The sequence below is a fragment of the Lipophrys pholis genome, assembly GCF_963383615.2.
Source record: "Lipophrys pholis genome assembly, chromosome: 13".
In the NCBI taxonomy this organism is placed as follows: domain Eukaryota; kingdom Metazoa; phylum Chordata; class Actinopteri; order Blenniiformes; family Blenniidae; genus Lipophrys; species Lipophrys pholis.
In genome coordinates, this window is record NC_137632.1 from 12,077,199 (window position 1) to 12,148,881 (window position 71,683).

Genomic DNA, 71,683 nt, shown 5'->3' on the forward strand with positions numbered 1-71,683 from the left:
CACACACACACACACACACACACACACACACACACACACACACACACACACACACACACACACACACACACACACAATACCCTTTTCACTAATCACAAAACCTGACAAAGGCCGTCATGCATTCATTGTTCCTCTGCACGCGCATTTAGATGGCGTTTTTACGCACGCCAAAAGCGAAACACCAAACACCTCTTTAATTAATTGTGAAATAAGAAAAATGTAGGTGAATGTGTCTGAGGGGGAGGGGTGACCGAGAGGGTGGCAGTAAAATAAGATATTTCATTTGTCTCCACATATGTCTCGACCTCTATATTTTATGTTCGCTTGGTTTCCATCTTGTGCAACTCTTCCAAAATTCCCATCAAACTACAACAATAAAAAAGCGAAATAATTGGGTGTTTGTTTGTTTTTTATTGGCTACATTTATTTTAGAGACATGGCAGATAAATGCATGCCAGCATTAGAACTAGTAAAAAAGTATGAAAGACTCCTGTACTGTACGTTGGTGGCTTCGGGAGGTTTTGCAGTCTTGCGCCGTGCATAACAATTGCACCTGTCAGTGTGGACCGCGGCAAAATTTATGACCGCAAATGTTATGGTTGTAAACGGCCTGAGAGAGGAATGAAAAGCAAAACACTCCTCAGAAGTGTAAAACCAAGCGTAGGAGGAAGGCAAGGGAAAGAATTTCATACTTGGCGGCTTCTCCCCATACACAGGCTGGGTTTATAAAGCGATGCCTCCATTCTGGCTGCAGAGCGAGGCCGCAGCTCAACACGCACGAGGGACACGCAGAAATAAGAGGAGGAAATGCTGGCGATGGCGCGTCTGGTAATCCTGGTATGACGTGGAGGAATTCTTGCAAAATTTCCACCTTATACTGCTCATGTATTTTACCAAAAGCTGTAAAAAAAAAAAAAAAAAAAAAGTTGCCTGTTATGTATTGTGTTTAGTTATGCAAAAATGTATTTTCTTTCTGACTGGTGCGTGTGCTGAAAATGGACATAGGCCTGCGTAAATAATAATTTGTTCGGGGTAAGCTGGGGCCATTCCTGCTGTCTGCTTTCGTGATTTAAGCCTCCCGTGAAACACTGAGAGGGTAAATATGCAGCTTTTAACAAATGATCCTTTCAGCTTGTTAGTAGTTGTCCACTCCCTTCTTTAAAAGAAGTGTTACTCACCGAAATCTGCGCTGCTCTGTCTTGTGTCCCTCAAGCATTCATCACCGTTTCCCTCCCGACCTGAAAGACAAATAAAATAAAATTCAATAAAAAATACTTTCTTATTGCTGGATTATTTTTTTCTACCGCAGAAATAAATTGGATCGATTTTGTGTTGAAAAACATACGCGAAAAATAGTCAATTAAAGATACTTTTCAAAATAATGTTGTATTACAATAATGAATTATTAATGAAGGGTCGAATTTGATTTTTTTATTTTATCAAACTCATTTCCTAAATGCATATACGATTACGATTTTTTTTTCTTTTGAAAAGAGAGAGAGAGAAAATTATTTTCATTGCAGTGACTATCTAGGACTTTTTTTTTTTTTTTCTTCAAGTTAAAGCTTTCCATTGTTGGAGAGTGAAGAAGTCCTGCATGTGCACTTTTCTACAAAGCGCCAGGCCAAATATTTAGCAGCCATAAGCTTTTTTGGGTGACCTTTGGGTCATTCAGCTTTAAGCCAAAGTTTAATGAACAACGAGGAGTTTGCCTTTAAGTAGACCCAAGTCTCACCCAAAAAAAAAAAAATCACAGCAGCTTTTCACCCGGTGACACAAACAGGGCGAGATGTTGCACCGACGGCAAGGAAAATGGAATTAAACCTCCAGATTTATCCACTGATGACTTTAATTGTCAGGGATGGGAATTTACCATGTACTGCATATCAATGATGGAGATTGAGGGGGAAAAATCTGAGCATAGCAATGAGAGATTGGGACTTATTTTAGTGAAATCTTTTGGATAATGTGCTCTTGGAGTGCTGCTGGGCACACTGAGCGACTCCAGGCAGACATGCTCTCCTTTTCATGCGGCTGTGTTTTTCGCCTACGCGCTGTTACGGTGAGTTTGGTTCACACAATGGCTCGGACTCAATATGGAGTGTTATTATCCCACACAGTCTTTTCTCTTTGGGTAAGCTTTTCAAATTCTGTCAATATTACGCGTTAAACAGCCCCTTGGTGTGAGTTATTGTTGTGAAAATATTTAATATTTACTAAATATATATATGTATATAAAGTGCAGGTATCAGCTGGAGGAGGGTGGATACAAACACAGACATTTCCTTGCTGTTGCGATAACACGAAAGTTAGTTTTATTTAATTTTTTTTAAATAAAATCTCGCATTAAACTTAAAGGTAACATTTTTGCTGCAAGCTGTCGAGCTATAAAATAATTTTTAAGTGCAATAAAATGTGAAACTAAACCTAAAGCGGGCCAACATTGTTGATATAAACACAGTGTACACAATCTTACCTTTAATCCAATGTCAAACAGTCAACCGAGACTGTGCAAAATTCATCTTAATAGAAGTGTTTATTGTCTGAGGCCTGGTGGTTATTACAGTGGAGACTACACACAAAATCAGAAAAAATATATTTACTTAAGTGGGTACTATTTCCCAAGAGCAGCATAGTCACAAATGAATCCAAAAAAAGTATAAAAATGTCGGTATTTGCCTTAGTTCTTGTTCACTACTGAGCCCGGCGATCCTTTTTAAAACATCCAATATGAATCCATGTATAATATAACGTCGCAGGTTAACAAAGCCATACAGTTGAAACCACATAAATCACGGCCAACGCCAGTGTGACGATAAGACAACAAATTAATGTGATTTACGATCCAAGAGTCAAAAAGAAAAGTCCCTCTCTTACTTCTTCCTCCGAGCCGGTTTTCATAAACGTGAAATCAGCTGGAAAAAAGGCGCAGGGCAGCTCCGGCTCGCGCTGTCGATAATATTTGAACGCGCTTTCTTCAAAAAAAATGAGATATGTGTGCGAATGTGCCTGTGGAGAGGCAGCTGCGGGCTCCATATCCGCAAGGATGCTGGCGAGAGCGACATTAACAAGCATCACCTCCGTGGATGAAATGAATCATATATAATTCCTTGCATTATATTAACCCGTGGTTAAAGGTTGCTTTGTGCCATGCAATTGCTTACCTGTGAATCAATTCATCATAAAGCAGTTCCCCCTCAGTCTCAGTTCCTCACCACGCAGTCTCTAGAATAAATCCTTCACCCTTTGTCTGGAGACAATGCTGTCCTAAACCTGATCTTGCTGTTTTTCAGACATTTCCATATACTGGTGGAGACAGTATTCCCGAAAGAATGGAAGGACTCGCATACAGCTACCAATAAAAAGCGAACAAGGTATCCTTATTCCAGAAAAAAAAAATCTGTGGCAATCAATCACCCAGTGAAATATACAGGAATTCAGAAAGGGATAGGCCTGTACAGATTTGGAGCTAACATTAGGATTTTTGGGGGTGTTTCGGAAGCTTTATGATGACAAATAAAGGCGCTGCCTTAAGATACAAGCATATTTGTTCACGTGATTGTTCTCCTCTTCAAGCGAGCCTTACCTCACCAATCCATTTTGATAAAGGGTGGCGTTTATTTCCTCATCTGAAGTGTGTGAATGTGAAAATGCTCCTATGCCTATTTCTGTTTTATCTCCCTATGAACAGCAAGGAGTGCAACCCGCCTGCACTTCAGTATTCCAACACCAGTAGATATGATGTTTTGGATTGGCTCTAATAAGAAACATTTACACTTTCCAATGCAGCCTCCAGCAGTGCACTGTCGCCACAGCATCTATCTGTAGTGCATGTGCGTAAAACTGAACCGTGCACTTTGTGGAGCACAAACTCTGACTTTTACAGCAGTTTTCACACATTTTCTCATAAAGGAAAGAGCAGGAGTTTAGCAATAAAAACACCTTAAGGGGGCCTGTAACACACTGAATACTCAGTATTTTTGGCGTAATATTGCAATTTTGCATTCAATGCACTCTCCTTATCATTGCAGTAATGGCGGTGTGCATTATTTTTTTACATTTCTGATACATTACATGTGACTTTTTTCATATTGTATGCAAATAAAGCACATTATTATTTGTTGGTTGTGTCTGTCCCTCTCTCTCTCACACACACACATACGCAAAAACATACACACCAAAACCAAAAGAGGTCCACAGCTTCATTTTCTCAATGTTTTGAGCATTAATCACACGACTTCGTGCAGTAAAGCTAAACTCGGACAACCAACAAATAAATACAAATGAAGGCCTGGATGGGATTGGAAGAGGAGGACAGCCGCAGAGACCGTCGGCTTGGTTCAGTTGCTTATCTTTGCTGGGAAGCAGGAGCAGGGATGCAGGACTGGTAGCGTCGCAGCATATGTTCAGAGGGTAATAAAAGTGAAAGATTTACAGTTTTCGCCCGGCCCCCCAAACAGCCTAGCACCCTTTCAGGAATTACTGGGAATGATTTACAAGGAGGCAGAACTGTCAGCCGGCCCCAAAAAACTTCCACGACTTCTAAGAAATCAGAATCAAATCATCCCCCACTAAAACTGGAAGGAAATCAACTTCTTTCCCAAGCAAAAAAAAACAAAAAAAAAAAACACAAATAAAGAACCACTGATTTATTATAAGCTGAAAGCTTCGACTATGAATCAATGTATCTTCATTTACTTAGCAAACAACTCGTCTTAATACATCGTTTTATTGCTTTATTTTATTGCAGATATCTGCTTCTGTCTTTGAAATTATCTCGTAATCGGTATAGATATATAAAAAAGAAAAATCTGAATAAAACTCAAAAAGAGAGATTAATGAGCCCGGTGAAAGGGGGCAAACTGAGCTGTGCGTGTCCGAACGAGCGAGCATCCATAAATATACGTCGGTGCCATTTAGTTTGTACGGCGAGTCCTATCAATCCCTTTCAACTTCCATGCGTAAACTGCAAACACGATATTTCTGCAAAAGGATATTTACAAAAAAAAAGAAAAAAAAGAAAAGACATGCGTAAAGCCACATAGCCACAGCCACAACAGTGCCCAGAGCGCACAATCAAAGCGAGCAATTTATCAAATATCAAGACATTTGATATCGTTATTTAGCAACTCGGGCAACATGAAAAATGCTGAAATATTTACCTACCCAAGCATCCATCGGTTCAGGTGTGTCGCTAAAGTGCGGGACTACAGTTGCGCCGGGTATCGGATATTATTTTCTTGGGGGATCTCTTCAGTTTTCAAGTCTGATAGAGTCCTTGCGATTAATGACGACGCCGTGCTTCTAGGGGGACGTGCAGCATTAATTATTTAGACAATCACGTGGTCGAGCATAGAGAGCGGAGTGGTATAGTCTCTGGATTATATCTCTGAATGCAGACAGCGCACTTTAATATATCTTAGGGGGGTTGTCTGGCTCGGAGAGGCTTCTGCGAAAAAACAGCTGGAAATCAAATATGGCCGGATGGAGAGCAACGACGTCGTATTCCTGCACTGGGTGCAGTGTCATTGAAAATGGCACTGCCTTTGGCTCCCATTTATTGCTGTTCAGACATGTAGGTCAGTGTGGCTACACGCTGCACGTCGTAGTAGGCTGCACTGATCTGATAATTACTGGGGAAACTGTGATCATCCAGATATTAATTCAACTCATCTTTTAATATTCGGAGATCAACAAACCCAGGTTTTATATGAAGTCACTTCAAAGCAGTAAACATAAACCAGTAGTTAAGTCAAAGGACTAGTAATGTGTATTAGGTAGGTTAGATGCCACCCTCCCCTCCATCATACCCCCCCCCCCCCTCCCCTCCATCTTTCTCATCTTCTCTTCAGCATCTTTGTGCAGATCAGTTTTGTCAGGATGGTAGATTGGTGGCATCACTTTGTCTCTGCTTCTCTCTAAATCTAAATGACACACTCTTGTATTTTGCACTTACACAAACATTTATGAGCGTGTGCACATCTATAGCCCCAGCATGTCCTCACTGGGGATCAGACGGTGGTCACATGGGATGAAAACTGTGTGGATGTCTCTCTACATGTCCGTTTAGGGTCACTTTGTTTGTATCTGAGATGATTCTGTAGTGAAGGAGGGGGTCGAAGGTCAGTGCTGCAGTGGGTCATCCTATATAATGTCAAAGGTGGGGAAGCATGGGGGGGGGGGGGGGGGGGGGGGGTATCATATCTGTTGCACTATTATTTATTATTATAATATGTGGACTGTATTGAGGGTTTTTTTTAATGCTGGAGCATTAATGTGATGTGATCAGTTGTTTTTTCTTATCAGTTTGATATGATCAAGTCAGTAAATTTGATTTGTCTTTCTCTCTGACAGTAAGCATGGAACATCTCATCCGAAGTGGTTTTCATAATAAAGGATTTATTTGAAAAATACTGAATGAGCGCCTCCGAATGTTTTCTGCGGGTTTATTTCTGAGCTGGGTTTACGCGCCCTACGATATCAGCCAATGAGAGAAAATTAAGACACAACAGAGCCAAAACTGTTGTTATAATTATTTTAAATGAAAGTTTCTCTCGATCTTCAAGAAGTGACGCACTTCTACTGTTAAATCTCAGCAGAACAACAGGCTGAATCAGCTCATGCAGGCACATTTGGTCCATTTGTGGATGTTTTGTAAAAGGGGGCGGGGGGGGGGGCGCTTTAGGTCCATATGGCTCTGTCTGAAAAAACACCAGAGGTTCTCCCTTCGTATATCGAACAAAGCAACTCAATAAGTCTGTTAAAGTAATATTAAAGTGTTTTTTTTCTTCTTTTTTTAAATATATATATATTTCTGATACGCTCATGGGTTAGAGAAATACGTTTTCTCACAAAGTAAAGCTTCCTTCAATGGATTAAAAACAGTTCGAACAAAACCTTTTGGAAATATTTGAATGCATAATCAGTAGAAATCTTTATTTTTTTTCCAATATACTTCTCACATCTCAATGCACAGTACAAGGTAAAAAGCATGTACAAAAATAAAACCATAAGGATTGCATATTGACATGAGGAGACAAATGCACAAATCAGAACCTTTCGGGGGCTTTTTCTCTGATACAAAATATACTGTTAAAACAAGTATAAACGTGTGCCATTCACTTGGATCGTACTTTGAAAGAGTTTTAGATTCTTTTTTTTTTTTTTAAGTGTGGAGCAGCAGCCCTGAAAAAGCCAAAGCGAGTAGCGCCTGGGAGAGAAAATGCAGCCTGTCCGGCGGGTCAGGGGTGCTGGGGTCAGTCCTTGCGGCTGAAATGTGTCCCCTGGATGAACCTGCCACTGCTGCTTTGTCGACCTTTGGTTGAAATACCTTTTCAACTCTCTCATCACCAAGACTTCAAGAGACCTTCTCATACTGGGAGAGCTTCTGGGCTTCTTCTTTTTTTTTTTTTTTTGAATGTGTCCGAGGACAATGACGGTAAAAAACAAGAAATGTGTGTCTTGAAAGGTGATCTGAAAGCCTCCCCTCGGTAAGCTTAAATGGAAAAAAAAAAAAAAGATTCCCATATTAACTAAGACTAAATTCTTTTGCATAAAGCCATGCTAATAATGCACAAGAGTTCAAACGTATTTCAGAATAATAAATGTTCAACGAATACTTTTAATTAAACTGTGTGCTATACGAAATTTACACGTTTTTTAAACAAATAAATAATGAAAATCGCATCAAGGAGGAAATAAAAAAGAACAAAACAATTATACTCGTAAAATTCAGGATTTGATTATTCCTGATGAGAAACATCCAATATCAATTTGATGCCATGCAGGAACAAATGATCTTTTCAAACAGCATGAGAGAGCCTCAGAAAATGTACACTGTTTACAAAGATGTCAGGGGGAGATTTATAAGGGCACTGAATAAGTATGCACACAGGAATGTCTTACTTTTGGGAATTATATTTAGGCGAACAAAATTTCAAAGCTATTTTTGTACAAAATAAGTTAAAACATACAGGTCACAAAATAACTGAAACATTCAAGCGGGAAATCTTGCAAAGGAGGTCGGAGAGTGTTTGGCGTGCTCTATGCAAATAATGTTTCCTTCAAGTAGATAGATATATATATATATATTTATTTATTTGTTGTGCGTTTATGTGTGAGCTCTCTACTGAAGAAGAAAGAAAAAAAATAACCTTTGTGCGTGTGTAATTCTAACGAATGGCCTCCCTGTCTTGAACTGATGCTTCGAGTGTTGAAACAGCGTGAGTCCACGTGAGGAAAGCAGAGGCAGCTCCTTTAAATCCATGAAACCAAGTCCAGTTTGTTCGTTAAATGTCCTCAGGGGCAAAACGCCCAAAAGAATAATAATTTAAAAAAAGTAAAATCAAGGTTCGATGTTTTTTTTTCTATCTCTTTGAGGGAAATTAAAACAACAACAAAAAAAAACAAAAAACAACGAGGCTCAACTTGCAATCCTCATTTAAACACATTGATTATTTTTTTTTGGGACTCAGTCTTGAGTCAACACTGTTTGGGTCACTGTCGTTAAATAAAAAAATAATAAAAATAGGTGGGAAAACAAAATGAATCCATGCAAAAGTCAGATGCAACCTTTGTCTTTTTTATGTACAATGTTATTTCGTGAAAACAGGAGAGCTCCCTGTCTTATAATGCTGTGATATCAGTCTGGTTGTCCTTGTGAATGCTTTGCAGATGGCTGGAGGCTGGTGCAGATCTGCCCTTCGTGTTTGGGAGTTTGTGATCTTTCTTCCATTTCATCCGTCTGTTTTGAAACCAGATTTTGATTTGCCTTTCGGAGAGGCAAAGAGTGTGCGCTATCTCAATCCGCCGCCGCCTGGTCAGATACCTGTTAAAATGAAACTCCTTCTCAAGCTCCAGGACCTGCTGCCGGGTGTAAGCGGTTCTGGACCGTTTGGGCTCGGGTCCTGTGTAATCCGGGTTTACTGGGAGAAAGAAAAAAATGAATAAAAAGTCAGCAAATATGAGTAAAGCAGCAGCATGCAGCCAACACTACAGGAGAAGTCTATGTGCGCGAGGCGCTCAAACTTTAAAGAAATTCACGTGGAAGCAACAAACAGGAAATAATTCTTGATTTTAACAGAATTTCAGCAGATTTAAGAGCTTTGGCTCTGGTCAATATGTGTTTTTCATGAGCTTTCAGGCGCTCACGTAGCGGCCTATTTCCTGAGCTATAAAAATTTATGACTTGTGTAATTGGTGAGGCCTTTCAAAAGACTCCTATAAATATCACACTGAATGATTCCTAAACTACAGCTCCCAGCTGACCCACGAGGAGAGAAGGAGAGGAATTCTTACCAGTAGTTACGTGAACTTTCTTCATCCAGGGGTAAACTACTGCAGGCTGTTTGGCTTGTATCCCATTTTGGCTCTTTGTGTTTTGCTGCTGTCCACAAGTCCGGGGTCCGGCCGCCTGGACCGGGGCCCCCTGCTCAGTCTGTGCGCTACAGTGGCTCGGGAGGCTGGCTCTCTCGTGCACATGACCCCGTGGCTGCACTGTGGAGTCCTGCACAGTGTTGCAGCCGAAGGGCTGCTCCGTGTAGTTTGACCGTGGGTAGATCCCTGGATGCTCAAAGTCTGTGTCCTGCGATGGACTGTAGTAGTCCGAGCCCTGCTCAGGTATATAGTTATTTTGTGAATATTCCTCGCAGGGAGGAAATTTGGGATCCACATACTTAGAGTTCACCATAAACGAACTCATGGCCATTAATTTCTGAAGGTAGAAAATACTAATTTTTCTCGAGTTGTCTTTTTTTCCTCCCTCCATAAAGCCCTCCTACTTGGTGTCAACTGAATAAAGTTAGCGAACCATGTGACCAGATCGGCCAATCGAGGTGATGCTGGTCCAAACACGGGTAAACATACAACTAAATGCATTTTTTTACTCACCCCAGGCTGCCTAAAATTAAACCTTGCTGGGAAAAATCAAATAAAAAGTTCATGCAGGGTAGGAAATAAAAAGGCGATTCTGTAAAAACCCAGGAAAGTTCCATATTTCTTAAATCCAACATGTAATCATTATAAAGATTATTTTTTAAAAATTTAAGAGTTTCCGAAGGAAAGGGGCAGATGTTTAGTCTAAGATGATCACAAATATTTCAGTTTGTGTCTTGTAACTTGAAGGCACGGTGTTGAACAGAGATACCAACAAAAGATACAAAAAGCCCCTTGGCATAAAGGCTGCGAATAATGACTGGGGACAATTGATGGAGACTGTCTTTGTCAAGGAGGGGGTCATCCAAAAGTTACACGAATCTCATCACTTCATCTGCTCCCATCCCTTTGAAAGAAGGAGCCTATTGGCCAGCAGCAGCAGCCTCTGGGAATCAATAATGCAGAGACAGAAACGACCCACAGGAGGAGAGGACAGCTACAGCTGGAGTGTCTTTTTGGTCAATCCATTTGGTGTTTGATTCCTACACGTGGAACCAAACTGTAACACAAGCATCCCCCTGCTTGTATTTCTCGGGACACATTTAGCATTAGGTTTCTTTAAGTCAGCAGCAGAAGAGTTTGAAAGTCAGTCCCACGAGGAACGTGGAGTTGTCAGATTTACTCTCATTAAGGCACCGGCAACTGTCACGAGTGGCAGCACATTAGCGATCCAAAACCCTGGTAAAAGTGGCAATAAGTCAATGAATCGAAGTTTTTTCATCGACCATATACTCCCCTAGAATCGAATCTGTGACTGTGATTTGATCACACAAATTCGGTTCTACAGGGTATATATAGACGACGGGAAGCGACAGTGCCCACTTTTACCCCCCGTGACCACATCAAGTTCTGTGTGCAGCACTGAGCCAAGGCTTGATTATCAAAGGGGCTCAAAATCAGGATAAACAGAAACATGACAGAGAGTGGGCTGCATGAGAAAACAGGAGGCATGCATCAAACACCAGTGTGGTTTAACACACAATAAAGCACTTGGATTAGAGATTAGAGCAATGTGTGATTGTTGTAATTTTCTTTCAACTGCAAGCGGTTTCAAATGGAGCTGTATTTATTTCAATACACAATAATCACAGTCATTTCCAGTCATTTCTCATTTTGTACAGTAAGTGGAGTTTAATGAAAGTGAGGTTTCTAACAATAGAAATATGGTACTTTGTGTATCTGTGCACTGCCTGGATGCTATTTGCAAAACGATCTATCTATCTATCTATCTATCTATCTATCTATCTATCTATCTATCTATCTATCTATCTATCTATCTATCTATCTATCTATCTATCGATAACCTTGTCAGTGTTTATATGTGTCAAAGAAGTTTTTTCCTGATAATCCAGTGAGTAACTGAGTTCACTCCAGGTTTCCTCCGCTGCAGCCCAAGTTCACGTTTTTAAAAAAAAAAAAAAAAAGCTTCCAAAAACTCGTGATTTATTCAAGGTGTCAGCTCACATGTCTTACTGAGTTGGAGGAAGAGGAGCATATAAAGTCATCAGCAGATGAACGGTGGACACTCACTGCCCATTAAAGTCCAGATTATCACCGCTGGTCACGAAAATGAGGCTGAAGGCCACCGAGGTCAAACTGAATCATTTACAAAACTCATCCAAAAGTTTAATTATTTTTCGTTGCAGCTGACAGCTCAAAGGGTGCAAAAGTTTAGCAGCCATTAACCAACCACCATGGTGGCCTCTGCGAAAAATCCTCCCAAAAAACCCTCTGTAAATCAATTTAAAATGGCAATTGCATTATGTTTTTTTTAATACAAGATGCAGCAAGCATATGATATTCAGAAATAAAATATCATGAGGACTAAACTATTATTTCAGGGAATCCTAAAGAAACAAATGAAACTATCCACTAGGACAAAAATGGCAATTTTTTTAATTCTCTGTCATTTGTAGCAAAGTAAATTAACTAATAGGGTAAATGAGGTCATACTTGTTATGATATTAGTGTTTTTCTAATTGAAATGTAACACTGTTTTACATTATTCCAGCTGGCAAAATTATTATACATCTTTAAAAAACGGTTTGGCCTTTTGTTTACTGTGTGACGTGTTAATAAGGGTCTGTTTACACAGATACAAATTTCTGATGATATTTAATTTTTGATTTGCAATTAAAGTTGAATGTTAAAAAAAAATCCTTTCACTTAAAAAAATATATAAAAATGTAAATAAAAAAGCTTTGGTGGTGAGCCTTTTTTAACGAATTGCAAGGACGGTAAAATATAGACTGAAATTTGTACAAAAACATAAAATATCCGTCACTGCTGCAGATGAAGGAATAATTATGGGATGTTTAAAATAAAAACCGTCCTTGCACTTCACATTTCAGTGTTTATTAGACAGCCTGACCTGCCATTCACCTTCCACAGCTCGTCCTTCAGACGGGTCAAAGCCGAGAATCACAACAAAAGAATGATAAAGTCAGCGTTTCCTTGCAGCTTGAATTAAATGAAGGAAAACTAGTCAGGCTGGACTGTTTATCCAACACCTTCACGGGCTTCTTCCTTCATAAAAAATACTCAGTGTTGGCGAGAAACCCAAAGGAGGCCTGTTTAATCTTTTTTTTCTTGAATTTGAAGAAACGAAAAACAAAAAACTCCTTTTTAACTTTGTCTTAAAGATCGTTCAATGCAGCAATTGTTAAAAACAATTCTTACAATAATGAAGAAGCCAACAGGTGAAATGCATCAGGCCTGTGGTGGGTAAAATATATAAGAATGGGTTTTCTTACAGTGACCTAAAATCCGTTTAAATAATTTTCATTTAGCCAGTAAACCATCCAGGAAATGATTTGTGATGCAGTAAAAAAATTTAACTTCTGTGAACACCAGAAAACATCAGATTTGAAATTGAAATGAAATGAGTATTCAAATATGAAGCTCTCACATAGCGAGGTACTAAAACTCTATAAGGCCAGTCTGGTGACTTCCGGTTGAATTACAAGCCTCCAAACAAGCAGGAAAATAAAAGATGAAGTAATAATACGAACGACATTGCTGAGGGGGAAAAAAAAAAAATCCAGCTCAGTTAAAACGACTGCACACAACTTCCTCTCTGCACAGCCTCCACAAACTTAATGTTTGTGCGCACAGTTTGAGCGCGCAGCATTACGCATGTGACATCACGCGTCCGGTACAACGAGAAAACTCAGCTTACCGCAGAGACCGCAACACATGCTCCACCGCAACACAAACACATCCAAGCCGAACGAAACTCAGTCCGGGTTCAGCTCCCTGTCCAATGAAGCCCCCATTCCACCCCATCTGGACAGTCTTACTAATACACAATGAGAATTATATTTTGGCTTGTCAAGTCCCAGGCCATAAAACAAACTTTAATGGCGTCACGTGTTTCCTCTCAGCCATTCACCACACCGCGCAGGCTCATAAATAATCCTCAAAGTTGCACTTACTCAATAATGCAGATTACACTGATGTGCACTGAGGAAAAGTGGTATGAGGAAACCGAGTGGTTGTGGTATGCAAATATGCGCTAAAGTTTGTTGGGACTGAAGGTAAACATCCAGGTTATTTGTGGGAATTTGTAGGAATCCGTTTGACTTCAAACAAGCAACAATCTGTTAGAAAAAAAAAAAAACAAGCCTGACTAATTGAGGCCTTATGGTCTTTTTAAAGTTGGGCCTATTAGGTTCAAACTTTTCACTCCTTTTTTTTCTTCCATTTGACACCCTTTGAAAAAGCGCACTGACCTCTAATGTGCTCGCAAAACACTGATCATGAACATACATTTCTCTCCCCAGTCAACCTGCCACGGTAAGACTGATGTCATTCATCCTTCCGGGCCAATCCCAGCAGAGTGCAGTGCAAGTCGTCCTGCCCCTCCTCTCCTCCCCCGGACCAAGCTGCAGTTGATGTTTGTGTGTGGCTTGCCTCTGTGGGGCAGGTATGATGGACGAGAAGGTGTCAAATCAGAGGTTTGTCATCTTTATACACGTATGTCCTCATGAAAAGTTATTTTCTTGCAAATTAGTTCAGAAGGGTTCTCCCTTCCTAACTAATTTGCGTGCGTATGACTGATGTTTTACACGCACACATATAGTGACTGATGTTAATTTGCAGGTGTCAAAGTGTTTTCTGAGTTGAGATGGTCGACCTGCAGCTTCATGGGTATCACGTCATATTCTGTGACTCTCATTATTGGAGCAGTGGTCACAGCCTGGTGTGAGAACCGCGGCTTGAGTTTCTGGTGTCAATAAATCCACGGTCTCTTCAACAACTTGAGCTAAAGCGATCTGTGGTAACAAAACACTCACTGGCCAACAAGGGCCCGCGTGTTTGATGGAGCGTTATGACAAGTTCCTGGGTTTGTGGAGCTCTCGAGAACATAAATGTCTCTCACGGCAACCAATGGATAGATAACCCCTATAGCTCGTTTGGTAACAGGCCCAGCTTTATCCCACACACTGACAGTCTGGAGGGGGACATTTCTCACGCGCTGCTCTCCGTTTAAACCAATTTGAAAAACGAGCAGGGTCACGTGACGCCCGCCCCAGCCAATCACTGGGCCCCGGGAGCTGCTGGAGAAGGAGAGCTGAGGCGGAGCAGAGAGGCTGACTGTTGGGCAACAGCGCCTCCTGCTGGCAGCTTTGTGTTTCCCTCCTTTTCCACTGTAGAAAAATATCAATCATTCCAAACATAATTTCAAATGATCATGTTTTTCAGGATGCAAGTGCGTTAGAAAGGGAGGAGTAAACACATACCGATGTTTGTGTGATCAACTTTAGTGACCGATGGTCCAATGAGAGATGATCAGAGACTATGGTGAGCTAAAATGTAATGCAAATTAAAAGCACTGCGAATGTTATTAAGTCTTATTTACCTTTTAGCTTTTGTAATTAGTAGTATGTTGGAGTAAATATCCTAATTTAGGTATTTTATTATCATTACATTTTATTAGTCATGATGAACATATATCAATAAAGGCTGATAGGAACATTTCCCCAAATTATAATTTTGTGTAACCACATGGTGGGGAAACATATCCTAATAACACCACAATATCTTTTAGATTTTGCAACGATGTGAATAAGTATGAAACATCTCTTTTTCCGCACATTGGTGCTGGGCAGGCTGATAAATGGGTGGACTACATGCGTGGGAGGATTACTTTTCAGGATTTGAGAAAGGGTGAAAAAGTCTCATTCACACCCATTCTGTCAAAATGTGCATAGGGCCTGCGACTACAAACGACGATTACAAACAACAAACATGTGAATATCACGTTATATGCCTGCATTATTCACATGAAGAGCACGAAGTGACCATGTCTAACTTTCTCCTGCTCCAGCTTGTCTTATAGGGTCCATTTTGCCGCATTGCAGTAAGGCTGTAAATACTTTCGCAGCTGCCTGTCAGGCAACAGTGAAATACTGTCTTTGTTCAGTTGGCCCCATCTCCAAGCAACTGAAAACAGCTATGAAAACTGGACTTCTTCTATCAGGCTTTGCATGTGTAGAATTTAGCAAAGCAGCTTTATTAAATCTATTTCATTCTGCAGGATTAGAACTTGGAAAATATACGAGGATTTTGAAATGATTTCTCAGGAACAATGCATCATTTCAAACACGTTTAAGCACACAGCAATGATTAAACTAGGAAATTTGCAGCACATTTTTGAAAGTTAAGGAGGAAAAACGCCCACCCTGAAGAAAAAAGCAGCTTCATATTAAAAACAAAATTGGATATAACCGGTTATATATAAATATGTGAAGCTTCTCAACAGAGCATGAGAAATAATAGCTCCAGTTGTCTGCATCAACAATACAGCCCAGTAACCCTCATCAGCCACCTCACAAACAAGATATTTCAATCAGAATAACATTGAAAATGCAAGATTAACGATAATAAACATCATCACACTATTTTCGTTTTAGCTTGGATGAGCTCAGAGAACATTTCTCATTAAATCTTGACAACATTGAAAACATGTTCATATAGTTTACACCATCACTACACTTATTTGAGTGAGAGAGAAAAATCCACAGCTATTTATTCCAGTCAACCTCTCAACATGTGAAAGCACCAAATTATCCGGAGCCTTATACTCTGCTGCTAATTTACATGACTAATGAAACAGGAAGCTGTCAGACTTCACATGCACACACACACACGAGCGCAGATAAACACCATTATCACGCAGAAATCTTACCTAAAGTCGACAGGTAATCCATGTTTAACCTTTGAGGTTTATCTATGCAATGCACTTTGATGAAAAAAATAAAATAAAATAAAATAATACAAAAGCTACGTGGAGCCGAGGCTGCTGTGAGCGTGGAGAAGACAGATCTGGATAAAGTTGCAGCCTTCCTCTTGTCATCCAGGGGAGTGAAAAGCGCAGTGCCGAAAAATATGTGCTGATCGGACCTTTATGAAACGAATGACTGGTGATTTTTAAGGAAAGCCAACCGTGGAGTATCGGTTTAACACCATAGACGCAGAATGCAGTGGGGAAAAAAATCGCCTGGGAAATCAGGAAAAGGGCCATGAAGACGTTTGCCTCTCACACATGACCAGTGGCATCCAATGACAGGCGATGGAGGCACATAAAAAGGTCTATTACCAAGTTGTAAATTGTCCTCTCACAAAAAGGAATTTCGACTGCAGCAATTCTCCCCATCTTTGCGCATAATAGCAGAAGACCCTCCATGTTCCCACAACAACAGAGCTTTTCTTCTGTTTTCTCTTTCCCTCATCCAACCGCGGCAAGAGATATTTGCAAATTGCAAAACACCAGTTAGACCTTCTGAAAATGTTTTACTACACGATAAGACAAATTGGATTAAACTACGTTGTTAAAGAAATAAGTAGAAACAATGCAGGAGTGTATTGTGAACATATAAAAATGCCCAATGCGCAGTTAGAATACGAATTTATTCATCATATTTAGTTCGAAAAAACAAAAAACTACATTAACAAAATCTTTATGTACTGATAACATTTATAACTGAAGAATCGACAACGAAATTGGTTGTTTTTTCCTTCTTTTTATTTCCCTTTTTTAATCGACGTCCAGTAGCATCCACTATACAAACCTGAAGTATAACTGTCCAAATCTATTAAGAAAAAGAAAAAGAAAAAGAAAAAGAGGTGGTTGTATTATAATCAACAACCAGCCCTGGACTTCTTTATGCTGTACCAAAACATTTTAAATCTCTATAGGCCTCTTCCTCTTGTGTCATCGTAGCCTATAGCTCCTATAGCCCAGCTGCTAAACATAAATAAAAATGCAAAAAAAAAAAAAAAAAAAAAAAAAAAAATACGATGGGAAATATGTTCACGCTATTTACCCTCAAGATTTCTGGGCTGAATAATGAAACCACAGTTGTGTGCATGTGATCATATTTTTGTCGTAGAAAACGAATTTCTTTTGTTTCCTTCCAATTCATCTGGTGGCCCAACTGAGTCTGAGCTCTGCGATTTACAGATGATTTCCTGCCTTATAGCCCAGTATGTGTGTGTGTGTGTGTGTGTACACACGAGAAACATACAGATAGCCCACACCGTCATGAGTGGTTATATTACTTAACAATTTGTTGTAATTTAATAGTCAGATGTGGTCAACTGAGACGAGCTGTGTTGGAGGAACAAGTGGGTTAACTTAATACACTTTTCTATACTAATATATCTCCACATAGTGGTATTGTACTTTATTTTGGGTTAGCTATGGGGATACTATGCAGCCAGTGGTCATGACTGTGAGGGGAAACTACCTTCTTCACAGCGAGAAATCAAACAGTTAATATAGGCTCCCAAACTCTCCCGCAATAAAATACATTTCCCCTCTATATTCTAAATTCCTTACTGAGATGAATCCATGCATGCACAGTGCGGGGGTGTGTGTTTGGTGGACGGGTGAGATTTAATTGCAGTGGTGTAGGCTAATGGGCTACACACAGCTGCAACGTTGTTAAACACCTAAAAGACTAATAAAGAAGTGACAACCGCAGCAGGCCTGAGAGGAGTACGTCTCCATGTATCCGTTTGTTTCATCAGCTGTTCTTTCTCCTTGGTTTGTCTAAAGATTGTCCAACTTAACCAGGTTGAAATCAAAAGGAGAAATAATCCTCGATGGATAATATGAACAATTAAGCCAAATAATTAATGTGAAAAATATGTGTGATGTGAATGTGTTCAGGTTTGATTTGTAATCCCTTAAATTAGAAAATCTTTATTCAACACTGCAGCTTAAGATAGAGGCCAAAGTTTTTTAAAAGCTCTGATCAAAGATTTTCATCCACAACACATCATTGAAATGTACATGACTACACATCGAATAGAGGTATTGACTTTTTAAGCTGCACATTTTCAATTCACCAGTTAGTGGACGCTGAACACACACGTCAACACACCGCAGTGTGTCACTGACGGGTGAAAAGGCGACATTATGTGTAAATCCGCAGTGTTACCATGAATCCCTCCGCAGGCTCTTGCTCCCATATAAACACACTGTGGTGCGTTCAGGTACCGCACGTCACGACGCATTTAAGAATACAGAACCCCTTCTGTCGACACAGGACCAATGTATCTAAATGAAAAGCCAACACATGCTGGTCCTGTGTAAATACTGTGTTTATTTGACAAAAGAAAGGTGATCTGGTTATTGTGATCTTTTTTTTTTAAACACTAGAAAAAAGTTGCTTGGTATATTAAGCAACTTTTCTCAAAAAGCATTTATTATTACCAGTAACAGTAGCAGATTGAAAATAATGTCATCATACTGTGTGTATACTACTGTCACTCACTCACACACGCGCACACACACACACACACACACACACACACACACACACACACACACACGCACACGCACACACACACACACACACACGCACACGCACACACACACACACACACACACACACACACACACACACACACACACACACACACACCAAGGGTGTGACAAAGGGCAGAGTTGGGGAAAAAAATGTTTGGAAATGTAGAAAGAGCACATCCGCGGGTCTAACATGACAACATGACTGCAGCTAATGGCGAGACTGAAATAGATGACCTTCCACTCATGGTCCAAGAGCACATGATCCTTTTGAAGCGGCACAGTGAGAAGGACTGCATGGAGATTTACAGTGTCATGTCGCGGTTTAAACAACGTACAGTCAGTCTTCCCTTATAACTGAAACATGAAAGCTCAAGATGTTTTCATCAAACTTCAGGTTCATACGTCTCTAGACTGATTATCCCCCTTATAATGTAATATTAGTAAAATATTTCTACTTTGCCGTTGACTGCAGCACTGGATACAACAGGCCGCAAAGGCCTATACAATGAATGTAATCTGATTATACACGTCTCATTATTGAAGGAAAAGGTGTAAATGTCATATCGACATCCTCACTCGCTCGATTATCTGAGCATTAGTCAATATCAAACAAGCAGCGCGATGCATCGACATGTCAGACCCGCACGGAAACATTCCGTATTTTCCAATAATTACAAATATTTGGATCCTTCCTGAGCTCTGAACAGCCGCCGGCGGCTCTCAGTGTCTGGAAACTTAAAGCAAGTGGGAGCGATCCTGACAAGCGCAACTTTTAATGGTGATGAGTAAAGTAATGTTCATGTTATCTCAACAGGAAAGAAACACATACTGGTACATCTTACGGTTATCTCTCCTGTTATACCCCCTCCGCAGACGGAACTAAACCACACCAGCCAGAGGAAAATGCAAGATTTATTGAGCTTTCGCCAACTATGTCCAATTATAGGTTAAACCTCGTGTAAGACAACTAATAGGTCGTTTTGTGTTGCTAAAATTGATTCATGTTTAACTTTTCCTTTAGTAGTTATTGTGCGTAATTGCTACATATTTCAAAAACATTATGCTGCAGTTTTGTTTATTGTATAGATGTTTGTCAGGTCACGTCTGCGATTGAAGGAAAAGACAATAAGTTCTAGAAATTTGATCGTAAAACAAATCGGATGTGACTCATTCTTAGTTTGGTTAATTTAGATTCTAAATTCTAGAGCTAATGCCAACATTTTATTTTAATTTTATTTTCACATTTTGAAGCTGGAGAAGCGTCAAGCTGCAGAATACTTTGTGCATTAAATGCGTCACTAAACCAATTTGATGAAGTTCAGAGGAGGATATGGGGAATTCCATCCCTGGAACCATAAATGTTTCTGTTGTTGTTTGCAGGCTTCACCAGCTGTGACCCTCTGCAGGCATTTATCCATACTAAAGTTGGGGAAACGTGGTAGCAAACACAGATACGTGGGAGCCTGAAGTGGTAGATTTTGAAATTGCAACAGGTTTTTCAAAATAGACGTTATATACGTCTATACAACTTAGGTTGAAGTGGTCATGCTGCTTTAAAAAATGTTTATCAAGACCGATGTTTATCTTGTTAATCAGGAATATATGATTAATAGTGTAAACACAAGTTGACTACACGCTGCTCCAAAAGGAACTCAAAGAACAACGTCGCCCTCTAGTGCTTCCACTTATATCTGGAAAAGCTTCATTGAAGGATAAACTATCTTCAGAACTGTGTCTTCCAGGGGTTTTCTCTCCGTTTTAATAGACCATTACAATTTAAAAAGATAATCAAGTTTCAGAGCAATATAATAAAATAAAATCTCAAAGCATTTCACCCTGACATTCTCACCGCCTGCCTGCAGGGTAAAGATTGCAACACGATGACTTTTAACATTTCAATCCAAATAATAGACTCCACCGCACACCAGTCAAAGTTAAGTTTTTTTCCCATCGGTGGGAATGCAGTTGATGAATAAACGTGACCATTAAGGTGGGGGGTGATTTCCTCTGAAACAATTCATCGACCAGACACCCTGTGGAAAAGTGTCTACGTTCTGTTTGTCAGCAACAGACGCAAACGCCCAAGAAAAGGAGCTTTTTCAAAGGAGAGAGTAATTACTGGCCAGTCCCATAAACTAATTTAGGCCAGACGTCTAGCCATTTCTATAGCTTTATTGGGCCGCGTTTCTTCCTGCTCTAAAGTAATTGTTCGTACAAGTTGGACAATAAATTGGAAATCCGCCGCAACACCTCTCCCAATCGTAAACACTTTATTACTTGTAATTCTACGCTGAAAAGAACTGAATTTAACATTGGTCTAGTGAGCTCGTCGGGTTTAAAAAAGCTGAATCTATCCATCTAAATTGAAAGACAATTTCCTAAAATCCATTTCTTAGACGTTGACTAGTCGGATTAAAGTTAAAGAGATGTGCTGGATTTTTTAAAATGCGTAGCTCTGCGCCAAATACGTGTAAAAGATACCAGTTGTGCAATGCGTTAAATAAAGAAAACGTGTATTTATTATAGTTTGAACTGAAGAGGACATTTTGCTTTTTGTCGTAACATGATTTGGACAAAAGGGGACTGACACAACCAGAATTTGGATTAATTACATGTTAAAAATGATTTATAAACAACTCCAAGTTTTAATAGCTATAAAAGCACTACATATAGGCACGTTTCCTGCTGTATGAACAGTTCGTGTAAAAAATAAAAACAATATTAAGACGACTGAGAACATTATTCGACGGATCCCGTATTTGTCTCAACCAGAGAAATTCCTGTATACACATATAGCCAATATGTTACGACACTGATACGCAAAGAAGATTCTACAAAAAAAAAAAAAAAAAAAAAAAAAAAAAAATCAAATGGCTATGCTGACGCTATACCAAAATGAAATTGTTCAGATGGCTTCTTTGATTTTTTTTTTCTTCTCCTTAAGAAAAAGCTGTGATTTTATAGCAGGTCCTTGGTGCTCCTCTCCCGGTTCATCTTCTTCATTTTCATCCTCCTGTTCTGGAACCAGATCTTCACTTGTCTCTCCGTTAAACTGAGAATGCGGGCGACTTCATACCGTCGGTCTCTGGTCAGATACATGTTGTAGAGAAACTCCTTCTCCAGCTCTAAAGTCTGATATTTTGTGTAGGGGCATCGCTTCTTTCTTGTTGAGCGTGCGTGGATCCAGTTGGCTGCAGGGTTGCCTGAAAAGCACAGGAGATATGGATTAGACCTTTAGAACTAAAATTACTGCAAACATCTGTGATATAACCAAAGGTTGCAATATAAAGATCAGGGATTCAAAGACTACATTAGAGATGTTTAATTTGACAGACAAAGGAGACTGATTCTATTGCAGGTTTGTGTGTTGAGAGAAAATAAATCATAAAGTCTCTTCAGTACAATCTTATCGAAAACTGCAATATCTATTTTGGGTGTCTCGTGGCATAAACAGTTGGATTCTTGCAATAACCCTTCCAGGACGGTTTTCTTTTTTCCTTTTTTTTCCTTTCCTTTTCTGAGGCACGGTATAGTACGAGACACTTTTATAGGTTAGTAAAACCTCCAGTTTTACGCACCCAGCTCGTACAGTTCTCGGGGTTGTAAATCAGCAGCGGCTATTTCGTTTACTTACTTGGGTCAAGTTGTTGTTGTTTCTCGTCTTTGGACTCACTGTGGTTTGAAAGCTCACTTCCACTGAGCTCCTTGCTCGTCTTCTCCAGACTCTCGGATTCTCCACACGGGAACTCGGCGACGAGCGGCCGCGGCTCCGCGTCCAGCGCGTCGCTCTCCGCCGCTTTGTGCGCCACCACCTCCGGCTTAGTCCCGTACGACCGGCTGCTGGTGGAGTGGAATCCGGGGAACGAAATGTGGTTGGAGATCGGCTCCATCCAGGACCGGACGCCGACATATCTGCCGTCCGAGGCGGGCAGATGCGACTGGTGGTGGTGGTGGTGGTGGACGTACGGATGGTAGATCCCCTGAGGGTGAACCGAGGACCAGGACGAGGAGAAAACCGCGGACTTTGGCGCAAAATTACACGAGGAAAAGTCTGCGTTGTCCCCAGCACCTGACGGCCTCGGGGTCATCGAGTGTGGAGCCTGAATAAAACGAGCCCCGTACACATCCTCCGGCTCCTGCCCCATGATAGCGTCCACATAGCAGTTGCTGAGAGTGCCACTGGAAGACATTTTTGATCTCTTCCTAGTCATATAATAAGCCTTGCACTGTTACGGGAAGCGTCCCTCCATGAACAATCATAGTATTTTTGCTGGCCTGCATCTACAGGGATTGGTTACATGGATCACGTGGTCATATTTACCAATACAGCGAGTAAATCAATCCTGCCCGTGCTTCTCCTCTTTTTTCCTCAGGTTTAATTTCGCTTTTCATTTCACAAATAATAAAAAGCCCCATCTGATGTGACTGGAGGGAGAAAACGATCGCTCGAATAAAACGCATTTCCCCCCTTCTTTTTTTTTTTTTTCTTTTTTTGTGGTTGCAGGACGTTGCAACAATACATGCAGCTCAAAAAAAGAGGAATAAAACACTATACCCCCCACTCAGTCTACCAACACAGATTCAGTGTATTTTAATGCTCGAGAAAACTCTTATAATATCGTCTTGATACCCACAATGCTTGTAAAATGGTTTATAGACTTACAGAGTCCTCGTAAAATAGATGTAATAACATGTTGTAAAATAACAGACGCCATTTCCGTTCACATTGCGCAGTATCCATTGTTAATATTTGGCCAGGAAACGTATTTTCTAGCTTGGTTTAATTTTTTAAGTTGATCCGGAAACCGCAGTTGTGAAATTATTGTATTCATTCAAAGGGGAGTAATAATGTATCAATAAATGTTTTATGGGGTGCGTGTGATTATACATGGCGTCAATAAAATAAAAAGACTTGGTGAAGTCCATCTGTGTATTGCTATCTGAGAGGCGTAATTTAAAAGTAATATCTTCTATATGTTCCTTTTTCGGCGTTACAGGGTTTACATTTTTACACGTTATGAAGTGGATTGTTGATCGAAAAGTCAGATCAGCGGTTTGTTTGTCTATCACAACTCTGAAGATTAAATCTGGGGCAAATTCTCAACATTATCTGTGTTAACTACAAGTAGTCGCTTAAACCTTCTGCATACTCGTCCCAGACGTATTTTGGACCATGAGGGTTTACAAACAGGCCTCACGACGAGAGCAAACATCCTCCGTGTATTTGCACTAGTCTGTTGCATTTTTCCTGTAAATTAGAGGATTGAAGGCGACGACAGAGAGAGATTGCATTTGTGTAGTTTTGAGGTTATTTTCTCCAAATTCTTCTCAGTCAATTTTACAAATCACGTCGCTTTTGTCTTACGGGGCTGTGCAATAGTTGAAAAGAGATTCTAGGAAATAAAAAAATAAAAAAATGCTGATTTAAAACTGTAAACAGAATACTGATTATTTTCAAGTTTAATCTCAGAGGCGCATTGAGAAATGTATTTACAGCTTCATTTCAAACACAAGTCAGAACGATTTTCTTAATACTAGAATGCAATAACTAAACATTTAGCTTTTCTTATTTTTCCCACGCCGTTACCATCTTAAATAATATTTTTGGCGTCGAAACGTAATAACACTGCGGATTTCACTAAAACATACAAAAAAAAGGTAATAATTCAGAATACTCTACCACAGACGTTTCAGGACATAAAACACGATTCTTTCACAATATATTTATTGCAAGATACATGCCACAAACATGCAATAGATTCACAGATTAACATCACTTTTTTCCACCACTTTAAAGCCCATAGAAACATCTCGCCATTGAGCAAATGGCTTGCACTTACTGCAAAACAAATGTTGCACGATATATACGACAATGAATGTGCTTTCATGACTGAAATCTAGAGTAACTCATCCATGTCTTTTTGGCAGAGAGGAGGCGAAGGGGCTCCTCTCCAATAATTTAAGACCAAAAAAGTGTTACCCTGTGATGAAACAAACAATCAAAAAGAAGAACAAACAAATACACGACGCCACACTACTTATACTAAGATCAGCATATACAGTCACAGTTTCGTTGAAATTTCAGATCAAAAAGTCCAATGCCACTAAGGCATCAAACTAAACGCGAGAGAAAAAAGTTGAGGACAGCTGAAGCTCTGGCGCATGCAAAGCTCACGAAAAGGTGAGGTTTGAGGTCAGTTCACGGATGCGGTTTTCCCTGTTCATTTTCTTCAGTTTCATCCTGCGGTTTTGAAACCAGATTTTGACCTGCCTGTCGGTCAGGTTGACGCTCCTGCTGATCTCTAGGCGGCGCTCTCGGGTCAGGTACATATTGAACAGAAACTCCTTCTCCAACTCCAAGGTCTGGTGCTTTGTGTAGGGGCACCGTTTCTTTCTGCCACTTTTTGCTGTTAACCAGTTGGTTGTTAACGTGTCACTCTTGCAGTCTGTGGAGATTCAGATCAGAAACACAAACATGTGAGCGACGAAATCAAGCTTGTAAGAAGAAGAAGAGAAAAAAACACACCTCATCTGCTACTTTTGGATTTCACCTCAGGGAAATAACACACAATCTAAACCCTTTCCCTGAATGACTAAAATGCAGGGGATGTTATTAGTCACGTACATGCCACTACTAATAAAGACAAAGATTAAATCAAACCCCAACTGATCAAGACGCACAACAGGAACACATCTTAAAAAAAAAGACTAACCCCAAATTTGTTATTTTTATGGCAACTTAAAATCAATCAACATGCAAATGTTATTTAAATTTTCAAAATCATCATTAAAATCGATTTCAAATACAATTTCTCTGCAATTTTCACCGCAATGAACATTACGCACTAATGTGGTGCATGGGAGTTTTAATTAATAAACTTACCACTTTCACATAGCACAGATGGTAGGATTATTAGTGCAGTTCATGTCAACTTCTGAAAACAGTTCAAAGCCAAATGAAGAAACAGACTGTAAAAAAAAAAATTGTTTGCCAACTTTAAATGTAAATACTTATAAGCGAATGGAGATGCAGGGTGCATGCTGCATGGTAAAACCATTCTCTATTGCCTATTACTGCAACCTGAGAAAGACTCTCATTAAACATTACGACTTTAGGGTTGTTTGTGTTTTATACTTGGTTTTATGATGCTGGAGCTTTCTCAGCACAGCGCCACAAGATAAAAGCTTTCCTTTGTAGCCAACCCACCTTTCCCTTCCTTCTGGAGCAGCTCGGGACTGGACACTGGGGCTTCCAGGGAACAGATTTTTTCCTCCGAGCTGGACTTGGGTTCGGGGCTCTCTGCGGGGACCGGTGTCCTCGTGCTCTCGGGGTTTTGCGGGACGTCCTCGATTTTCTTTTCCACCTCTACAAAATTAGAGGACACCGTGGAGGACTGCGGTTTGGGGGTGACCCGGCTCAGTTGCATCAGGGTCGGGTTCGGACTCGGCGGCAGCTCATGGCAGTAGGTCTCCTGGTGCTTCCCGTTGGCATAAGTTTGGCTCAGTCTGAAGTAGCCCGGCACCGGGATCTCGGGACCGTCCACCGGACACGAGTCGGGGATGACGTTAGAATATGCGGGGACCTCTGGCGAGCTGACTTTCTGCACTCTCTTATCGGAGTACATGCAGCAGTTACTCTCTTCCTTTATGCTCTGTGAAAATGTGCAGTTTGACATCTGACTGGGCGCCTCAATCCTGCAGGGTCTGCTCGGATCAGTCCAGTTATCTATCTGAGGTATGTACGAGTGGACGTTCATGCCCATATTTTGGTGGTTGACCTCCCCTCTTTTGCCAAAAGACGGCAGGAGTCCACAGGTTTGCATTCCGTAAGTTCCCATTTCTGAGCCGGACGGCATGTACATGTTGCTGCTGGAGTAAAAGCTGTCCGTCCTGCACGCGCCAATTAAAGAGTCCACTAGAAACGTGCTGGCCGCAGGAGAGCTACTTGGAAAGGACATTTTTTGGGGCTTAAGTTCTTTAGAGGAGAGAGATGTCCTTTGTAAGCTGACATATCTAGGAAAAACAATCTGTAAGTCAGGATGCCTCCGGACCACATGACAAACCCACCAATGAGATTTGAAAATGGCCTTGAGACGCAGCCTCCTCTTCCCTGCACGCGGCAGCACTGCGGATGCAGACGTGGTCAACAGCGACACCTACAACACGGACTTGAAATTGGTTTTGCAGAGTCGCGCAGGCAGCGAGGAGCATCGCGGGACTTAAAAAAAAAAAAATCATGATCAATAAAAGTGAGACGATTACATTTAAAGACTCTTTGGATCGCACCACAAACGTTTTACCTTCATCTGGGTCACACATATTTGACCACCGGGTCCCTGTTAAATGTTTAATATGAGTAAAATCCTCAAGAATGTAAATGTTTTTTGTTTTTTTTTTGCGTCAGGCTGAAACAGATAGTATGTACAAGTGTGTGTGTGTGTGTGTGTGTGTGTGTGTATGTGTGTGTGTGTGTGTGTGTGTGTGTGTGTGTGTGTGTGTGTGTGTGTGTGTGTGTGTGTGTGTGTGTGTGTGTGTGTGTGTGTGTGTGTGTGTGTGTGTGTGTCAGAACATGAAACGCAGCCTACAAGCAGCACAGGCGACAACTGCAGACTGTTTTCGAAGATGTAAGCAGCATACGGTGTTATTTTTATTCACATTGACCCTCATCAAGGCTCCGAGCCCACCAACGACGGAGCCCACTGTCACTGTGTCTGCACACACCGCTTCAAATACATATTTCCTTCAAAATAAAAAAACATGAGGGATCCATAAAAGTATGCAACCATAAATGTAGTTAACTCTCTTTATTAAAAAGAAGATTTGGTTTCAAGTCTGGGTAATGTTTTTTGCACATTTACGCTATTTTCTTACGTGTTTGTTGTTTAACTAAATCAGCTCTAAAACTTTTGATATCTTCAGCACCGCATAGATTACACGCAAACCCTAGATTTTAATATATTAAACACAAAACAGTGGATAGAATTTGGAATTTGGAGCTAAACACACGCACGAAGGTCAACATTACTATTTAAAAAGATACACGGTTGCTAAAATATGTTCACCTTATTTATACCAAAACAATCATTTATTGCTTTTTAAGATCATAAAACATGGCTTTTCTTGTTTTGCGTATTTTGAAATCGAGCTTTGAAATGGTCCTGTCGAAGGTGGCGATGTGCGGAGTCTGCGGGATAATTTGTTAAGTGCCTCATTGTTTTAGTGTGCAAGGAAGGCAAATGTCTACAAGACAAAGAGAGTAAGTAGAAGCAGACATACAGCCCCTGAAAAGATCCACGATGAAGGGAAAGAAATAGCAAGTTAGACTGAAATAATGACAAAAACGGGCCTTTAAAAAAATACAAAATACACAAATAGTAACTGGAAAAAATACATATTTGTAAATCATCTAAGCTCATTTAAAAAAAAATGAAACAGGTATGTTTGTCTGACATGTGTGGATACTCAGATAGGTTATTTAAAGGCTCTCCGATATTTATAGTTGGTTGTAAACATGTGATATGCAAATCATCGCACCATCAATACATCCAAAAATATACAGTCACGTCCATGAACGCGGGTGTGTTATTTAAAAATATTCAAATCAGACATGAGACACTATGGATTTACTTTTTTCCCTCTTTTGTTTTAATGGTCATGTGTTTAATAATGACACGTGCATGAATTTAACATCGGGATATTTCAATATACTGTGAAAACAAACCATTTACCGTGGGGTTATATTATTGAGGTAAAATCAACAATTAATACATACATACATACATACATACATACATACAAAATATACACACAACGTTGTGGTGAATGATGTCAACAAGGATTTAAAAAAATATATGTTTATGTATAGCTAATGGTCCACGAAAACATTTATTGTTAATAATAATAACAATAATAATAATAATAATAATAATAATAATAATAATAATAATAATAATAATAATAATAATAATAATAATAATAATAATAATAATAATAATAAAGGAACTAGCTGGTATTTTAAACAGGATTGTACATACAATGCAAATAATAGAATTTCAAGCAAAACCATGCATAGCTGGATTTATTCTTTACAAATCACTCATTCTTAGGTCGAGGACTGTATTAAAGTACTTACATTGCTGCTAATTGAAACGAAAGCAAACAGAAAGCATATTCATGTTATTTTTAACAACGCATAATTGATTTTAGCCTGCAGACAAGTATCACTGATCATGGGTTTATACAGTCTGAGAATATTATTTTCTCAAATTTAACAGGACAAAGACAAAGAGCAAAATCATACTGTTGGTGTCCGTGTCACTCTAAACAGGAATAAACTGGACATAAAACTGTGTAACTTGAATAAGAGTCACATCAATACAGAACCAACTAAAGAATGATGTCTATTAAGATTAGCTGTGGTCTCATGGTTCTGAAACTGCTAGTGGCAGGCTTGTGTTAAATCTGGTGATATATGTAGAGGCATTTTGGGGGGATTTTCATCATGAAAACAGAAATTACATTTAGTTGAAAACACATCTCAGTTCGATGGAGCGTGACAAGTAATAATTACAATAGAATATAAACATGCCTGCTGAAGGGATTATTATTCTTCCAGGCTGACTCATTTTCATGCAGGGTAGATGTTAAATTGGCTGAACTCTGCATTTCCACAGGCGACCCAAACTGAAAGTCTGCCCTCATGTGGATACAGCGAGAATCAAAGTGAAATACCCCACACAGTTGGTAATGCAATTTCACTGCAGGACAAGATGACAGCCCAGCTGAACGCTTAATGAAACCTCACTTTTATAATAGCCTTTTTGGGAAATAAATGCATGTGTGATCCATCACAAATGAAATCAGCATGAAGCCGTCTCTAAAGTTCTTTTTTTTTCCTAACATGGGACGCCGAAACAAGAAATTTAATTTTAGCTGCACAGACTTGAACTGGAAAAAAATAAAAAAACACTGCTGCATCATATGAATTATCAATAAAAGTGACTGTTTGTGGGGAAATGTATTTAGTTATCCTCTCCCCTTCCTGGTACGAAAAACAACAGAATGAACTAAAACAGTGCAGTGTGCCATTCAGATGATTTCAATTATCGCAAAGCCAGCCAAGCTGCACATCAGCTGCATTAAAGACGAAAAGGCATTCAGTCAATACTCCTCCATACAGCAGACCTGGATGCGCTCAAGGACATAAAACACTCGTTTTTTGCACTACTAAATAAGATAAACTTGAAACGTACCCATCCTCCATGTGGCGGTCCTCGTTAGAATATATTCCACTGTTATCCAGTAAATACTGACAACACAAGAGCCCCGTGATGCTAAAGTGAGCTAAATATGGATGGGATGAAATCTGTGGAGATCGCTATGCTTTTCTAGCCTGGAGTTAAAGTACTTTAGGACAGGAAGGAGAATCGGTCCTCATGTGGTCTGGGGGTTGGGACACCAAAGTCCAATAGCCCCCTATTTAGACATTTACAGCTACTTTTATTATGCTGTCTAGACGGTTCAAGGTTTAGTAAACAATCCAGCGTTTCAAAGCAAAGGAAATAACGGGACCATACAAGCCTACAAGCGCCAAATCTCTCCATTGACGAATCTTCAAAAAATAAAAAAAATAAAAAATAAAAAAATCCCCTTACGTCTTATGGTATATTTGATTGCGTCCATGTGATCGTTTGAGGGACTGTGGTGCATTTGTCTTTGTTTATCTTATTTCGCATCACGACGTAAAAGTCATGCGTCTTACAAATGTACATACACATGGCAGAATCCTACACATATTCTATTTAACATTTTCAAAGCACAGGTCGCAGTTTGCGGAATTATCTACTGCCAATAACGGGATAATAAGAGAATACAAATAAATAGTTGGAGGAATTATTGCCCCCAAAAAATAAAAAAATATGGCACCTTGAATACCATGATTTTTTTGTCAAATTAATGTTTTAAAAAGATAAATCAAAAATCAAACGTGAGACCAGTCTTACATTTGTAGCTGCTATTTACCCCGTGCGTGTCTGTGGAAGAGTGTGTGTCTATGCGTGTGTGTGAATGTGTGGATGTGAGGCATCAGAATAAAGGATTTCCAGTGAAATACTGAAGGCGATCACGATTCAGCTTTTTCTCCTTCATTCTTCTATTCTGAAACCAAATCTTCACCTGCCGATCAGTCAGGTTTAACATCCTGGACAGCTGAAGTCGCTTCTCTTTGTTAATGTACACGTTGAAGAAAAACTCTCGTTCAAGTTCTCGGATTTGGTATTTGGAGTAGGGACACCTCTTCTTCCTGGACTTGGTGGATGAACCTGTGTGTGGAGGAAAACGTCAGACACAGTTTTGGAAGTGGAGCACCAAATCACAAAATTAAAACTTGAGGTGTCGTTAGCAGGGGCTGCATGTCTACTTGATTGTTTGTTTATTTGTTTGTTGGTGCGTTAAGGCCCCACTCTGTGACACACACACACACGCACGCACGCAAGCACGCGCGCGCGTGCACACACACACACACACACACACACACACACACACACACACACACACACACACACACACACACACACACGTAAAGAGAAACAGCACCGATACATTTTTATTGAAGAAAAAAAAAACATCACATTGCACTGATTTCTATGTAAATGTTGCCCCATGGAGTCTGTTGTAATAAAGGTCTGTATTTCCTCAAAGTATCATTACATCTGCACAGAGTTATAGCTCACAAAAGAAGGACTGACAAACGATTTCTAATTTTATTTAATCTCATATCTGTACGAAACAAATTCAGCAGCTCAGTTTCAGTGGGCTCAGGGAAAGCTTTAACTATGGTTACTTAACTGTTTCCCATTGTAAATACCTTTACAACCGTAAAGTAGATCTTATTGGGATATAAAAGCTTTTGCATGCTTATAAAGAGGCACATAACCCTGGACGGTGGTGGCGGCGGACACTGTGCTGTCCTGACACCCTGATGTCTGAGCTGCACACCTTTGATCCAATACAAACGGAGAAAAGTGTCTTACTTTGTTGGTTGATCTTGTCGCCGCAGTTGGAGGACGAGTCCTCGTCGACGCTCCCGGTCGGGTCAGCGTTGTGCTGCTCCAGTTTGGTTAAAGCCTGGTCGTTATTGGCGGCATCACCAGGAACGGCAGAGTCTGTCTTTTGTTTTGGGGGCTCCGCGTTGGGCTTGTCCGAGTTGGGAGTGTCAAAAAATTGGTCGAAGCCCTGGGGAAGAACCCCATTCCGGCCGACACCGGCAAAGAAATTGCACGGCGAGCTCGTCCCCCCGTGGTGGCCGTACAAGGACTCATTTTTGAATATCACATCCGCCCTGCTGCCCGAGGACTGGATCAAGTCCCGGTGCATTATTTCGTCCGTTGAGTAGTAAGACGCGTAATTGCCCCTGTAGTGCCATTTGGGATGGTCCAGTCCATAATCCCTGAAAGCGACTTCTCGAACAGGTTGGACTTGGGTTATGTTTGGAGAATATGGAAAATTAACCTGACACGAAGTAGTCTGCGGTAAAAAGGAGGAGACTGATGTAAAATCGGGCGTCGAAACGTAATAAGTACAGCTCGGTAAAAACATATTTGACGCACAGCCGCGATCATCGTATTCCGTCATATCTCTTCTTCCCCTTTCCTCTTTGCCACAGAGGAAAGGAATTGGCAGCTTGACTGTGTTAAACTTTGTCCATCTATAGCACCACAGGCGTGTGGAAAGACCCCGCCAGGGAGAAAAAATCGGAAACGTAGGCAGACCTGCAATACATCTTGATCGATTCTTGAGGTAATTGTGTCATGTGATCCAGCTAAGAAATTACCATACATCAATATCAGTCATTAAAAACTGTCCGGAGAAACTCATGTGAGCGCATGCAAGACACTCCATTGGCTCCCTGGCTGCAGAGGGAACTCCTCTCCAGCCTGCTTGCCCTATGGCTCACGGAAAAAAGAAATTTGTGAACCATCGCTGGAATATTTAATTGAAAGCTTTACAGCAACATCATCCTCATCGTGTAATGATGTGTAATGACACCCACACATGCTCTTCGCGTCGGTAAATGAGCGCACTTTGGAGCATGCATTGTGCGTTTGTAGCAACAGTTAGAAAATATCAAAGTTGACCACTTCACTTAATGAAAGGCTTGAAGAGAAAAGCAACAGGGTCACCGTGCCTGCACATGCTGCACAATTAAACCAGAAGCCTCCGGAATTCTACGCGATTCATCAAGTCTGCCTTTATGCGAATAAATTTTAAGCTTCATTGCGTATAATCACTGCGCACTATAATGGTTGGAGCACAATTAAATACACGCAAACAAGAGCCGGAAGGAAATAATTTGAATTCATTGTCAAATGTATGCTTCTGGGCCTGCATCAGGGTGCAAAAAAACCCCAAAAACAATCCAAAAAGCTGAGACACCGTACAACAAATTACAAAACACCTAGAAATGTGCTGTATGGAATATTGTATATATTCAATTACAGAGTAAGCAAACCACGTCAGGTTTGCCTCCACCTTTAAGACACTTTGCACGAAAATGCCAAATGATTGGCTGCCTGTGTTTCATTTTAAAGCTAAATATTCGGTGCAGATGGCGGCGTTTGAAAACAGCCAAATGAAACAGGCCTGCACGGTTTACCATTGTAAAAGTAAATGCAGGCAAAACAAAGAAAAAAAAGGTAACTCAACAAATCCAGAAGTCATTTGCAAGCATGAATCACAAAAGCACATCCCGCATTGCCAAGTCCAAAACAACTGGCTTTGACCGTCTGTGGTCTAGGTGATGTCCACCAAGCATTCGCCAACAAGCCTCTGAAGCCAAATCATTTTATTGCACGAAGGCAGCCATGCTTGCAGTGTTTGTCTCCTTCTCGGTGTGGAAACCAACTTGAAACACTGGCAAACGGACACCTCGCGGTCAAGCCTCCACCAATAATTGAATGTGAGTATATACTTGTGTCTTTTAATATTGTTATTATTTATTTTCACAGTGTGTTTGAATATTTTCTGTTCATTCCTGTTTTTGCTGCACTGATGGCCTAAGCTATGGGTTAAAAAAAAAATACAAAACAAAACAAACAAAGAAATAAATGAAACAGAAAAGAAAGTTAATTTGCAAAGTAAAGCAGCTTCATTTTGAGTGCCAGTAAATTGTGGTTAAGGACGAGGAGATACTTCACAGCTTCCCACGCAGTGTGCCTTTCGCTTAAAGGCAACTCGTTTTATTGTTATTGGGGGTAAAATCAAGCTCACTGGTCCGTTTCTCTGTCTTCAACCTCACTACAATTCAGTGAACTCCCCTCATGCATTTTACCATGTAGATCTGTATTTATGGACGAAAAAGGGCCCCGAAATGCGCGTTTTGAAACAAACTACTTAAGTTAACCCAAAACAAAGGATTGAATTTGCCAAACACTTGCAACTATACTACAAGTGGAACTTTAATTGAAGTGTGAATCTAAAATGCTTAAACTTAAAAAAGGAAAAAGTTGTGACGACTTGTTGCACATCGGTTGATATAAGGGTTAATTTGTGGTTCGACCTTTGATATTATTGATGCAAAATAATACAAAAAACGAGCTATTTATAAAACTATTATTATTATTATTATTATTATTATTATTATTATTATTATTATTATTATTATTATTATTATTATTATTATTATTATATCTACGCACTAAACCATTTCATTAGAATCGCGGCATTACGCATGATCTTGATACACCGTCAAAGTGGCTAACTTCAATATGTATTATTTAAAATTCAACTACAGGATACAAGTTCTGAAGGACCAAAATAATAAAGTAGAAACCGCCTTGTTGCTGAGCCTGTTTTGTTTGCGTATCAAATTAGGCTAAAAGTTTATACTCTCACAAAGACGCACGAGTAACTGCTTCAAAATGGTGTATATTGCTTTAAACAATAATATAAGTGAAAACTGGTTTCTGTACAATCACAAACAACTATTTTTCAGCCCATATATTGGGAAGCTGCAATGCACAGCCTACTAACTTGACCTTAACTTTGTTTGGGCACCCCCACCATCTTTAGAAGCTGGAGCTACGTGAGTCTTTCTGGCAGTAAACCAATCAAACAACAAATACTATAGGAAAACGTTGCGTGTCGAGCGGAGAGAAATTCCATTGTGGGCGTCCAAAATAGCTTTCAGAGCAATTTCAGTCAATGGTCGTGAAACATGTTGCATTGCGTAAAGCAGCAGACCCCAAGAACAGTATGAGAGGCCGTGCAGCCACAGATGCGTCTATAAACACTGCACTAACTTAAATAGTGGAAACACGAGACGCAAGAGAACACGCTTATAAACGATGCATTCCGATAGGATACAAGTGGTCCTTTAAACATATGATAGCCTAGACAAAGCTATGCAAGAATCCTTAATAAAGAAATCTTTTCTACTTTTCTTAAACATTAGATTCGAAAAATTAGGATTTTCCTTAATGCTCCATTGCAACGCTAAAAAAAAAACACACTAGGGATGCAACTGAAAATGATGTCACGAGCGTGTATATGGGTGCCTTCAAGTATCTTCTAAAATTAGACTGGCCACTTGAGAAGGGTAAACTTAAACTTTGTCACTTCTCAACGTGGGAAATGTTTTGGTAAATATAAACAAGGACCCAGTTACATGGTGCCATACCACAAGCCTCAGCATAATCACCACTGACGAGTTCCCGTCCATTAACATCCGAGCTGAACATTATAACGCTGCAACGTTTAGTACATATGAGTTTTGAATTATGCCAACTCCATTTAGCCAAAGCCACAATAACCTCCTCCTGACATGTGAAGATTTGTATTGTGAGTGAGAGCTGCTCCTCCTGCTGCTGTGTCGCGCACTGAGAGGAGAAATTACTCGGAGAAGAGAGGCGGGTGGTTTGATGCAGCCGAGGACGTTTAATTTCAAAGAAAGAGGGCTCGTGTCATTCAAAGCTCTGTTAATAATTTCTCTGGTAAAAAAAACAAGCACAAGAATAAAAAACCAATACAGCCAGTTTAAAGTGAGAATCTTTCGTGAGAGAGGTAATCCGGTCCTCCTGTCTCTCTCACCTCCGCAGGCATGACTGTAGAGGAAGGAAACCATCTCGACTTCTATTTTCAAATCAGCAGTAAAATCTGATGAGACATTTGTGTCCTCTCAATACCTCTCCATAAATATAATTATAACCAACTGAGCGGCGTCACGCATGAGTGTGAAGTGCACGAGGCCTTTTACTTTGAATATTATCGATGAAAATGACAAAATATTTCACGTGACGAGGAATAACTCGCTACAAACCGTTTTCAATGTATCTTTATTTACAAATGCATTCATCTTTACGCCGCGTCCACTTTACAAAATCTCTTATTCCGCGGATGTAAAGATGAGTGGTCCGATTTTCATTGTGCACACCAATAACATGCTTTCTGAGATCAACTTAAAGACAGTCAAAACCAAACTGAAATATACGTATATTGTGTATTTGTAAATTTGTCCATCAATAGTGACTGGTGCAACTGTGATTGCACAGATTGCATCTATAGTGTTTGCGATTGCACGAGTTGTCCATTTTTTGTGGCAATACAGCTGTCAAGCAATAACAATCCACGCTTAATCTACAACAGATATAATGCTTTTTAAAGTTACACCATCAGAAATTTTCACATCCACAAACTCACTTGTTTTGCAGGCTTTAAGTAAACACGTTGTCGCACTAAATGAGACGCGCCGGACGCGGCTTGGTAGAACATAAGCGATGTGATATTACTAATTTTGGACAGTTTTACAATAAAACAGGGAAAAATACATTTAATTAAATAACAACAATTAGGAAAATGACATGCAGGTATAATATGTTGAAGTACTTGCTGATGTTTAATCCATTCGTAAACATGAACTTGACTGTTTGCTTCCATTTTACGCAAATGCTGAAAGGGCAGGCCGCAATGCGGAAAAACTCCCAAAATGCATCAGTCGGTTTAAACATGTCTTATATTTATGTTGGATGAAAAATAAGTTGGGTTGAAGATCAATTTATAACTGCTTTTTCAAACAGAAACTCTGGCCTACTATTGAGCATAAGGACGCCCTGAGCGCTCCAGATTGGGGAATAAAATAATATTTCTTTAATCTACCATCTTGTAATGTTAGGTTGCTATCATTACAAATAGTGTTGGAACTTCTGTGGCTGGATAAAACTGTGACAGATTTTTTCTTTTCTTTTTTTTCTTTTACATTTAACCAAAAGAAAGAAAGAAAAAAAAATCTCCCATAACCTATAGGCAAAGTGCTTTTAATGACTTAACCTGACCACAAAACATATGGGCGGATGGAAAATCAGGTCTCCCGCCATTATAAATGCAGCAATTCATTCATTCTATTTAAAAACAAAACAAAATAAACAAAAAAAAAACAACAAACAGCCAAGCATATGTCACAGCAAAATCCAACCAGTGATTAGGTAACTACCACATAATAACTGGGGAAACAAGTGGGTAACATATGAGTAATTTCTAGCTGAGATGGTTGGGAGCATTTTCAGTTCTGGTGCTGATGCGCTGCTGGTCACGATCAAGTCCAAAGGTCATCAGTATGCGGAAAAAGCTTGCTCGCGCATCATCAGTCGTTTCTTCTTCATCCTGCGATTCTGAAACCATATTTTCACTTGTTGGTCGCTCAGCTCAAGTCTGTCTGAGAGCTCCTTCCGTTTCTGTCTGTTGATGAATTCATTCATCATAAATTCATTCTCAAGTTCAGCCAGCTGCGGCTTGGAGTAGGGCTTTCTCTTCTTTCTTGTTTTCACTTGTGACGAGCACCACGGGGCACCTAGAGGAGGGAAGAGCCAGAAACACGGTTTTTTTTTTTGGTTTTTTTTACATCAACAGTGAATCCAAGAACAGTCAGATTTAAGGAACAGACAGAGAATATAAGTCCCCACTGACCACAGTGTGACATATGAATAAATGCAAGCAGATGTTAATGCCATCATAATGAGTAAAAGTTCCAACCTCTGTGATTGACGAAAATAAGCTTCATACAATAGTAGAATACTAGATCGCTATTGTGGCAAATTATAACGTTAATGATACGGCAGCAAATTGACAAAGAATCAAACGACTTGTGCTCTTTATATTTAATACTAAACTAAGTATCTCGGGAGAATTCATCAGGAACTGATTATCATTTTGAATCTTTTAAACAAGACTGATCATTGCAGGTAAAAATGGACAACTATTTAAAAGCAGATCTATTCAGTCTCATTACTGGACACCTATACAAATGTAAGCGCATAAAAGAAAGTATTATTCGTAGGCCACTTAACCTTGATCAAAAGTCGTCCTGGAGCACGTGTCACTGAGGGGCGCGTGGATGGAGTTGTGCTCCTGTTTGGATCCGTTCGCCCTCAGTGAACCTGCTGAATCCGGGTCAAGCTGAGCCGCGGATCCCTGAGAGCGGCTCTCCAGATCCGAGTATCCGCGTATCCCGTGCTCCCCGGCGTACACCTCCTCCTGCCTGCCTGCCTCCTCTGTCTTGTGGGTCGTGTCCTGAAAGCACCGAGCCGACTCCTCCAAATGCGCCTTGACGTGGCCGCCGGAGGAGTTGGTATTTATAGATACCGAGTTGGACAGAAACGGTGGACAGTAGCCTCCAAAGGCGCGGCTCTGTGGTGGTGCTGCTGGTCCAGACGCGCACGAACTTGAGGAAGTCCAGGGGAGCGTGCACACCTCTCTCCTATTGTAAGGGAGCTGATGCAGCCCGGGTATGTGGGCTCCATTACCGCGCAAGTTGGAGAAATACAGCGATTCAGGGGGAGCAAAATTCAATAGCGAACCAACATAGCCGGGATTTAAAGGATTCCGCTCACACATTTCCATGGAGCTTTCCTCAAACGTTTCTTGCAAGCCTTTTAGCAACTCCTGAAGAATAAAGGCAAGGTAATTGTTGATTTGTTAATACAGCGTCACGTGATATGCAAAATATGTTGTTCCGCCCCACCCTTGCTACCAATGCTGCAAAGCAAAATACTCCATGAGGACATATTTTGGTATTGAGTGGGTGGGGGGTGAACTTATATCAGACAAACGTTTAGTTTCTGGCGATCATAAAGAGGAAAAATGTCAAAAATATCCTGAGGATATTTGTCGATTGTCAGTGTCACGAGAATCTCCTGGAAAAACACATGAGGAGGGTTTTTTTTGTTTTTTTTTCACTGTGTTGTGACATGAGGTACAAAAAGGTGACTGTGTGGACTGACAGCACATGATGCAACAAATACATAGATAGATAGATAGATAGATAGATAGATAGATAGATAGATAGATAGATAGATAGATAGATAGATAGATAGATAGATAGATAGATAGATAGATAGATTCTGCAAACTGCAATACTGCAATACTCTCGTATTTAAGATTCAATAATATTAACCTTACGATCCTGGTATTGCTTGCCGTTCATAACCGCAGAACTGTGCGCAACTTATCCAACAAAGACATAATGAAATACATCCATATATAAACATGATAAACTTTTACATAGCACCATTCCAAACAATGAAATTGGTAATATCCCTTCACCTTTTTTTTATCGAAATGAACTTCTCGATCTGTACAAAACTGTCGGCATACGTGCAGGCGTAAAAAAACACGCTTTTGCGCGCAGTCTTTAACATGAGCAGGCCTGTAGGTGAACCCAATCTATTCGTATCAATAAAGGTGAATTAAACTTTGCCAATTAGCGCCTTATCTGTTGGCAGGGACTAACATATGCATCAGGCGTCCCTCAATAAATGCTGAATTCACGCCTGCTGCAGATGGAGCCTTAAAATAATCCACATTACGCACACACACACACCTTTACATTTTGTATCGCTCACATGAAAAACGCTGAATTCTGAGATCAAAAAGTGAGCAGACCCAAGCCAGATGATCAAGGTGTTCCGCATGAAACAGCTTATCACAAATTCATGCTTGTATATTTGACTGTACTGTGATATTTACTGAATAAATACTCCATACAGGTACGCATACAACCGATAATCGTGACTAGTATTTGTCGCAGCGCTCCAACGATCCCGTTAAACAACAACCCATTGTTTGGAATAAAAACAAAGCAGATTATTAGGCCTACATTAGATTTATTTTTTATGATGTGAATGATTTTTTTCTAGAGTCCCCATGAAATCTCACACTGACCGCACTTGGTAGAAGAAAAAAAATAAAAACCTGTGTGTTGTGGAGTTCAAACACTGAAACTGAACACCGAGAGCAGCTGCTGGTGTTTCACTGGGTCCCCAAATGATATAATACTGAGTCACTGCTCAATTTTATAGCTGCTGATCACATTAGACATATAAATACTTGAAAAAAAGAAATCATGGCTACACACAAAGCTCAGGCCGCGGTCAACTGGGCTTATTTTGGTCTGGAGACCACCCAAAGAAAATCACATAACAGTAAAAACAAAAGTCCAGTTCAAACAGTAAGAAAACCTGCAGCGGTTTTAATTTTTTTTTTCATTTCAGCTGTTGCGATTGTGATCCAATAGGTGGCAGTACACATGTATCTACAGTCCTTTCATCCTGCCATGTTGTGTTCTCTTCCACTCCTTTTTCTTTTCCTCTTTGATAACATCTGATATTAATCACGGGAGAGAGTGAAGAATGGCTTCCTGCTCGAAAAGAAAACAATTTCTCGTATGTATATAGAAATATGAAAAATAAGAAACCATAACATTGTGAGTGACATTAGGAAGACAGCAAACCTGGCAACGCAGACGCGTGTGCTTTACGAAGGCGCATTAAAATCAGGAAACAAATCGACAAAAAGTAAAGACTAACTTGAAATAAAATACAACTTGAGCTGGAATGATCTCTTTAAGATTATGAATGCTTCTGTTCGAAAGGTTTGCGCATATTGCACATTTGTATTTCAGAACACCTGTCAAGTTCAATCCAACCCTAATAGCTATTTTGATACTAATGTTTTTTTATTTTTAATTTCTATTATCACAAGGAACACACACGTTCAAAAAAAAGTATTCTAATACACATTATTATCCATATAACACAAAATTAAATGTATTTCATTACCACTGCACTTGTTTTTAATGTAGTTATTTATATTATTTGAAAACAGTATTAAGACATTTCAAATACAAAATATTATTGAAACAGAGGGTTTTGTCTATCACTTTAACGTCATTTCTGTTTTAAGTTTAAGTTACAGTTGCATGCATTCATACTTGTGTGTGTTTATGATTTCTATTCAGCACTTTCTTCCCTGTGAAAGTCATAGAAATATTACGTGCGAACTTACAAACAAGAAAAACAACTTTCCAACAACAAAATTAAAATAATTATAATAAATATGAAAACAAACCCAAAAGGTTTGCAAATGCGGAAAAATGCAGAAAAGAACACTCTTTCAGTCTTGTGATTTTAAAGGGTCCTGTGTGCAAAATAACAATTTTTAACCGGCCTTGTAAATATTATTATCGTTTTTATTTCATAACGTAAAGTTTTATAATAAACTCGCGGAACTGAAACACCGTAGAATGAAAACGCTTGTAGATTGGAGTATTTCTAACCATCGAGGGGTTTAATGTTGATGTTATATGATGGACCTTTCTATGTGAACTTGAGCCTTGTGGGTTTCAGCCCTGCGTCGCAAACACGCTCCCTATCAGAAAATTAGGGGAAGTTTTAGTGTTTCGTTTTAGTGCCGTTTACTGCTCTCGGTCCTCCGTGTTTAGGGCGTCAGGAGCCAAATTGAGGAACTTCAGGCTGGTTGTTTTCCAGGGCCTTTGAAGGAAGTCATCCGCCGTCTATTGTCCTTGGTAATAAACTTGCTGCTTCCCTCGTTCAAGTTCTCTGAGCTCACAAACGCCGCAGCCTTCAAATCTCACAGGGTGGAAATCTCTGCGGCGTTTTCAGCCAGAACGGTGCGTGTTTTAACACTTTGATTTCTTTTATTAATATTTCTCATAGACTGTAGTCTTGCCACAGATTTTATATCGTCCTTGTGTGAATTGAAGGCGTCAGGTCAGGAGAAAACGCACGGCGCTGCAACATGAGCGCAATAGAAAAATACTTTCTGACTCACGACAGAAACATTTGGAAACATTTGAAATATTAGTGTGCCATAAGAATTATACAATGTAATAGATTCGACTTAACCGTTCCTCAGAGGTTTCGTATAGACTATACAGGGAGCTTTTTTTTGTGTGTGTGTCGTCTTATTTAAGCTGCAGCCACGGAGAGAATAGTTCACCAGACGCACTGGCAAAATATTGTTTTCCCCACTGGATGAAAATGAGAAATGAAATCTTTCTGTTTTTCGATGCTGCAATCATTTGGACAAGTTCACGGCTGTAACGACACGGAGTCACCTCAAGTAAACACACGCACACACACACACAGACACCCACCCACACACACACACACACACACACACACACACACACACACACACACACACACACACACGCACAGCTTTTAACGTACAGGTTTAATATCTTTTTTCAGGTTGAAGATTAGCTGAATATGAAATAAATGTTTCCACTTCACAGGAAAAAACGAAGCATTTGTTTGGATAAAAATGAATATTTTGTGTGTCACCATGATAAAGCACGGTCAGCTTTATTATTTCACGTCTAATCGAACTGTAAGTCCCATCGAGCCAGCCCAAAGTTACAAATTATACTACAGCGGGACCCGTGAAATTACCACAATATAGAGCAGAAGAATAAGACACAGTATATATGAAGCTCCTCAGATTTCTCAAGATGTCCAGGACTATAGATATGAGCGTTTCTCGCTTGTCTCTTTCCAAATTATTCAACGACCAGTGACCAAAGAAGGCAGTTTTTTCCTAAATACGTCTGAGACATTTAGGGGGGAAAGGGCCTTCTTTTGGAGACGCCGAATGTCTCCGATGCGTCTCCCAATATGATATTTGTTAATGGTAAACTGTTACTGCATCTTTAATCCATCCAGTCAAAAGCTATAGAAAACATAAAGCCCACGATAAGAAAACAAGCACGGGAGACGTAAATGTGACACAATATTGTGGTTAAGCGTCAAATAACTGGTCGGCAAAGAGAGATTTTAATAAAGAAAAAAATATCAGCAGCAGCTCCCCGTTCCTGCAGATGCTTGATCAAATAGTGTAGTTTGTCTTAAATGTGCCTGTTAAAACGGAACCAGAGCACAACATTATAAAATGACTCGGTCACATCATAACTATTTCCCCTTATTAAATGCAGGAAACAACAGCAGCTACTGATCAGGCATAATCAGGAATGAGATGTGTAAACAAGGACAACGCCAGCTGCACAGTTTAGCAGTTATACCGGTTAGTAACGGACAGTGTGTATTATTTAAATCATAGAATAATATATAACCTTTACAATGGAGTTAACGTGGTTAAATGTGTTTTGTTCTGTTTGGAAAATCTCACCAACCATGTTAACCAGAAACACCTGCAGCAAAGAGGAAAAACAACATCATCACGACGGCTATTTGAGATTTTCTTTTCCCTGTAAGATCATGTTAGTCATGATGCAATGCGCCATATAGCCTGCTGGTCCCCCGTTGAGAGGATATGGCCTTCAAACATGGTTGGTCCAAGAAAAGGAAGAGGCTGCATCTTGGGTGCATTCACAAGAACGCCCCACTAGATGGCGATATAACTTAAGGAAAGATGTCAACAGACACAGGAGGTTGTTGTGACAGTGGCTGTCAGTGAAGCTGCAGTGGGACTGTGGCTTCATTCAGCTCCACTCGAACTGGTGCAGTTCACTTGCTACTGTACTTTAATGTGCAAATGTAGTTTGGGTTCCAAATTAATTCTCTTATAGTTAATAAGTTCAGCCATTATGTTCCTCTTGTATCTAAAATGCTAAATGAATCATGTTGCCGATTTCCTGAATAACGAGAGTTAAAAGCAAAATAACATATTGATGGACAGATGTCATGAAAAACAGTATGGAAAAGTTGTATAAAGTATTATAACTGTTTCTTTTGTTAAGTTGTAGATATTTAAGTAGAAAGTCTTCTTCTCAACAGCAGATTCAATTCAATTGACATGTTTTCACTATTAGCACATTTATGAGATAAACAATTGTTCTAAATACAAATTACAACAGTGAACAAATGCTGATATAAAACACAACATTTTCTAAAGACTCAATTGGGACAATATAGATCAAAGCGTTTGAATATTAATTTAAACTGAGGGCCCACTCAGCAATAACTTTTGATTTTAAAAGTTTTTTAAAAAGCAGATTATTATAGTTAAATGTCAGTATACTTGAATTGAACAGTCATTTGAGTAAGTGTGATTCATTATTAAAGATTAATTATACAATGTTTGCACATGTTCTATGATGCATGTGACACAAACCTTATTCAAAAGTGCAATTCAAGTACAAAAAGAACATGAATCAACTTCTTGAATATAATGTCATTTTAAAGGGAACATGTTACAGTAAAGAGTGAATGACAGTTAACAAACCCCACTTTCTTTTCTCCTTTCAGCCACTGTAGATGTGTCTTCTAAATGTTTCTAAGCACTAGCTGCATGTGTTAGTTGTAAAAGAAAAACTGCTCACCTCTGCTCTCGTCCAAGCAGCGGCAGCCTGATGGCATTTCGTTGGCTGAGCTGTTGTCACTCTGCTGAGATCACCACGTCAACAAGTCAAGAAATCTGTACTTCAGCATCATCAATCAACACTTTTCAAGGCAGACGGTCACTGTGATGGATAACAACTGCAAGTAAGTTACATTTGTTTATTGAGTTACAAAATAACCTCAGATTTCCGACAATGTACCATGCATGTCAGTAAATGGACAAGAGTGTTGTCCACAAAACTGATATAATGTGTATTTCATTATTTCTTTTTTTCCCTCCTCACTTTATTACTTAACTTAAATCAGCAGAATTACATCAGACGACTTCAATCAGAAGAAATAGAAAGAATGCCATGGGTTGATCCATATGTTCATGTCTTTATCTTTTTTCATCTGAACAATAACGATTATTGTTATTCCTCTGCACTGCACGTTTGATACAATCCTGATGCTAAATAGTGAAACCTGTATTTTCTTAAGATGATCTAAAAAGGAATTTCTATAAAGGTGAAATTCGGACCAACGAACAAGTACTTTTCTCTGATTTATCTCTGAAGAAATTGTTCTGGAAGACTGTTTGAACTCGAGGTGATTTACATGTAGTTTCGGCATGAAACACACAAACTGCAGCTGACTGGTAGGATGTATCAACAACTTCACCATCAGACTGAAAGAAGCATGGCTGCTGTAGATCTGACCAGAGTTATAGATTAATATTACTTCTTGACTCTTGTAGTAGTGTGCTCTTCATGTTTTGCAGTGTTGTAAAGAGCATTCTTGTAATGGAATCATTAATTCGTTGAAAACTACAATTTGATAACATTTCTTTGGCAAACATCTATTTTTACTATTATCAATTTCTGTTATCATGATATTTGCCAGCATGAAGTTATATAGAATTATCAATTAAAAAGGTAATTTCATTCTATTCACCTTGTGTCAGAAACGGAAGGAGAAATGTCAACAGTGGAAGTGAATGGAGAACCGTTTCAATTCTTTAGGTTGCAGTTCCACTAATGTCCACTAGAGGAACACCAAGCCCGTCAAATGTGACCGTATCCTCCTAATCCTCTAATAGAGCTCCAGCTTCAAATAGTTACCCTGTTGTGCTGTGGATTATTCATTCATTTGTATGCTATAACAAAGGAGACGTGAAATATAAGAGGGAAAAAAACGTTTTGTATGAGTGGCAGGTGTCTTCACCGAGCAACATTTCACTCCGGATGCTCAGCAGAGCAGACAGACGCCGCTCAGACATTCTTTCTTATTCACACTCATAGCTCTCATGTTTTTTCAAATGTTTTGGTACAGCGTATGTATTCTGTGTCAGACTTTACCTCTACTTCTTGACACTTAGCTCCTTCAGCCTCCCGCGCCTCTGTGCCTTGGAGCTTTTCTCTGCTTACCGGATGGTTAATCCCACTTCCAAAGAGATGCTGAACTCTCTTTGAGGTCTCTGAGTAGGTATCTGATTGATATTGAATCAAGTCTCTCATCAAGCACGTTCTCGCTTAATTCTTTATTCAATTCCATGTTAACTGTTTTGTTCTGTCTGATAGTCCTGTTTGGGTTTAGTAAGCCACCATCAGCCGTTAACGCTAGAGCATATATTCAATGCACTGTGAGCCAAATGAGGTGGTTAAGCATAACCTTCAGGAGTGTTGCTGATTTGTAATTATAATCAGTCGTGGTTATTATGGCTGCTTTCTGTCGTTGTTGTTGTTTTAGGGTTTCATAACGCATCATATGTTAATCATCAAATATGTATTATTTTTAGACAAATTGTGGAACATGACGCTGCTTTCGTTGTTTAATGTATGTAAGTCACACGGAATCAATAAATCACAGCTGAATAAAATGGACTTGCACCTCGATGGACGATCTATTTTCTCTTCTTATTCATATTCACCTTTTTCCAAATGTCATGAAACCTTCCTTAGTGTATTTCACTAATATCACACTATCCTTATGGTATTTGGATGTCCTTCAATAACTTTGCCTCCAGTTTCCTTTTAGATGGATTCATGACACACGAAAACAGACATCTTCTCTCCCAAAGTAAAATGACCGTAATGCACAAACATCAGATCACAAACTACACAAAACACCACAACTGATTTCACCCTGTCATCAGCGTTGTAGGTTGTACCTGCAGACACAAGCATTTATGGGAAAGGAAAGGCTTCACAGAACTCCTTGGCAAACTCCAGAGCACATTGTGTACCATTCCATGTGCGTGCAGCCTATTGTGAAGGTTAACAAACACTGCATGTGGTGGCTCAGCATGGCCAAGACAAATAAAAGTCAAAGTCAAGACACAAAATAGAAGAAAAAAGTGTCTGCGTGCATTAGGAGTCTTAAACGGATCACCTTTAATGTACACTTTATGGCTTTGTCCTGTACTGCAACAGCTACAAATTCATATTTATAGACTCCAAATGTTCAGACACATGTGTTGGTAAATTTCCTTGTTCTCAGTGCAGCTGCAGACTTCAAATCCAGACCCAAACACATGCATCTGTGCCATGAACCGGATCCTGAAATAAAAAAAGCTTGTTAAAGTGAAAGAAGGTGATCATCACTGATATCTGGTGCTATTCTCAATAATTAGGACTTGAAATTTTATTTTCAAAAGATATATGAGACTGTTGGCCAAAGGAGCGATAGTTCAGTTTGTTTTAGGACTGAAGCAATGAAGTTGACTATTTTCATGAGACACTCTTAAAAGACGATAATGCTGTCATCTGAACCTGCTTTCTCTATCTGACATAGCAGATCAAAAATAGGAAAAACTGAAAAAACAAACATGTGGTCTATTTTTCTAGAAGAAAAAGGAGCTTTCATGTAGTGAAGAGGATTCTACCGTTTTCTGCAGTTTCCATCTGAATAGAGGTTTGTATTCAAGTACAAACCGAGGGTAATACAATCTTTCATCCTTTATTACATCTAATGGCTCACTTCTCCGTTTCCTGGTGAAACTGTAGTTATGAAAAAAAGCGATTCATCAGTTGCACAATTAATCCAGCACATATGCAAATGATCTAATTATATTACATGTAAATTCCCAAAGCTCTAAAGCAGGAATGGATATCAGTGTCTTACTTGAGTTTTCTGGGTTTTTTTTAAACAAAAGCAAAATAAAAACATTGTGTTCACTAACAAAATGATGACGGTATCTACCTTCAATTTCATTTTGTTTTCTACAAAATTCATTAATTAGACTCAACTGGAGCATTGTAAACCATTAAAAGAAATCACACATTAGTTTACATAAACACTCATTCAACAACTGAGAGTGTCGAGATGTATTTAAATTACATGTAGTTGTACTGTGAGAAGTGAAATTAAAGCCTAATAAGCTCTTATCTCAGTTTGATCAGCCATTGATCTTTGTTTTGTCCAAGTATTGAAAACCAATATTGCAAATATAGAACAAAACTAAAGGCAATGGAAATAAATGCGACCAGTTCTTTTGGTAACCTTCGGTAACCTCCCTTTAACAGCCACTTAAATAACCTATTTCACCATAATACATAATAAACAGGGCTGAGCAAAGTTGTCAGGCTGGTTTAGAGGGTAAAGATGCTAAAGGGCTTTCAAAAATGATGAGTCAGTTTTTTTGTTTTTTTTTATCAATTAATGCATCGCATTAGGTGAAATAGCAGTTGAGGAATCAGTGGTGTGACCACCATTCTTCTTCAGTTCTTCTTGCACTCAGTCTTTGAAGAACCTTGCATGGCGGTTGTTTAAAAAAACTATTGGAGACAAATCTTCTGTGGGTGTGATTCGGTTCAGATCCTTCCATCTTCATGTAAACCAGACACTTGATTATGTGGATTCACTGCTCTGTGGGAGGTACACATTTACTTCCAGATCTCGTTGTTCTTCTTCATCTTGAATAAAGACACACAAGCTATATGTTTCGGGTTGTTTTTGTTTTTTTGTGTAACAGAATATATTTGGAGCCAATCAGATGCCTCACTGCTGATGAAGGGGCAGCATTATGCTATGCAAGACTAAATATTTTACAGAGTACTGCAGCCTACATTATTTTTGTCTGCAAAAGCCCCCAAAGTGCAGCAACGACACAAGTTAGGACATCACGAAAATTACAGCCCACATCTCCCATTCAACGTCGATCAGTGGCTGCAATTCCAAATTAAACCTGCAGGAGGAGCCAGAGGACGCACAGAGGATGATCTGCGGGAGCCTTTATTACAGCCTTCACTTGGAGAAACGAGAAGTCCATGCATGGTGTTATGCCTCTACATATCGAAGTATTATCTTAGATAAACGAGCTTGTAATTTTATAATGAATAACTTAAGTGCCATAACGGTAAAAGGTTGAAACCAGTTGGAGAAAAAGGGGCAATTTACTTGAAAGATTGATGAACCTGACGGATATCAACAGGAAACGTGTTTTTCCACAAATTTCAAAACGAAGGATATATATATATATATATATATATATTGTAGTTAAATAGTAAAACGTGACTGACAAGTTCAAGTCATTTTAAAGGGGGCCTATACCTTTACAGACAATCATAAGCTTTATTCTGCGTGCATTCGTGAGTACACACGTGGGTGAAGGTGTGATGATGAACGCATTATCTCCGCGTCAAAATGTGTGAATATAAAGTGCACGTGCGGGGGGGAAAAAATGAGCAAATAACCTAAAGTGCACTAAAAGAGAAAAGGCATGGTCGATGATTAAAAAAAAAATCCTCCTATTAATCTCCTCTCACAGTCTTAAAGCTAAATCTCAATGCACTCCACATACTGATTAAGACGCAGAAATGGGCAAAAAACGTAAAAATAGGAGGGATAAATAAAAGAACAGCGATTACAGAGGGGGAGGGTGAACAGAAGGGGAGGCAAACAATAGAGAATCAAAGCATAATAATATTCCTAAATGAAGAGGGAAATGTTGCTCCGCTCATTTTATTAATCAGACTGTCAATTTCACCCAAGAGGCCAAACCCAAGAGCAATCTAAAACAGACTCAGAGATCAACCCAGGGACAAGCACCTCGCTCCTCACTCCTCTCTTCCTCTCCACTTGGATATTATTCGTCTGACCGAAGGCCGCCTCCATCATCAAGTGACAGCCCTCTCCTATTTATTTGCTTATAAACCTGTTACAATAAATGATCATTGGAGCGACGTCAGCCCAGCATTTTAACAACGAACTGCAACCACTTTTGATGAATGACATTTCGCTGCTGTGGGGAGGATGCACGGCTCATTTTGAGCAGTCGCTCGTCGATTGCATTCAGATTCTTTCATTTTTTGCGTCTTGCTTATAAAAAGGTTTAGAGACAGTTATTTAGGCACAGTTGCTGAGTTGCATGCGGATTTAGCTCCGACACAACTCATTGGTGCTCCAGCCCCCTGGACAAGTGTTGTGGTGGGTGTGTGTGTGTGTGTGTGTTTTTTTTTTTTTTTTCCTTCCTTCCTCTCTCTCGTCCTGCTCGGCTTAATGATGGAGAGGATAAGAAAAGAGATGATATTGATGGAGAGAGGTCTGCACAGTCCTGTGGCGGGGAAGAGGCTCGCAGACACGCCGGGAAATTCAGTGCTGGAGGCCCTGGAAAACTCCCAGCACGGAGGACGGCTCAGTCCGAGAATAACTTCGGCTTCCCTTCATGGAAATCTTGGGGACATCCCGACCAAAAGCAAATTTGAGATTGACAGTCTTTTCGGTTCGCACCACAACAGCGAAAACAGCTCGTCGGCGGAGATTTCCTCATCAGAAAGCAGGAAAAAGATGAGCCTTTATTCCGAAGTTTCGCAAGAATCCGATATAAACAGTGATGTGGAGGTGGGATGCCCAGCGCACCGCTCCCCGAGCCAGCACAAGGAAAATAACAAAGGTACGGATTATTATTATCTATCAATATTTTTTTATATTATCAATATTCTCAACAATTTCTTTCTTCCAAATTATTATTATTATTATTATTATTATTATTATTATTATTATTATTATTATTATTATTATTATTATTGCGTTTTCCTGGATTTTAGATGAATATAAGTGTAACAATTATTATTCACCACACAAAGGCATGTCTGCAATATTATCAATATTGGTGACAACAATCTTGCATTCATTTTTTCAGGTTTTTCTGACAGTAATTCTGGATCTTCCAACGCAAGCTCGACCTCTCTCTCCAATATGAACGGCAACTCGGGAGGCTCAAACAGTTCAAACGCCGACCAGGTCAGACGGTATCGGACTGCTTTCACCCGGGAACAAATCGGGAGGCTGGAAAAGGAGTTTTACAGGGAAAATTATGTTTCCAGGCCGAGACGATGTGAATTAGCAGCAGCGTTAAATCTGCCTGAAACTACAATTAAGGTAAGCTGCATTTATGGCTTCCGTGTTTCCCCACAGTGTGTTTGTGGGTGTGTGTGTGTGTGTGTGTCTGCGTGTGTTTGAGTGTACATGTGTGCGCGGGCTGTACACGTGTGTGTGAATGGTGTAGCAATAAAAAGCATAACAATTACAAACGGTTGCAATGGAAGAATTTGAACTGAAATATTATTATTCGTTTTGATAAAATGTGTCTTTTTGTAATTCCATTTGAACTTGGACTAAAATGATGTTATTTACAGACGGCATAGTAATACGTTGAATCGTTATTGGGCGCGATTAATCTTTACGCTTCAAAAGTCAACGGCTAAAATGAACTTTTCTTTTCAAATACATAAAAAAATCACCGGAAATGAGAATTAAGTCAGGGAGAATTCTGAGTAGTGTGCAGGGCTCGGTGTGTCCCCTGAGCCCAGGCGGACCTGCAGTCTTCAGAGGTTGAGAGCAACATGGCAGCTTCAATATGGGCCTTGTTTTGACTCTGTGTGCAGGTGTGGTTCCAGAACAGGCGGATGAAGGATAAAAGGCAGCGTTTGGCGATGTCCTGGCCCCATCCCGCAGACCCCAGCTTCTACACTTACATGATGACGCACGCGGCAGCTACAGGAAGTCTACCCTACCCTTTCCACTCGCACATGCCTCTACATTACTACCCGCACGTCGGCGTCACGGCCGCAGCGGCCGCGGCCGCCGCCTCCGGGGCCGCCTCGTCACCCTTCGCCACGTCCATCCGGCCCCTCGACACCTTCCGGGCACTGTCGCATCCCTACTCACGGCCTGAGCTCCTGTGTAGCTTCAGACATCCGGGACTCTACCAGTCGCCCGCGGGCCTCAATAGCTCCGCCGCGGCGTCTGCGGCAGCCGCGGCGGCAGCGGCTGCCGCAGCGGTGAGCGCGCCGTCAGCCGCCGGGCCGTGCTCGTGTCTCAGCTGCCACAGCAGCCAGGCGGCCAGCGCGCTCGGCTCCAGGAGCGCCAGCGCAGACTTTACCTGTACAGCGTCCGGGCAGAGATCCGAGAGTGGATTTCTTCCGTATTCGGCCGCTGTCCTCAGCAAGACCTCAGTCCCGTCACCAGACCAGCGAGAAGAAAGCTCCCTGAACAGATAACTCACCCCGCGGCGCGGCGCGGCCCTGCTCTGCTCCAGTCCTACTTCACGGGGATAGGCCTACTTTAAATATCACACCTGGGTAAACCATCAGGCAGCAACCAAACACACACACACACATACACACACTGATATACATTTCTAAAAAAGTCGGATTACAATTTAAAAATAGACACTTTCTAACGAAATATAGTGAACAGTCAAAATTTTCCAACTTAAAAAAAAAAACTTTTTTAAAGGCTTGTGCCCGTGTATTGTACCATTTTTAATGGGTTGTGTTGAATTACTTTAAATATTTGGAAAAAAAACAACATATACCAAACATTCTATTTTCAACCAATGTATCGTTTGTAATTTATTTGTCACTACAATTTTCACAAATGAAACGCAGTCACATGTCATATTTATTTGGTTCAACAATCCCAATATTCAACAACACATTCTGCCATCTTTACTCGTGTACTTTTAAAAGACACGGACGTGGGATTATGCTGACTAAATTTAAATAGCAGAAGGTCTGCTTTTTTAGCCCAGCTGCATATCTTTCTTCACTAGGCCTAATAGACTGAGATTCTGGCAGCAATAGCTTCTCCAACACCCAGCATCTTCTCTATAGGGATTCCCCTAATCAGCTAGAAGGCGCATCTAATTTTGCACCGCCTCTTTCGTGTCAATTTCTATGTTAATAATGAGAGGATCATGACAAAAATTGCCAATCATGTACCTAGATGGAGCTCCTTTGAATACATGACTGTAAGAAAGTTCTTCGTTTTGAGACCCGCTGTCAAGTGCTAACAACCCGCGGAGGGAAGTCATTAGACATACAAAAGAGCTGGAACAAAGCGACAGTGCTGGTACACAGAATGCACTGTATGAGGATACTCTGTGACACATGGAGGCTTCAAAAATATCCCCCACAAAGCAGCATTCAAAGAGCCCCCTGATTTCTTTTTTTTTTTTTTTTTTGTTGCTGATAATGGGAATACCTCGATATATACAGCAGCCACTCTTATTTACATTGCTGAACCTCATTATATCAATCCTGTATGTAATCCCTGTAGGACCTCCTCACTCAGTGACGGGACTGAGCAAGGCGAAAGTTCAGACAAAGTAGCCTGGCCTAACAATCTGTCTGCGCCTGTAAAAAAAAAAAAAAGAAAGGAAAAGAAAAAAAGAAAGACAGAAAAAAAAAAGACGAAATGGCTATGTGCATTTTAGTCGTTCCTTGTTGGGACATCACTAATATGTTAATTATAAAACATGTGAACTGTAAATCGTTAAATATTTTGCAAATATCACGGATAGTCCTACTGATAAGATGAATTACTGATCTGGAAAATGCACAACGAAATGTGGATGGTAGGCTATTTTTCAAAAACATTTTTTTTAATTTATTTTATGTGACTTGCTGAATGTTTTTTTTGTTTTGTTTTTTTTTAATGTTGAAACACTGGATGTACTCGTCAGTAGGACCATCACGTAGCCTACAAATTGGCTTGTAAATGCACAAATAGTCCAAATTCATGACATGTTTTTTTTTTTGTGCAAAATTCTGAATTAAAATAAGGAGATAGAGAACATTTCTTTACGGTCCACTCAAAAGAGGCTTTAAAGGGCTGAAAAACGGAAATTAAGAAATGTATTGGCCTTTGTCCCTGAGGTCTCTGTTATAACTCTATATCTCTGTATTTAAAATATCAATGACTGTATGAATTTAAATATTTTAACTTGAAAAAAAAATGTGCAATATGAAATGTAAATCATGTTATTTATTGATCGTGTTTGTTCTTGGAAAATAAATAAAAAATGACTTTACACATTTCTGCGTCTTTACGTGACGATGTAGCCAACTAAAATTAAATAAACGGGGCTCAACGCTAAATCTAAATCAAAACCAAAGGCTTATAGTGAGTTGTATGATCCGATGTATGATTAAAATAACGTAAACACTTCCGCTGACAATGAAAGCATCTCATCTTCATTTAGGTGCCGTGGCATCATATCTGTAGAGAGCATGTGTAACTTTAATTAAAAGAAAATACGCGAAAAGCTACAGGGAATATGAGGCCTGCCATCACGGGTCATTTCGGCCCTATAATTTACCATTATTTTTACATTACCTCTAAATGATACAAGCTGATACTGTCGTTAATTGCACTTGGTTAAAATATAGCCTATACACCAGAATGGCCCCTGGGGACTTGAAGATAAGTTGCTTTTTTGAACGTCCCCATTAAAGAAATAGGATTAGGGGAGCAAATATAGGCGTGATATATCACCAGGTTTCCTTGCTCTTTACTAAAGCGAGGGTTGCAACCCATACAACAAAGGCATTGAGATAGATGGAGATGTGGAAGGGAACAGACAGAGGCCAGAAAAACACTGCCCACAATAACACGATTAGTTTTGTATCCAATGTGCACGACAGAAAAAAGAATTCATCATAATGCAGAAGACTGTCTGTCACCTTCACTGAATGGTTTTTGACAAGAAAATAAATCTTAGGGTTGTTTAATATATTTTATATTTTCTTTATTTCGGTGCTAATAGAAAAACCAAATTAAATGTCCACCAGCGAGATAGAAATGCAAAGATCGATGATCCTGCCCCTACTGTCCAATCACCCCCATTTAATTGACTGTATTTTCAGGGTAATTGAACTGCTTGTTGTAAATTGAGGATTTTATAGAAACGACATGAAAACTACATTTACTGACATTCATCGCATCTTTGACATTGATTATCTGATCAGCGCCGTGTCATGCTAACCTCCAATTCTTCATTACACACTGTTTATGAGCTGTTACAGAACAACTTGCTTGTTCCAGAGTGATTGATTGCCTTATTAACGCGTGTTCTTGTAAGTGTGACCGGACTGATTACGATGCATATGTTTAGAATAATGTTTCATTTAGCTGACTGCGAGTAATGCAGGGTGACAGCTGCTGCGGGAGGACAAAAAAACCTAAACTACAGGGAGCAAGCGGGGCCAAAACGCATTTAAGGTGGAGCTAGAAGAGCGCGTGGAGCCCTGTGGTCAGATCCAGGCAACACTGACAGCTCAGTGGGGTCTTCACTCACATCAGGGGGGACTTAAACACAACATTATGGCATGAAGAATAGCTATTTTCTTAGGAGTGCTGTTTTCAAAAATCTTCATATCACAACAACATTGCTTCGTTTGTCTGAGAGAGATGCATTTAAAGGCGCCATTCAAAATCTTAGTTTACAAATCACCGAAAATAACACCATATTGCTAGTGGGGGAGAAACAATTGCACATAATAAGCCACCCTCAGGTGGTGTATTTAAATATTTGACTTAAACATTTCATCAGAAGTAGCCTATAACAACAATTGCAGCCTGATGAGATTTATGCCACCATTATGCTTCTAAAGCGGTCTCTGCTCTGTTTGTCTCATATCATTGCCTCTGTTCAAATGTTACTTTCATATATTACATGACATTAATTCAACTATAGCTCATTAAGGCGGAATGAAATGGTTAAATTAACTTATCAACTCATAATGATGATGAATGAGGTATTAATTCAGATACAAGCTGGGCAATTTGCAATTTTGCGCGTTTTGATGGTTCTCAAATAACATTTAATACAGCGGGTCATCCCCTCAATCAATTACACCAGTCTATGAGTCGGTCGTTTGGAAAATCCTTTTTTCATGCATATGTATTGAAACGTGTTCTCAATTATTTTGGAAAATTGCTTTTATTGGTTTAAGAGTAATTCTTTTTAGAGGTCCATGGCTCCGGATGTAGTTAAAGTAGGACTATAAACTGCAATTTATTCGTCTGTTTTCGGGGGAGTAACATTTTTTAAGAGAAGTACCGTTACATATAACATAAACGAAGAAAATACATAGGTTTCCACAAATTTTCTACATAAGTTTTCACGGAAAATCTTTTAATATCTGCTGCTGTAAAATGATTAAAGTATGGCAGATCTGATCAGTGTCAAAATGTGGTTGTTTATTTGTTCAAGAGGGCCCAAGAACAGCGTGTTGAACACTGAGAGTATACAATGGATTACATTATAATCCAGATTACATAGTATGTGGTTTTATTAATTGGGAATGGCTGAAATTTTTGAGTATGATCAAAGGTGAACTTTTGGGAATTGCAATAGGACCTATTTTCATTACTGAGATGGTTTTGGCAAAACTGGGGGCTCGAGGTCTTGAGTATCACTGAGATTTACTGTGCCCCAATTACCATTGCACTGAGGGACCTTGTCACAGGTTTTAACCCTTTAACATCGAATGTCTCACATCCTCATTTTGCCACAAAGAAGATATATAGCCTACAAGCCACGGAAAGAGAAAGTGCATAAAGAATTTCAAACTGCAAATACTGGAACTACTATTTAATTCCTTAATTTTCTGGGAAATGTAATAAATGATGAAGATTGAGCTTTTTTGCTGTTCTCTGTTAGTTATAATTTGGAGTAATTTTAATCCTAATTTCTATTGCTTTGGCAAATATTATTATTATTATTAAATTAAATTAAAAGGTAAAGGCAGTATTTTTCAGGATGCTCTCTAGGAAACTTTCCCAGGTTTATATTAATGTAGTTATTTATTCCGTTTAGACATTCCAATTATTAGATGAGTCACCTCCAAAGATTTCATATTTCACAAGTCAGACCAAAAAAATTTAAGTATATATATTTTTTAAAGCCACTCAATGACTTCACCAGCAACAACACTAAAATGCATTCCATCCTGTGCCGGGTGAAGCTATTAGTTTGACTGAATATTATCTTTCATTAAAAAAAACAACAACAAAGCAAAATTGAAGCTCACTGAGAGAAGTTGATGCACTCCAACAGAATAAAACTTCAGAACTTCTTACTGTGTCTTCTAACATGTATAAATAACAACCATCTGCATTTTAAACTTAATGTGGCGAGTGTGCTCAGAAGACTTTCTTATTATTTGTCCTGGTTATAGTCTGACCTGGACCAGTGAATAAATTACCAAGACTGTAATTCATACCATATTGAATAAAGGGAAGAAAAAGAAAACCATTTACTGTGGGAGCACATTAAAGAACTAGACTCTATGATTATGACAGATTGTCAGTCACTCATTATTCCAGTTTCTGATTCAGTTAACAAAACAAGTGTGGACAGTTTGTCCCCACAAGGATGTCTCAAAAGCATTATATAATATAAGCAAATCAAACAGATAAAGACATAAGTGAGCATGTCATTAACTGAAAAGTGTTGGATAATACAAGATGATGAGAGAACCCATGTAAACCAAAAGGGTTCTACTCACTCCCTGAGCCAGGCAGCAGGAACAACTGGCTCCTCTCTAATTACCAATGAACAGATGTGGTCAGCCTAAACTTATGCTCGTTTGTTCAAAAATGATGCTGATTTTATATTGTGAAACAGTTGGAAGGGTTTCAATAGTCAGTACTGTAAATCAAATGTTTGATATATTAGAAAATGTAATTCTCTACAGGATGTGGTGACATGGTGTGTCTGTCAGGCGTTTATGGAGGACCTCAAAGCAATATTAAGAACACATTGGAGGTCTTTTGTCACATTCACATTGCACATGCAGCTGCAAAACCACCCTTTGATTTTATTTTTCTGATTCCTTTTGATTTATGTGTTGTTTTTCAATACTATGAATTATGAATTGCTTCCTCCAGCTGCAGTTGAAATTAAACCAAGCCATAGTGTATGTTTTATAGACATCCATCCTTCCATCCTCTAAACCAGCAATAGAGTTGTGGAGGGTTGAAGCCCGAAGGCAGGGGTACCATCATCAGTCCATTGCAGGGCCAACACAGAGGGACACACAACCACATGCGCTCACAGAAATACTCAACTCAGATAAATAAATTCACCTAACACTTGAGTGTTTTTGAACTGTGGGAACAAATCAGATTACTCAGGAGTAAAGAAAACCCATACATTACATGCACAGGGAGAACATGTAAACTCAGAACAAACAAGGATTTTCCTGTGAGGTCAAAGTGCTAACTACAACACTGACAGCCCATCCATCCATCCATCCATCCATCCATCCATCCATCCATCCATCCATCCATACTTGATACCTTACATTACCTTTTCTTGTTTTTTGGCACCAAAGACAACAATTTTCATGAATTAGCCTTGTTTTGGCACTTTATTCAAGACAGTGTAAAAACAGAAGTACAAGACAATAAAGGGCAAGTTTCATATGGACCACATTTTCAAATTTGCTATGGGCCAATTCAGAATATACCACAGACTGAAGTTGGCCTTCAGGCCGTCGTTTGGACCCCTCATGCTTCTTCCAATTTATGATGGTAGGAAACAAGAGCCAATTCCAACTGACTGTGGGTGAAAACGGTGTACATCCTGGACAGGTCGTCAATCCATCACAGAGCAAACAGAGAAACACAGAACCCCACCCACTCACATTCCCACCTACAGGCAAGTTACCAATTAAACCCAAATGCATAGTTTTGGATTGAAGAAAGAAATGGTTGTACCTCGAGAAAACTCACGCTCACTGCAACCTCACAAGAGAAAGCCACCGCCAACTGGAAATTTTCTCAGTGCGAGGCAAGATTGCAAAACACTACACCACCAAACTGCCTCGAATGAGCTGTAGGCATTGATAATTAACTTCCCCAATGAATGTTGTGGCAAAGGTTATGTTTTTGTCAGCGTTTATTTATTTGTTTATTTGCGTATTGGTTTGTATGTATATATGTATTTTACCAACTTTTTGCAAAAACTACTGACTCGAAAAGCTTGAAAACTTCAGGGATGATTTGTCATCATCCAAGGACCAGTCAATTCGATTTTGGGATCAAACAGCTCTGATATTATAGATCAATATTTACTCCGTTGTGGACACACTGGAGCTCCACGGTGAGCCGCCAGGCAGGGCTGCAGTATGGAAGCTGCCATCGGCCGCCTACGAGCACACTTCTAACTCTGCCCTGGAGTATCCAACTACAACTTCGGCAAACAAATGTGGCGTTGGCGAAGTTACAGGCTCTACCGATTGCCCATTCTACTTCCAATAAAGGGTTACATCACTGATTCAAATGACGTTTTCAAACCTGTGAGTGTTTCTCGATTAATTACACTGATGCAGTTTTTGTTTTTTTATCAAATTAATCCCTGACTAATTGAACAGTTAAGTGATGAACAGACCATACAAATCATGCCTCTCTCAACAACTGTTGTTAGTAAAATACAATCATACACAGACAGAAAGAGATCAGCCACAACAGGTTTTTTTAAGGCATCATAGTAAAGACTTCCATTAATAAAACAAGGGTTTACAAAAGGGTGAGGCACATTAAACGAGGGTACATCACCATAAAATACATAAAGACTCTTCAAAACCTTATCGGGCAGAGGAGAAAAAGCAACAAAATTCACTGTACCTACCAACCCCAAATCTTCAACCCCCTACACAAGACTTTAGGTGACTATCTCCATCCATATGTACTATTTTGCACCGCATTCATTCTGTATAAATAGTGTTTGCATTTTGCGTTACCATCTGGAGCATCTGGAGCAGCTCATCTTGTTGTTTCTTAAAACAATTGTCATAAATTCTATTCCTATGATATACTGCATTAGCATGTGGCAAGAGTACAAACCTTAGTGTACTTTTATCTTTTTATCTAAATTAAAATTAATCTATGTGGGTTAACTATCCAAAGAAAAGATGTTACGAAACAAGCAAAAAATAATAAGAATCATTCTTGACAGTTTGTTCTGATTAGGGAGGCTGACCTGACCACTCATTTGTTTAAAAATGTCAGAAGACTTATGGTTTGGACTTATTTCTTATGGGTGATTTAAGTAACATTTGAACTACAGTTGCAGGCAATCATGCAATGTGTTACGTACCATTGGCTTGAAAATACAACTACAGAGAAGAGAAGAGGTTTGACAGTTTTACTTGCTGGCTCTGAGCCAATGTGGAGACACGTAGAAGTGTAGGACACAGTACATGAACAACAGAGCCATTTTTTCTTTGAGGATACTCACTTTGTCCTGCCATTTGGAAGTCTTGCGCATGAACACCAGGGTAATATGAGGTTCTGAGGGTGAAATTGACTCTCAGTCTGAGAAAAAGGAAGCAAGAAGTAGAATTAACTCTTTATGGGGCACTTGTTGGAACAGATTTAAATATAGTGTTTTACCATTGGGTTTAATTGAGGGCTATTTCAAGACTTGATATCTTCACATGCAGATTTCCCAAATAAATGCTTTTTTTAATTTTTTTAAATCAGTAGAAACTGCAATCAAAATAATTTATACATAAAATATCTTGAAAAGAAAAAAAACCGAACTAAAATCTAATATTTTCACAACTTATTGTTAAAACAATCTGTGATCAAATCCAGCCTGCAAGTGGATGAAGACGTCTCAGTTCAAAGCACTGAGATTGTGGGTTTGAGTTCATGTTGCAGAATTTTGTGTGGAGTTGGCATGATCTTCCCGTGGATTTACTCAAGGTATTATGGTTCCCTCCCAAAGTCTGGACGTGTGTGTGTGTGTGTGTGTGTGTGTGTGTGTGTGTGTGTGTGTGTGTGTGTGTGTGTGTGTGTGTGTGTGTGTGTGTGTGTGTGTGTGTGTGTGTGTGTGTGTGTGTGTGTGTGTGTGTGTGTGCGTAAAGTTAATTAGTGACCCTACAGTTGCCCATAGGTACCTGTGCTCTGTCTGTTGATATGGAACAGAGATGGATGGATGGATGGATGGATGGATGGATGGATGGATGGATGGATGGATGGATGGATGGATGTGATAAAAGTCAGGGCATTTCATTCAACAATGGATGGATATCGTGGTGTTCTAGTGGTTTACCAGGTAACATAATACATATTGCACCACACTTTCAATAGGAAACTTTTGTTGTGTGTCATCCTTTTGAGCCCATGTTTTAAACATACAAACATTGTTATTTATCTCTACTTTGACCAAAACCGAACAAGATCTTTGATTGCTCACAATGACTCTTTACCTGATGGTAGTCATACATGTGTACATCCAACAGTCAGGTCACATTTTGTTTGGATCCAGAGCATCGAATCAGACTTTAATTAGAGCACAGTTAATGGAAAACGTGAGCCATTTAGATTTAATTTCATTCATTTTGGAACTCATCTACATGCAGCACCATTATTATCTCTCCCAAAAGTGCTCTGAGAGGACAGGCTGACAGGCTGATTTGAAAAACAGTTTTATGGGTTTTGAAGAGCTCGTCACATGTATGTATATAACTTTTGATCCCGGATATGTGAATGGGGAAAAGGGCAGGACATCTACAAAAATGAGAGAATACCACAATTGTGCCAAGTGATGAGGCTTCGGCAGAGAGGGAACTGAGGGCACTAAAACACCAAGCTGACAGCCTTTGCACACCATTTGGCCATTGCTGGGTCTCTGTGGTCAACCAATGGCCAGTGTTTTTGTGGTGTGTCTGTTGAAACAATTCAGGCCTTACAATGCTTGAACATACAAAATCACTGGTGGATATAGTTTGTGTGAATGAGATGTCGGACTGTCTTTACCAAAGCACATACAGTCCATAAAAACACCTACTTAGTGTGGGTCAGGTTTATTTTTAATTCAATTTTTCAAGCTTACACAACCGAAATACAATTTTGTCAAACCCAAACAAGAACACAACTGTCAGTAAACAACAACACAAACTAAATAAATGCAAAATGCAACGCCATCAATATGAAAAAATAGCATATTGTTATATGAATTCACAGATAACAGTGTCAACCTGGTGTTTCATGACTTCTATGCTTTATGTTTCAACTGCTGAATGTAAGCACCAAAAGAATTTATATGCATTGATTCTACTAACTTTTTATTTTACACACAATCAGGTTCACACTTTGGCTTCTTGGTGGAATGTTAAATTTGAGGGAATGCCACACATAAGGAATACATCCAAACTTAACACAGAAAAGCCTTCAAACCCAAACTGGAAATAGGGATCTTCTAGCTGTGAGGTGAGAGTGCTTAGCACAAGATCACGTTGCCTTCTAGAAAACGAGACCTTTATAAAAAAAATAAGAGTAAGTTTGGGAAAACAAGTGAAAGAAAATATTGCACAGTGAACACAAATATACAATGCAGAATGACAAAATGCAAATATCGTTGTGTGCGTGCGTGTGTGTGTGTGTGTGTGTGTGTGTGTGTGTGTGTGTGTGTGTGTGTGTGTGTGTGTGTGTGTGTGTGTGTGTGTGTGTGTGTGTGTGTGTGTGTGTGTGTGTGTGTGGATATACATATACATATACATATACATATACATATACATACAACTGAATAAAATCATAGTCAAAGGCTTGGAATTTGGTTAAAATCAGTATTTAAATTGTATTTATGAATCTCACTGTACTCAATTGTACTACCTGTGTGAGTACACCCATTACTGACATTGTGTAAAATGACATGATCATTTGGTTGTACTCTAATTTTAGAGTGCTGGGGACCCTCCCAAAATTATAACACTTGCCTGGTGTTTGAAGATGACCCTGAATGACATGCCAGCATCCAGCATAACAGTACCACAATTCTCTCTGCTCATCTTTTTTTTTTTTTAATCTTGTATTTTGAATAAGATTACCATGCTGGCACTTCATTGACCACAGTCTAAAGAATGGTCCTCTGATGTTTTGTATTATTTCCTCATGTCTGTTAAGGGGATTAACTCCACAGTGGCGATTGATTGATACTTTTGTTTTGAAGACATCTCACATTTCAATCCCCCCAATTTTAACATGAACTCAAGGTTCAGTCTTGAAAACATATATATTTTGATGATTTTAAGATTTTGCTCATTGTTAATAGAGGATGAGTTGTCTGTCTTTAACATTGCTTATTTTGTGTACTACTTGAAAGACAAGCTGCAAACCACTTTTGGTGGTCCAAAGTTTTCCTTTACAAGTGTTTCCACCATCCATCCATCCATCCATCCATCCATCCATCCATCCATCCATCCAGCCATCCATCTACAGGGTTGCAGGGTGCTGGAGCCAAACTAGCCTACTGTGGGCGAGGGCAGGATACACAGGACTGTCACAAGGCAAACAAATACAGACAAACACACACTCACATTCCCATATAGGGGCAATTTAGCCTGACCAATTGACCTCACATGCATGTTTTTGGACCATGGGAGGAAGCCGGAGAACCTGGAGGAAACCCATGCACACACAGGGAGAACATGCTTACTCCACACAGAAAGGCCCCAGGTCATACTTGAACCCACAACATTCTCCCTGTGAGGTGAGAGCGCTAACCACTGCTCCACCATGCAGCCACCTATTCAATTAAACACATGTTAAATCATGAAAAACGTACATTTTTTAATCTGTAGATAAAGCATTGTCCTTTGAATTGGTTTCATACACCTGCATTTAATTGACTGGAAATTGATGTCTAGGCATTTTTTCAAGATTTAAATAGCAAAAGCCTGCTGTTTCATTGAATACAACAAATGTTGTCATACTCATCGAAGTAACTGCAACATGTTTGTATTATTTGTTCCAAACTAACTTGTGTTGTCAGCAAACAATGGGTTATTTTGTGTTCAGTCTTTTATGAGCACCCTCAGGCTGTTGCTGCGTTCACTAATGAATCTCACTATTTGATTTTATGTTTACCACCTGCAAATTAAAACATCACCATGGGAAACTTTTACTATTGGCATTGTCTTGTGTTATTTGGATATGCTGTTTGTTTGGTTTTTTTTTTACACATAATACACCTGATGGATGCACTGCATCTGTCATATAATGTGGTGTAAATTAATGCTGTTAAAACTTATTTTCCAAGTGGTAAAAGTGAGTCAACATTGCATTCATTTGGCAGACAGTGATAACCATGTAAAGCATTTAATGACAATGAGAGCCATTTTAGGTTCAATGTCTTGCACAGTTACCCTTCAACATAGGGTACAAAACATTCTGTACTGAAACAGCGTTTGTGCGATAAATGACCATCTGATACAAGGCGGGCTCAAGAGAAAGCTTATGCATGTAGAATATCCCAGTGCGAGTACATTCAAGTCTGAGAGCTGATGTAACGGTGTGATTCAAGGACTCACACCCTGAAAGTCAACTTCTGTCTTCAGTTAACACCTCACCTACTTGAAAGACTAAAATGCGATCCATTAATGTGATAAAAGCAGACAAAAGGAAATGCAGACTATAACCAGGATTGCAATCCGTTGCCTTCCCAGAAATACACACCTCATTTCCACTCTCAATACCTCTGTTATTTACATTTAGCAGACAGGACTTATTCTGAGCTAAGGCATTACTATCTCCAATTTATTTCAAAACAAAACTACACACAACGCAAACAAAACAAAACCTTCGTACCTGTTTTACATTTTCAATCAAGACTTGAGATTAAAGTAGTTTAGTGACATTAAAAAAAGTTGACATTAATCCTCTATGTCCGCTTTGTGCATTTTCTGGTGTATGGACACTTGAGCTTTTCTCTGCAAGCATATTCCACAACGGAGGGTACAAAGTGGAAAGGTCATTACTCAGAAAAACACACATCCAGTTAATGTTGGGAACTGATCAACCCCACCTGTAGTGCCGAGGGCCCAAAATTAGATAAAGCGGTGTAGATGATTGAAACTTATATCTTACAACATGACAATAAACTACCGCTAGATCACCAGTCCGTGGGGCAAACACAGAGAGACAGCGAGGTTTATCATTTCCTGACGTGAAGAAACTAGAGAGAATAAAGGGAGAACATGCAAACTCCACACAGGAACATTCTTAACTAAAATCCCCCTGCCCATTCTTTTTTTTAGAAGAAACGTGAATTCTTTAAACTCGGGGTTTTAAAAAAAAAATCAGGCCCATGAGACAAAATCTAGCCCACCAAGGACCGAGCAAAATTGTAAATATTCCAAAGAAATCTTGATTTGTTCAACAAATTTCTTAATAGTAGAAAACACAACACAACACTGAGGTTCTGTTCACATGATGATGAAAACGAGTGTAACCACAAAATATTTGCCTTGTTTTGGTGTTCATTTACACGACAACGCTGCTTGGAGCCACTGACTGTCACTTTTTCAACCCAGATCCCAACATGATATTTTTCTTTGACACTCCCGACTCCCCCCAGCAGAGACAGCCAGAGGATACTGAGTGCTGTTACTGCTCAGGCACACCATCACCTTGGTAAATAGTTCTTTTGCTCAAGCAAGAGTAACAAACATGGCGGCCTCTAGTTTTATAGTTGAGATTCATCCCCCAATAAAATCTAATTCGTCATCTGTCCATACGAATATCGGGTACTGTCGATTTTGTGAACGTCTATGCTTCATTGTTCTCTGCACACATGAATGTGTGGTAACATTATAGAAACAAGCAATAGCACCACCGCATGAGCTAACAACTACATTGTTTTCAGTGTCTCTGCTTTAGCTGTGTAAATGCAAAACTTTTCTGAAAAGCTCAAGGTTTTGTCACTTGGGACGATGTTAACTGCTTAACTGCTACTGTACACACAAACATTTTGACTGGTAAGTTAAATTCGCAATCTCACAGAAAACCATCATAAAACCCACTGGAAGAGCACCCAAATAAAAGCTTTTACATAAAAGCATGTTGGGAGATGGTTATTTTAACACTTGTAAAACTAGCTTGCAAAGGGGACTGAACAGACCAACCGACCTTTATGAGAGTCATTTACACACAGTCCACCACACTGTACGATATGAACTAACCCCTGCGCGTGGGGGCCCTTCTTCCACAAAGCGGCCCCCACGCGCAGGCTCAGCAGCGCTCCTGCGCCACGCGCCCTCCCCAGCGGGCACTCCCCCCGCTCTCCCTGTGAAGACAGCAGGAGGATCGACTCCCGTCCTGCCACCGGTTGCTCTCAGTCCTCACACACAGGACACGTCGTCTGCAAAGGTAAAGTCGCTCATCTTTCGAAACGCTGCGCTCTTTACGGACACAATCAGTCCAGCTCCGCTCGCTCCTCTCAAGTCTGGAGAAAGTTTAACCTCGACGTGTCGCCTTTAACTGCCTTTAGCCTCACGAGCTAGCGGCTACGCAAAGTTAGCCAGTGTCTCGATAATGCTAATGAGCTGCGCGTAATGTGAACGTAGTAAAAGAAGTTAGTCGAGGATTTACGGGTTATTTTTTTTTAGCTTCAAGCAGCAACATGACAGTGTTCCTGTCAACCGTTACTTCACTTCGCATTCCTGACATCTCTGAAAACTCAGAGAAGTTGCTGAGGTTTGCTAGTCTTCGAGTTAGCAGCTGCAGCTGACTTCCCCTGCAAGTTTTCAAAAACAGCCAATTCAATGTGTTGCACACACGTCAAATGAACATGGTGTTTCGAAAAGGGGATTTAACTGGAAAAAAAAAAAAAAGGTGATATGCAGAGCCTGAAATTAAAATAAACCACATAGAGCAGTGCCATAAACTATGAATCCTCAAGTGACTCCTCAGCTAATCTGAGTCAGCTGTGTCAGTCAACATTGTAACTCTGGTAAAGTTGGAGTATTATTTACGTCTGTATTTATTTCAGGAAATGCTAAATAACCACGGCCCATCACTGCTTTCGACAGGTGGCGAACATCAGAGGAAGATCCCAGTGAAAGACTATCATCATGGGGGCAGTGGTCTCACGGTGGAGGGTGTGTATTCAAAAACTGTACTTACCATGTTATTCTCATGTATGGCTTGCATTAATTTATTATTGGCAGTTGATAGAAAAGAGCCCTTTGACCTGAACATTCACAACAAAGATGGAATTTCACTGTGTACTTGTCTGTCTTCTGCAATCACACAAGCATGTACAGGCGAGTGAATTTACAACACTGTGTGTAAAGGGAAGAAGCAACAGGAAATGTCAAGATATTTTTGAAGAAGTGCTGTCAAACAAGACCACTGTTGGGTTAGAAATGTATTTTTGTGATTCTAATTGTTTGTCTTACAGGCTAAGCCGTCCACTGTTGATGTTTTGGAAGGAATCGATAAGGTAACGCTTACTCTAATGAAGGGGACATTATGTGCTGCAAAGGAAGTTATTTTACTTGTTTGCATTGAGTTTTAACATTCCACACCAGAGGAAAACAGATGCTTCCTGTGTTGAATGTTTGGTAATAAGTAGCACTGAAGCCATTTTCAAAGTCTACTTAATAATCATGGCCAGTTGTGTTGATATAGGCTCATACTGTCCACTTAAAGACTTCAGCTTATATGTATTCTTACACATTAGGTGGGTTAAATATAAGTATAGGTATCAAATTGAACTTTTTTATTTGGTTTTATGCAAAAAGTAAGTAGTATATGAGTTTGGATGCAAAGTTATAGACATATATGTGACCTCTCAAGACTGTTCATTGATATTAAAAAGCATTCAGCTTTTCATCATGAGCAAATATGTGTTGGTGAATGCCAGAAGCTATGTGGCTTTGCTGCTCTCCTACACTTAAGCTAGTGTTGGGCTATTTTCAGCTCTTGTCCTTGGGGCCACATGACACCCTCACGTCAGGTGGTTCCAAAGTTCTGAGGTGAATTGTGTTGATCCAGTTTGTTTTTAATCATGTTGTCTTCTGTAAAATCATATTTAGCATTGTGTGTGTGCCGTTACAACATGCATACAAAGACATACACTGTTATTCTGAATGTTTCGATCAGTGTGTTCAGTGCTTAAAGTGACATACACACGTTACAGTGGACCCATAGTGACCAGGAGTGCATCCTCTTCTGTTCATCTACTATATTTAGGTATGGTTGAGCCATTGGCACTCTAAAGCTGTGGTGTAGCGTTTCAGTTTTAAAACAAGTCTCAAGATCAATTACCTATTGCTCAATCACAAAATAATGACCCAGGTTGTCTTTATTGCCGGGAGGATCATTTGATAATGATTTGACTGAACATGCAAGTTTCTGCTGGTCAATTATACATCTTTGTACTGTGATATCTCCTGAAGTTGAATCGCTAATCCAAAAATAATCTCTGTCTCAGTCAAAACATTGCTCCCCTTTACAGCATGAGGCATTGCCTGTAATACTAAAGTTGCAGCTCAATTGCCAATCTCGTACGCTAAAGTGGGAAAAACAAGACCTGCTCCATAGTTTTACTGTTTAAACACGGTGTATTTCAGAGTTGTTTTGTGTGACTCAAAAAAGCTCTATTTGCACTCTGGTAGAGTCCGAGTGTCGTGTCAGAAACTTCATCTGGTGTGCATCAACTGGATTCTGCACTCTGCAGCTTTGGGGTAAAAAGTCATCCAGTCTCTGGAAATACCAACAACAACTTAAGCGACTATCAGCAACTCATCAGAACATGGATTTATGTGCTGTCGAGTGATTTAAAAAAAAAAAAAAATTTTTTTTTTAAATGAGCTTCTGTCACTCTGGAACAGCATTAATGAAAGCTGTGTGTGATGCACTTAAAAAAAATAAGTAAAGAAGTGACGCTGCAGAAAAGTCTTTTAAAAAATTTATATATTTTTTTTTATTCAGGAGTTGCCTGTATTTAGAGTGATGTCAGTAATTTGTTCACCATGTAGTCGTGTCAACATGAGCTCTTCCGGCTGGTGCAGTATTTGGAGTGGAGTCGGGATGAAGAGGAACAGTTACAAGGTTTCAAATGTGCATTTTGGTTGCACATTAAGATGCGAGAGCGCCCTGCGTTGAAAGACTTATGAAATGTGGAAAAATGAACCGTGACATTTCACACTTTTCATGACCAAAAATGTTTTGCTCTTCACAGGATATACAGATTCTTGAAGATTATCGTGAAAAGTATCAACGGCAGCTGAAGTTATGGGGTGGACGGCTGCTGCTTTACTCATCTCTTCTCTACCTGATCACCTGTATGGTCGTGTATTTTTGGTACCTGCCTGAACTACTAATGGGGCGCCTCGTACTTTCTCTTCCTTTCATAGTATTTCCATTGCTGTAAGTGAGCAGGATGATCAGTCACATTTTGTGTGTCCACCAAATTAAGTGACCAACGATTATTTTCCTGTTTTCTGTCCAGAGTGTGGTTGCTTCGGAAATTGCTGGTTTATATTTTTTCACGCAGAACTGAAAAAAATAGTAAGTTTGTTTATATTGTTGATACCTTTATCAGAAAATGTAATTTTTCATCGTTTTGATGATGAATATCTTTTTTTTTTTCCAGATGAAAAACTAGAAGATCTTAAAGGACAAAAAAGAAAAATAGTAAGTAAGTTTTATTTCTTCAGTAGCCATTGCTGCCTAAATAAGTAAACCAAGAAAGTTGCTGCTTTCGATCTTTTGCAAAACGCAGCTGTCTGAACTTGAATCTTAAATGAAACAGAAAAGCAATGCCATATCTAGTCGATCGTTGTCTTGTAAACAACACCTCAGACAACTTCCCAAAGATTTTGACTTTGAGCCATCTCCGTTGCTTTTCTAGTTTTAAATAATGGCAGACTATTTGAGTGGTGTAGTGGTACCGAGAATGTTCCTGTTCAAGTTTGATCTTTGTGGCTTTTTTCTTTGGAGTTTGCATTTGAGTTTAAATGGTGAAATTTAAATTTTCCCTTTGTATTAATGTGTGTGTGTGAGACGGTCAGTATTTACTATATATAATGGACTGGAGACATGTCAGGGGGTGTATCCTTGCCAGTGAGCTTAAGTTGGACAGAGCTGATGAGTGAATCAGTGAGATGAGGTATACATGGTGGCCATAGCTTCTGCTTCAACATCCTGACAATTCATTACCTTCACCAGGTTAACTTCAAGACGTCACAGACATCCTGAAGATGTTTCTTTAAATGTCACAGAAAGCAGTTCTGTAGAGTAACTCACAACATCTGTGAAACACATTGTCACTTTGATTTCAAATGGTCCTCGACGCGAAGTAAAATTTAATTCTTTCCCAGTTTTATGAAAAGCCTTTAGGAACCGTCTCATCATTTTACAGCAAGATACTTGCTAATCTCGGATCTGTGCAGGCAGCATTTGATTGGTACAGTGACTTAACCCAGTAAACTACTCTGCTAATGTCACTTTAATTAATAGCATTTAGTGCGGGAAAGAAATAAATCTGAGAAATTGCTTGTCATCCTCTGTCAAGTCTAATAACTTTCAATAATTAGGCCTGATGGATTTTCACAATCTCCATTATCGAAGTAGTGAATGCAATTATTCTTCATATTATATGTAAACATTTAGAAATGTTCTATATTTATTTAAAATGAAGATGCACGATTGGATGACATACAAATGATGCCGTATCTGAGTCACTTGTACTGGTAGTGTTATTGGAGGTGGGCTTTGTTTTCTAATATTGATTCTTCATATTATTTACACCTTATAATTGCCAAATAACTACTTACAACTCAACAGAAGCAGGATTTCCTTTGTCAAAATGTTGACATTTTTCAAACATTTTGTTGTTGTTTCCAGCTTGAAGAAGTCATGGAGACTGAGACGTATAAAAATGCCAAAATGATTCTGGAGAGATTTGATCTTGATTCCAGGAGGAGAATGGTGAGTTGATTTGGTTTTGCATTGTCATATAACTTAAATAATGTGCTTCACTCTTAATAACTCCATGCTTCTTTTTTTTTTTTTTTTTTTTTTTTTTTTTTTTTTTTTATGCTCTTGTTTCCTCTTAAGGAACTTGAATCCAATCAGGCTGGACCTGAAATGTCTCCAAAACCAGGACAAGGTAACATTGAGTTTGACAGTTCTCAGAGCAAATTAGTTACTTTTACATTTTCTTTTACTGTTGAACAACCTGCATTCCCCCCACGTTAGAGCTCCGCCAGCGCAATGTCATCCCAAAGACCCCCCCAGTGGTGGTGAATCCTGCAAGCGGTGCTGCTGCCCGCCCTCTTCTTGCCTCTGGGCCCACCTATCCTGGACGGTCTTCCCACTCTGCTCCAGGTGGACCCCCAGAGAGGAACCTGTCAGCCATAGCTGCTCAGCAGAGCTTGATGAGGAAGCCTGTGACCCTTGGAACACCTGTTCCAGGAGTCGGTGAGTTACCTGCACACAGGGGGACCGGATCATAATGTGGTCGATTAAGGTGTGATTTACTCTTCCCTGGCTCGGTGTCCCCAGTTGCTCAAACTCGGTGGTTTGTGTTGTCAGCAAGGCTGTGGTGTGCTATACAGCAGTTGTAATGGGTAATTAGAGAAATGTAGAATTAAAATATCTTATTAAGAGGGCCAACCTCTCTCAAACAAGTGTGTAATTGTGAACAAAGTTTAGAAACGGGTTACTTTTGATCAAAGTATGAACTGTTTTTGTGCATTTGCTCTCCTGGGCTTGAGATCCTCCACACATTTGTCGGCTTTCAAAGATTTAAAAACTGTCCAATCAACAAGATGAAAACTCTTCTTTAGAGTGTTTTTTTTAAGAAAAGACCACACTTTATTGATTCCACATGGGGAAATTCTGTGTTATTTGTAGTGTGTGTGTAATTTGGATGTATTGAAAGTTCAATATTAATTACTGCTGGACTGTAAGCATTGAGTAGAAAAAAAGTGTGAACAGTGAAGAAAATGTGCTTCTTGAGTAGAAGAAGCCGCATGCTGTAATTGCCACGTAGAAAGCCAACTGTGAGGTATGCTTGATGCAAGATTACATTAACTATGATTAATTAGCCAGACCTGCGTTTGTTCTCTGGGCAATGGTGGTGGAATCTCACTAAATGTCTTTTAATGTTTAGTGAAATTGCCTTTGGCATTGGGAACGCCTCACAAATGGTTTACATGACTTGATGTTATCACCTGCTTCTGTTGAAAATTGAAAGTGAAAAGCAATTTGATACAAA

General features: G+C 39.6%; 8 protein-coding genes across 11 annotated transcripts in view; 2 read left to right on the forward strand and 6 right to left on the reverse strand.

The window, feature by feature from the left end:
• hoxd3a (homeobox D3a) overlaps positions 1 to 1,230 on the reverse strand; it is a gene marked incomplete at its 3' end in the record, with an annotated part of 3,364 nt that extends 2,134 nt beyond the window's left edge. The window contains exon 1 of the mRNA XM_080477798.1: positions 1,179 to 1,230. The remainder of the gene's footprint in view (positions 1 to 1,178) is intronic.
• Positions 1,231 to 8,625: 7,395 nt separating this feature from the next.
• Positions 8,626 to 9,763, reverse strand: hoxd4a (homeobox D4a; the record flags this gene model as incomplete). The annotated part of the gene is made up of 2 exons (XM_080478973.1): positions 9,298 to 9,763; positions 8,626 to 8,924 (listed from the first exon to the last, which is right to left on the reverse strand). Exons 1-2 carry the CDS (start codon positions 9,704 to 9,706, stop codon positions 8,626 to 8,628), a joined length of 708 nt encoding a protein of 235 aa, XP_080335099.1. The 5' UTR covers positions 9,707 to 9,763.
• Positions 9,764 to 21,709: 11,946 nt separating this feature from the next.
• Positions 21,710 to 23,032, reverse strand: hoxd9a (homeobox D9a; the record flags this gene model as incomplete). Its single annotated transcript, XM_080477988.1, is given in 3 exon segments — positions 21,710 to 21,954; positions 22,386 to 22,956; positions 22,958 to 23,032. Coding segments are annotated over 3 exon segments (891 nt in total).
• Positions 23,033 to 24,465: 1,433 nt separating this feature from the next.
• Positions 24,466 to 26,781, reverse strand: hoxd10a (homeobox D10a). The gene is made up of 2 exons (XM_080477987.1): positions 25,959 to 26,781; positions 24,466 to 25,197 (listed from the first exon to the last, which is right to left on the reverse strand). Exons 1-2 carry the CDS (start codon positions 26,707 to 26,709, stop codon positions 24,923 to 24,925), a joined length of 1,026 nt encoding a protein of 341 aa, XP_080334113.1. The 5' UTR covers positions 26,710 to 26,781; the 3' UTR covers positions 24,466 to 24,922.
• A 2,865-nt stretch (positions 26,782 to 29,646) lies between these two features.
• On the reverse strand, positions 29,647 to 32,468 carry hoxd11a (homeobox D11a). The gene is made up of 2 exons (XM_080477786.1): positions 31,783 to 32,468; positions 29,647 to 31,071 (listed from the first exon to the last, which is right to left on the reverse strand). The coding sequence occupies exons 1-2, from the start codon at positions 32,381 to 32,383 to the stop codon at positions 30,836 to 30,838; spliced, it is 837 nt and encodes a 278-aa protein (XP_080333912.1). The 5' UTR covers positions 32,384 to 32,468; the 3' UTR covers positions 29,647 to 30,835.
• A 3,193-nt stretch (positions 32,469 to 35,661) lies between these two features.
• On the reverse strand, positions 35,662 to 38,686 carry hoxd12a (homeobox D12a). The gene is made up of 2 exons (XM_080478977.1): positions 38,089 to 38,686; positions 35,662 to 37,592 (listed from the first exon to the last, which is right to left on the reverse strand). The coding sequence occupies exons 1-2, from the start codon at positions 38,639 to 38,641 to the stop codon at positions 37,354 to 37,356; spliced, it is 792 nt and encodes a 263-aa protein (XP_080335103.1). The 5' UTR covers positions 38,642 to 38,686; the 3' UTR covers positions 35,662 to 37,353.
• An 11,189-nt stretch (positions 38,687 to 49,875) lies between these two features.
• Positions 49,876 to 53,379, forward strand: evx2 (even-skipped homeobox 2; the record flags this gene model as incomplete). The annotated part of the gene is made up of 3 exons (XM_080478909.1): positions 49,876 to 50,269; positions 50,519 to 50,757; positions 51,264 to 53,379. The coding sequence occupies 3 exons, from the start codon at positions 49,876 to 49,878 to the stop codon at positions 51,876 to 51,878; spliced, it is 1,248 nt and encodes a 415-aa protein (XP_080335035.1). The 3' UTR covers positions 51,879 to 53,379.
• A 12,357-nt stretch (positions 53,380 to 65,736) lies between these two features.
• Positions 65,737 to 71,683, forward strand: part of lnpa (limb and neural patterns a) — an 8,513-nt gene continuing 2,566 nt past the window's right edge. Inside the window, exons 1-9 of one of the 4 annotated variants that reach the window (XM_080479011.1) lie at positions 65,737 to 65,823; positions 66,486 to 66,554; positions 66,857 to 66,898; positions 68,642 to 68,829; positions 68,912 to 68,970; positions 69,056 to 69,096; positions 70,309 to 70,392; positions 70,522 to 70,573; positions 70,663 to 70,884. In XM_080479011.1, the coding sequence (XP_080335137.1) occupies positions 66,528 to 66,554; positions 66,857 to 66,898; positions 68,642 to 68,829; positions 68,912 to 68,970; positions 69,056 to 69,096; positions 70,309 to 70,392; positions 70,522 to 70,573; positions 70,663 to 70,884 (715 nt within the window). In that variant the 5' untranslated portion in view covers positions 65,737 to 65,823; positions 66,486 to 66,527. Of the gene's footprint in view, positions 65,824 to 66,445; positions 66,555 to 66,856; positions 66,899 to 68,641; positions 68,830 to 68,911; positions 68,971 to 69,055; positions 69,097 to 70,308; positions 70,393 to 70,521; positions 70,574 to 70,662; positions 70,885 to 71,683 lie in introns of all 4 variants that reach the window. The other 3 variants (XM_080479013.1, XM_080479014.1, XM_080479012.1) reach the window with 3 other exon arrangements.

Excerpts from the sequence above, each read along its gene's own strand:
- hoxd12a (XM_080478977.1), bottom strand. The coding sequence starts at position 38,641 with ATGGAAATGTGTGAGCGGAATCCTTTAAATCCCGGCTATGTTGGTTCG. Across the intron at positions 37,593-38,088 it reads CAGGACGACTTTTGATCAAG|GTGCCCCGTGGTGCTCGTCA; the intron begins GTTAAGTGGCCT and ends TCCCTCCTCTAG.
- hoxd11a (XM_080477786.1), bottom strand. The coding sequence starts at position 32,383 with ATGACGGAATACGATGATCGCGGCTGTGCGTCAAATATGTTTTTACCG. Across the intron at positions 31,072-31,782 it reads CGACAAGATCAACCAACAAA|GTTCATCCACCAAGTCCAGG; the intron begins GTAAGACACTTT and ends CTCCACACACAG.
- hoxd10a (XM_080477987.1), bottom strand. The coding sequence starts at position 26,709 with ATGTCCTTTCCAAGTAGCTCTCCTGCGGCCAGCACGTTTCTAGTGGAC. Across the intron at positions 25,198-25,958 it reads GCTCCAGAAGGAAGGGAAAG|ACTGCAAGAGTGACACGTTA; the intron begins GTGGGTTGGCTA and ends GAATCTCCACAG.